Source organism: Cherax quadricarinatus, chromosome 83 (genome assembly GCF_038502225.1).
Source record: "Cherax quadricarinatus isolate ZL_2023a chromosome 83, ASM3850222v1, whole genome shotgun sequence".
NCBI lineage: Eukaryota > Metazoa > Arthropoda > Malacostraca > Decapoda > Parastacidae > Cherax > Cherax quadricarinatus.
In genome coordinates this window covers 73,251-134,598 of record NC_091374.1, presented here as the reverse complement: position 1 = coordinate 134,598, position 61,348 = coordinate 73,251, and the positions used below count along the sequence as shown (strand labels likewise).

The 61,348-nt window shown below is 43.0% G+C and overlaps 2 protein-coding genes and 1 long non-coding RNA gene across 10 annotated transcripts in view; 1 reads left to right on the top strand and 2 right to left on the bottom strand.

Annotated features, from left to right (window-relative positions):
* Window positions 1-855: 855 nt before the first annotated feature.
* LOC128702218 (uncharacterized) lies at window positions 856-20,782 on the top strand. The gene is made up of 4 exons (XR_008409061.2): window positions 856-1,116; window positions 1,630-1,813; window positions 14,945-16,118; window positions 20,660-20,782. It is a non-coding gene; the product is annotated as an uncharacterized lncRNA (long non-coding RNA).
* LOC128702217 (mucin-3A-like) lies at window positions 1,943-6,110 on the bottom strand. The gene is made up of 2 exons (XM_053796390.2): window positions 5,050-6,110; window positions 1,943-4,870 (listed from the first exon to the last, which is right to left on the bottom strand). The coding sequence occupies exon 2, from the start codon at window positions 4,745-4,747 to the stop codon at window positions 3,731-3,733; it is 1,017 nt and encodes a 338-aa protein (XP_053652365.2). The 5' UTR covers window positions 4,748-4,870; window positions 5,050-6,110; the 3' UTR covers window positions 1,943-3,730.
* Window positions 20,783-59,694: 38,912 nt separating the features above from the next.
* LOC128691458 (FH1/FH2 domain-containing protein 1-like) overlaps window positions 59,695-61,348 on the bottom strand; it is a 57,756-nt gene continuing 56,102 nt past the window's right edge. For 4 of the 8 annotated variants that reach the window (XR_011394310.1, XR_011394308.1, XM_070102654.1 and 1 more), the window contains one exon: window positions 59,695-60,688. Coding sequence is in view for 2 of the 8 variants with exons in the window: in XM_070102654.1 (XP_069958755.1) it covers window positions 60,401-60,688 (288 nt within the window). In the remaining 6 variants the exon portion in view is untranslated. The other 4 variants (XR_011394309.1, XR_011394306.1, XR_011394307.1 and 1 more) reach the window with 2 other exon arrangements.

The window sequence follows — 61,348 nt, the reverse complement described above, 5'->3', positions numbered from 1 at the left end:
GAGGGGCTTCACAGGGGGTGTATGACTTCTACCTGGGACATACCCGGGATCTTGGTAGAGGGTCTTTACAGTGGGTGTATGACCTCTACCTGGGACATACCCGGGATCTTGGTAGAGGGGCTTCATAGGGGGTGTATGACCCCTCTATCCTGGTAGGATAGAGGACTCTTAATGAACCCTACCACAGATTCCCGAGAGAAAGGTTTCACAGACTAGGTGTCTCCATAGGTTAACCTGGACTGATATAACATGGGTTTTCTTAGGAGGCTGGTAGGAATTATGCAGCTCTGTATGACCCTAGTAGGTTTAGCGCTTCGTTTTGTTATAATAATAATAATAATAATAATGGTAAGAATTACGTCTGCAAGCATTATCATGAAACTGTGTGATTAACCACCTTAATACCAGCAAGGATAGGTTTATTTAGGCCTGTTTCTACTTGCTCAAAACTTTCCGAGGTGACCCTTTGATTATTATTACAATCAAAAATCAGTGGTAAACTGCCTGGAAACCCAAGCTGCTTCTCTAAACCTATCGTATTAAGTCTCCCCTATGAGTGCAATACTGACCCATATGCTAGCAGGAACCTCCCTAAATAGGCCTATCCGTACTGGATTAAATTTTCCACATGAATTTAACACTGATCAATAGGCCAGAAAAATAACTAAATAGGCCTATTTCTACTGGATTAACTTCCCCATGAATATAATACTTGTATATGATGAAAAATGAGTAAGACCCATAGGCCAGTTTGTTATTATTATGACCCGTACGATTTTAGTACTTCCTTGAATATTAAATTAATCTGCCCTTTATATAGCGTACTAGTGGTACAATAATCTGGCCTACATGTAGAGTACTAGTGGTAAAATAGTACCACTAGTACTCTGGTGGCAAGAGTAGTGGTGGTGTAGTAGTGCTATCTAGTGGTGGTAGTCAGCGTTAGTCAGGTTATCAGTGATGGTGTTATAGTAAAGGTCAGGACAGTTACCAACCTCAGGGTGACTAAAAGTCAGTTAATTTTTAATGGTCGTACAGGAGAGACGTGTTGCGCCTCCTCCTGTTACCCCGCCGGCGTTACCGCTTCCTCAGCCTTAATTAATACACCTAAATAACGTAAGTATTGTCTATTGACTTGTTTGTAAGTACAACAGCAGAGTTGAGCCACAGCTCCTGGTCCCCACCACCAGTTTGGTCACTAAATTATAATTTAAATAGTCTTATCTTTGAGGTCTAATGTCTTGGAGGGGGCCGGGGGGGGGGGGGGGTGAGCGACCTTAGTGGAGGGGTTTTGATGCGAGGAACTATAGCTACTCCCTTTCCTCTGATCAAACAATAACTCACTAGGCGTTATATAACCCATAATGGTGTATGTAGTTCTGGGCTATTTTTTTCCATTATTGAAAAATAACTTAGTGAAAGTCTCTTGATTCAAGTAACTTGCGCCTTGTGATCCAGATATAGACTTCCATGTTAACAAATTGTTAGTTATCAAGTTTGTGAAAGAAATATTTACTAAAGAAAATAGAGTTTTACTGTTAGTTTATATCAGTAATGTTACTAATGGTAATTGTGTATATGTTGATGGTTATAATGTTTGTGTGTAATGTTGATGGTTATATTTTCCAGGTGCGGGAATTGCTGCACCTGGCTGGCTGCTGCAACACTGATCAGTCTGAGGAGTGGAGACAACCACACTAGTAAATTTTCAGACCCATAACCTTTAGTGTTATACTTGGAGAAGGTTACTCCTGGTATATGTAGATGCAGCAGCTGGAGACGTTGTCAGAGGTGGGCGGGGCCCACTTTTAAGGTATTTCCAGGTTACAAGTCCACTGAAGTTTGGTTATTGAAGCAGACAGTAGTTGTATTAGGTGGTAGGCTGGTGGAGAAGGTATAGGAAAGATTTATTTATTTATTTATTTTATTTATTAACAATTTGAGCACACATACAGAGGTACAAAAAAATACAGATAAGAGCAGCATGCCAAAGCCACTTATACTATGCATAGCATTACGGGCTGGCTTAAAATTAACTTAAGATTAACTAAGCAATGATGAAATCAGTGATAAAACATTAATGTAAACAGATAACTATAAAGCACAAGTGAGTATTACAAAGACAGGTCATATGGTTGCATGCATTGTTGTACATTCAGTCATATGGAGTATTCTGTTAGGTAGTGTATTTAAAAAATAATAAAGTTAGATTGGGTTTTAGGTTTAACATTGATATCAAAAGTAGCTTAGTGAGAAGTATTAGCTTATCTCCTGACCAGAGATGAAATCTCTGGCCAGGAAACAATGAGGAATGTATTCTATAGGTTACCTTGAATGGGGTGGAAATAAATATTGGAGTTGTGAAGCTTAGAACTGAATACTGATTAGATTTTATGAAGTTTTAGTCTAATATCTTTATTACGCAGCCTATGCCCATCCTGCACGAGTGTAGGAAGCAGAGATGAAATGTGTAAATGATATATCATGGCTCAGTTGGTAGTGGCGTCAACTGAAGAAAAGGAATTCGATCCCAGGCACAAATGGGCATGTTACTTTATATCTAATGGCACTATTCACATAAAGGAGGAACACTGCAGTAAGCTTGGGCATACTTGACTGGGTAATTCTGTGTTAATCTACCGGGTTAATAATTATACTACGATAATTTAGTGTGCGTGCACTCGTGTGGGTGTATGACCCACTTAATATTTGTATTTATAACTCATTACAGTTGTGACCGGGTGTGGACGTGTCAGTGGCTGATTACTTTGTAATTTGTTCATGGTTGTAACCATGTATAGGAGTGTAGATGGTTCATTACCTTTGTAACTTGTCATGATTGTGACCAGATCTACCTGGAGTTCATTACCCCTGTAACTAGTTCAGCTATCATAACTTTGGGGTCCAGTCTCTGACCCATACGTACCTCTGTAATCTTTTGACTACCGCCCACAGGATGCGTATGGGGTGCATAATGATATTAAACTAACTGATGAGGGTAATGGCAAAGGTCTTGATGCCGGGTGTAAGGAAAGCCTATTAAATCAGGCATATATATTAAGACAGAGCACTGAAGCAGGCCCATTGATCCATGCTAGGCAGGTCCAACTCTCGACTGGTGTGGGTCGCATCCTTGGGGACAAGATAGAAGACCCCCAATGGAAATAAGTTAGTCCTCGATGACGCACTGACTTTTTTGGGTTATCCTGGGTGGCTAACCCTCCGAGGTTAAAAATCCGAACGAAATCTTAACCACTCATTTGTCTAACCTGTTTTTAAAACAACACAACCAAAGGTTTAGCTTCATATGACGGGATAAATTTTCCTTAGGCAGAATTTATTATAGCCAGAAAATCAATAATTCCTCGAAAATGTTAAATTAACCACATCTTCCTATTTTCAATAGGGTTGTAGAGGACCTGGCCAAGTAATTTTATGCTTTGACGTCCCAAAAATATTTTCAGTAGCATAACCATGTGGGTTTAGCGCTTACGACTCCAGAGTCTGTATTAGAGCATCTTGGTAGGGAGAAACCATACCACAGAGGGGGTTTGAACCCACGGTCGGTGTCTCAAAACTAGACGGTCGGTTGAGACACTGACCGCGCGTGGGTTCAAACCCCACCCGTGGTATGGTTTGTTTGCAATCGTGTCATTACGATTTCGTGAGTCTTGGGAGGGAGAGTCTTGATCTTACCTAGACCCCCTTGATTTTACATAGACTTTTATTATTACATTTTAATTAATGCTTTTAAGTTTATCGAATCTTGTAGGTTGAAGATATTCTCCATGTGGGCAGCTGCTGTGTGGTGAAGACCGTGTTGTGGGCAGCTGCTGTGTGGTGAAGTCCGTGTTGTGGGCAGCTGCTGTGTGGTGAAGTCCGTGTTGTGGGCAGCTGCTGTGTGGTGAAGTCCGTGTTGTGGGCAGCTGCTGTGTGGTGAAGTCCGTGTTGTGGGCAGCTGCTGTGTGGTGAAGTCCGTGTTGTGGGCAGCTGCTGTGTGGTGAAGTCCGTGTTGTGGGCAGCTGCTGTGTGGTGAAGTCCGTGTTGTGGGCAGCTGCTGTGTGGTGAAGTCCGTGTTGTGGGCAGCTGCTGTGTGGTGAAGTCCGTGTTGTGGGCAGCTGCTGTGTGGTGAAGTCCGTGTTGTGGGCAGCTGCTGTGTGGTGAAGTCCGTGTTGTGGGCAGCTGCTGTGTGGTGAAGTCCGTGTTGTGGGCAGCTGCTGTGTGGTGAAGTCCGTGTTGTGGGCAGCTGCTGTGTGGTGAAGTCCGTGTTGTGGGCAGCTGCTGTGTGGTGAAGTCCGTGTTGTGGGCAGCTGCTGTGTGGTGAAGTCCGTGTTGTGGGCAGCTGCTGTGAGGTGAAGTCCGTGTTGTGGGCAGCTGCTGTGAGGTGAAGTCCGTGTTGTGGGCAGCTGCTGTGTGGTGAAGTCCGTGTTGTGGGCAGCTGCTGTGTGGTGAAGTCCGTGTTGTGGGCAGCTGCTGTGTGGTGAAGTCCGTGTTGTGGGCAGCTGCTGTGTGGTGAAGTCCGTGTTGTGGGCAGCTGCTGTGTGGTGAAGTCCGTGTTGTGGGCAGCTGCTGTGTGGTGAAGTCCGTGTTGTGGGCAGCTGCTGTGTGGTGAAGTCAGTGTTGTGGGCAGCTGCTGTGTGGTGAAGTCAGTGTTGTGGGCAGCTGCTGTGTGGTGAAGTCCATGTTGTGGGCAGCTGCTGTGTAGTGAAGTCCGTGTTGTGGGCAGCTGCTGTGTGGTGAAGTCCATGTTGTGGGCAGCTGCTGTGTAGTGAAGTCCATGTTGTGGGCAGCTGCTGTGTAGTGAAGTCCGTGTTGTGGGCAGTTGCAAGTCTTCAGGGATGTCATCAGCTGCAACACACCAAAACAATGTCTGCAAAGAAAGTATGGACATTACTAATTATTTATGAACCGTAAGCAATAGTTTGAAGTCTATGTATTTAGAATACTTCCTTCAACATTTCGTAGAAAAAAAAATTGCCGAAATATTTTCAAAGCTGATCTAGTAAAAATTGCCATGAAATTGAAGTAATCCAAGTTTTTTTACATTACCACAGGCTGATGGAACTGGAGGAGCTGGAGGTGTTGATGGTGTGGTGGATGGCAGAGGAGTGATTAGTGGCGCCACTATTCTTGACCTCCATGGCTAAATGGTGCCATTGACCTGGGGGGAGGGATGTGATGACGTCAATGGTTGTTTGTGGGGAGGAAGGAAGGTCGTTAGGGAAAGGGCCGGGGGTTGGCTGCTGGTGGAGGGGTATTTTGGGGTGAGTAATTAGTTGTTACTGGTGGGAGGGGGATGGTTGTCACTTGGTAATTACTAATGGACTAACACAGTCTTGTTACTGTGTGTTAACGTGGCTTGAGCCTTGATATTTGAAACGCCCTGGACACTTGCCCAAAGACACTCGTTTGCTACATACTATTCGTAATTCTGATGAACAATGTCCATGGACTCGTTAAAAACTGTCTCCTTGATGTTGGGCTTACGTATTTGACATCTCTTGTGGGTTTTATGAAAATTTTTATAGGGGGGTTACCTCTTCAAGGGGGGCTCCTTGGCTTGGTGAAGAGGCTCTTGGTCTGAGGAATTAGACCTGTCGGTCTCCTTCCTCAGACCGAACCTAATTACCCCCCAATCCCCCGTTCCCTATCCCATCCTCCCCTTTTTCCTTTCCTCCTCCTCCTCCTGATGTTGTAGTGGCCAGGCTTAGGCTTGGTTATAAGTACTTCTGGCAGTTTGGGAGACACACAGATGATGATCAAACTAAATGTAAATTATGTGATCAGGCATATGGTCATTCTCTTGAACACTATGTGCTTAATTGTCCACTTATTGATGAATACAGAGACAGACAGTATAATAACCTATGTGACATGTCAAGATATCTTATTAATGAAAATAAGATACCAGATATACTAAGCAAATTTCCTAAATTTGCTTGTAACAGATAAGTGAACTATAAATATGTAGATATAAATCCATATGTATTCCTGTTAACCCTTTGGGGCCTAGTTCCTAGGCCTTTTGTGTATCCATATGCTCTCGCGCTACCGTCCACAGGATGGATATGGGGTGCACAATAAACTAGCCACTTCGGTGGCAAAATCCAAAAAAATCTAATCCCCATCCCTCCCTTTTGCCCTTCCTTTTTTTTTTTTTTTTTTTTTTTTTCCCACAGGCACGCTAGTTCCTAGGTAGGGGAAAGGGTACCGGGGCCCATCCCATGACGTTGAGGTTCTTGGCGGTGGCGTAGTTTGCCGTGGAATCTGGATTGCCTGGGGATGTCCCGATCCCTCTCCGGTATCCCGGAGGGTGGCTTTGGGTCTCTCTCGGGCGACGGGTGTATCTCTGGAAGCCACCTTTCGGATTCCGGGGGTGGTGGTCGAAGGAGGTACGCTTTGTGGCGGATTTCTGGCCGCCCTCTCCTTTGTCCACCGAGGTAGCTCGGCAGATGTGAGGTTGCTATCCCGGATTACCGGTTTACTGGCATGATGGGTAGGGTATGGCACGGGTTCCATGCTGCATCTGCGTTACTTGCGGTGCTGAGGTCCTCTTGGGCGCGGAGGGAGATTTCTGACCCTTTCATTCCTCCTAGGAACTATCCCTCCCTGGTCCCCCCTTTTTTTATCCTTTTTTTTTATTTTTCTTTTTTATTTTTTTTTTCTTAAAAACAAAAAGAAAGAAGTAACCTAACCATGGCAGCCCTAGTCCATGAACCTGCTACCCCCGGGCCCCTTCTTGATACCGCACCCCGTTCTGACCCTGCCTCGTCTTTGGACCACTCTTCGGACACTCCTCATGCCTCTGTACCTCTTGCCGGTGCTGTTTCCTCACCCGCTTCAGGTACTGAGGCCTCGACTGACTCCTTCGATGTATCTGACCTTTGCTATCCTCTGACTATGCTTCCGGCCTCTCCCTCTACGGTGCGGCAATTTTCGAATCGCTGACCCGTTCCACGTCGGACCAACTCTGGTCCCACGCCTAAACGCCAATGACAATTACCTGCTGATGATACTTCTCCACCTTCTCGTTCTTCTCAGAAAAGATCGACACGTCCTTCACTACCTTTCCACACTCAGTTTCAGACTGCACAATGGACTAAATTCTTCACTTTACGACTGACTTCCTCTACTGCCTACCTTTCTGACCACAGTATTGGCAAGGCACTCCTATGCCATGTTGGTAAAGATATTTGTTTTCATGCTCTTAAGAGCGGTACGCGCATCATCGCCGTACAGAATGCTACCCAGGCTCATGAGCTTTCTTGTCTTTCCCATATCGATACTGTTCCTGTCACTATTGAAAAACATCATTCCCTCAATTCTTGTAGTGGTACCGTCATTCTGCCCCATACCATAGTTCAACAAAATTTCCAGACATGTGGCACTGACATTCTGGAACAGCTGGAACTCCAAGATCTCCCAATACTCAAGGTAGACACTTACGTTCTTCCTGCCCGCGGGCGGAGACGATGCCCTAGCAATGTGGCTCGTTTAACTTTTGACAGCTGTGAACTCCCATCCTTAGTTTATGTAGCAGGACATTGGTTACAAGTTCGAAAGGTGATCCCTACACCACAACAGTGTAGAAATTGCTGGTGATTTGGCCATCCAGCGAAATATTGCAGATCTATCGCCGAATGCCCGGTCTGTGGTGCCGATGACCATTCTAATATGTCTTGCAATTGACCTTGCTCTTGCCTTAATTGTCATGAGGCTCACCCTTCGTACTCTTGCCTTTGTCAAGTCTACTTAAACGAGCGGGAAATCCATTACCTCAAAGAGGCAGAAGGTTTCCCTTATGCCATGGCAGTTTCTCATCTCCGCCTTCAAGGGAGACTACCTCGTGTTTCTTATTCCCGTGTTTCAAAACGTCCCCCACTTCTGGTATCCCATCTGCACCCACCTCTGTGGTTACCTCTCCCATAGTCACTCCTGTATCTAATTCTTTTGCTGTCCTCGGCTCAGACGTCCCTACTTCAACGCCTCAGTCTGACCTCGCTTCTTCGTGTTCTCTCTCACAAGCCTCAGTAGCAACGAGATCTCGTATGACACCTCCTCCCAATCGTCCCTCTACTTCTCAAAAGTCAAAAAAAGGTCCGTTAACACCTACCCATCTTCCACCTCCTCATTTTACCTTCCCTGTCTCTGTACCTGGTTCTCCCCGTCTCACTGGCTCTGTTACAAGTGTAGAGGTTCACCCTCCTCCTCTTACTGTACCTTCCTCCCCTGTTCCCTCCCAAGTTTCTTCCTCTTCTGTCACCTCCCAGGTTTCTGCCTCTTCTGTCTCCTTCCACGCTTCTCCAGTTCCCTCTACCCTTTCGCCCCCCCCCCCTACCTTGGTAGAGTCCAATACAGTTCCAATCTTTACTCATCCTCCCCCTACCATCTCCAATATTGTCTCCCATACGACGTCTCTGAATTCCGAGACAATTGAAGCAATCTCTGAATATATTGCAGAGACCAAACCATCAATGGACACTGATCCACCCTCCGCTCCTTCTCTCTCCTCTGCTCCATCTGCGCAACTCCTTTCTTCACAGCGCACCGTTCCTTCACTGCTTGAACGTTTTCCACTGCCTCTGCATGTGGACTTTTCTAACCCCTCTAGTCCGTAGGAACCCTTACCTGCGGATTTCAGGTATCTTTATCATTGCCAATCATGGCCTATTTACAGTGGAATATACGCGGCCTCAGGGGTAATCGGGGTGAGCTTCAGATGTTACTCTCCCAGTTTTTCCCTGTTGGTGTTTGCTTACAGGAACCAAAATTACACTCTGCTGTTATCTCTCCCATCTCAGGCTATAATTTATTGTATTCTTCAGATCCTTTTCCTGATGGGACCTTTAATGAAAGTTCCCTTCTTCTACGCACTGATATTCCGTACCATCAGCTATTTGTTCGTACTTCGCTGCATTACACAGCAGCCCGTATCCACTTGCATAGGTGGTATACGCTCTGTTCTTTATATCTCTCTCCTTCTCGGGCATTATCTATTCCGGATATTGCCTTTCTTGTTTCGTCATTACTGCCACCGATTCTGTTACTTGGTGATTTTAATGCCCACCATTTCCTCTGGGGGGCGGTCTCACTGTGATTCCCGTGGCATTCAGTTAGAGACTTTTCTTGCCACCCACCCCCTCCATGTTTTAAATACAAGTACTCGCACCCATTTTGATCCTCGGACTCACACACTCTTGCATCGATCTCTCAGTCTGCTCTTCCTCCGCCGCATTAGACTTCACTTGGTCTGTTCTCCCGGACTTACATGACAGCGATCATTTCCCAATCATTCTTACTTCCCCTTCATATTCACCACCTCTTCGCATCCCACGCTGGCAATTTGATCAGGCAAATTGGAACCTTTACTCACACCTAACGGTTTTTAGAGAGGTTCCTTCTTCGTCCTCCATCGATGAGCTTTTACACCTCTTCTCGTCCTCCGTTTTAACCGCAGCTTCTCATTCTATACCCCAAACTTCGGGCAGGCATTCTCAGAAATGCGTGCCTTGGTGGTCTCTTGCTTGTGCTCGTGCAGTACGTTTGAAACGCGCTGCATGGGGCAGGTACCGGTACAATAGAACCACAGAGAGACTTCTTGATTTTAAGCAGAAGTGTGCGATCGCTCGCCGTGTCATCCGTGATGCTAAACGCACTTGCTGGCGAGATTATGTCACCGCCGTCACCTCTGCTTCCTCTGAGTGCAGTCTGGAAAAAAGTACAAACACTGAGTGGTAAATATTCTCCTGACCCGGTTCCTGTTCTGCGGGTTGCCGGTGTTGAAATAGCAAACCCACTAGATGTTGCCAATGAAATTGGCAATCATCTGGTCCATATTTCTCAGGGACTCCATCTGTGCCCCTCATTTCTTTCCTCAAAGTCTGCCAGAGAGTTAGCACCCTTGGACTTTTCTTCTCTCAGAGAAGAACAGTATAATGTGCCTTTTACACTTCAAGAACTGGAGGCAACACTCTCAGCTTGCCGATCATCGGCAGCTGGGCCCGACGACATTCACATTCGTATGCTACAACATTTACATCAGTCAGCCCTTGCAGTCCTATTACGCCTTTACAATCTTATTTGGTCACAAGGAGTTCTTCCACAGCTGTGGAAATCCGCCATTGTTCTCCCTTTCCGCAAACCAGGCACTACGGGACATGAAACCTCCCACTATCGTCCCATTGCTCTTACCAGTGCAGTTTGCAAAGTGATGGAATGCCTAGTAAATAGATGTTTAGTGTGGTATTTAGAGACACACAACAGTCTCTCCACTCGTCAATATGGCTTTTGTAAGGGACGTTCTACCATAGACCCCTTACTATGCTTGGATACGTATGTTTGTAATGCCTTTGCGAATAACCACTCAGTTATTGCCATATTTTTTGACCTTGAGAAGGCATATGACACAACTTGGAGGTATAATATTTTAGCCCAAGCCCACTCCTTAGGCCTTCGAGGCAATCTACCATCCTTCCTTGAGAACTTTTTAACTGGCAGGCATTTCCGTGTTCGGGTTAATAATGTGCTCTCCCCGGACTTTATCCAAGCTGAAGGTGTCCCCCAGGGATGTGTTCTGAGCACAACACTTTTTCTCCTTGCTATTAATGATTTGGCCTCTAGTCTTCCATCAAATATTTGGTCATCACTCTATGTTGATGACTTCACTATTGCCTGTGCAGGCGCTGACTGTCACCTCATTACAGTTTCTCTCCAGCATGCAGTCGACCATGTTTCCAATTGGGCCACCACACATGGGTTTAAATTTTCCAGCACTAAAACCCACCAAATTACTTTCACTAGACGCTCTGTCATCTCCGATCATCCTTTGTACTTCTATGATTCCCGTATCCCTGAACGTGATAGTCAAGTTTCTGGGCCTCTTTGATCGTAGGTTATCCTGGAAACCTCACATTACCTCTCTGAAGGCAACTTGTCACAGCCGGCTGAACCTTCTTAAAACCCTTGTTCATCTTTCATGGGGAGCTGATCGTCGAACCCTCCTTCGCCTACATTCCACCCTTATTTTATCGAAACTTGATTATGGTGACCAGATCTATTCAGCGGCATCTCCTGCTACTCTCTCTAGCCTTAACCCCATTCATCACCAAGGATTACGTTTATGCCTTGGTGCTTTTCGCTCTTCCCCTGTCGAGAGCCTCTATGCAGAAGCGAACGTTCCATCCTTATCCGATCGCCATGATGCCCATTGCCTTCGCTACTATGTACGCTCTCATGATCTCCGCAATCCTTCCATTTATAGAATGGTCACTGATATTAGTAGACATTCTTTATTTGTTCGCCGCCCCTGTTTACTCCGTCCCTTCTCTCTTCGCCTTCATTCGCTCTTGTCTTCTTTTCAATTACCACCTTTCTATGTTCATGTAGCATCTCACTTTTCCCTACCCCACTGAGAAGTTCCAGCTGTTCGAGTCTGTTCTTTCTCTCTCCCTTGCTCGAAAGCCCAACTGTCTACTGTCTCTTCCCGCTCTCTTTTTCTTGACCACTTTCACTCTCATTCTCATGCCATTGCTGTGTACACAGATGGCTCTAAGTCTTCTAACGGCGTAGGATTCGCAGCAGTGTTTCCGGACAGCGTCGTACGAGGGCATTTACTATCTTCGGCTAGTATTTTTACTGCTGAATTGTATGCCATCCTTGTAGCACTTATCCGTATTGCATCTATGCCTGTGTCATCATTTGTGGTTGTCTCAGACTCCCTTAGTGCTTTACAGGCTATACAAAAATTTGATACACCTCACCCCTTAGTCCTCCGTATCCAACTTTGGCTACGCTGCATCTTTACCAAGCATAAAGATATTGTTTTTTGTTGGGTCCCTGGTCATGTTGACGTACAGGGCAATGAACAGGCAGACACTGCTGCGCGGTCAGCAGTACATGACCTACCAGTTTCATATAGAGGTATTCCATTTACGGACTATTTTGCTGCAATATCTTCCCACCTTCACACCCGTTGGCAACTCCGTTGGTCTACTATGCTCGGCAACAAACTTCAATCTATTAAACCAAGTATAGGTTACTGGCCGTCTTCTTATCACCAGTGTCGAGGTTGGAAGACTACTCTCTCCCGTCTTCGCATTGGCCATACTCGTCTTGCTGATGGATATCTCATGGAGAGGCGTCCTGCTCCTCTCTGTGAGAATTGCCAACTCCATTATCAGTCAGCCACATTCTGTTGGACTGCCCACTTTATCAACGAGCATGCAGAATTTACCTCCGTCGTCGTCTTCACTCCGCTGCTCTCTCTTTACCTTCCCTTCTCGCTGATGGACCCACCTTTCATCCGGACTCTCTCATTGACTTTTTGACAACAACTGACTTACTTCACAAATTCTGATACCTTCAGCCCTTTCTACTTCAATCTCTTGCTACCCTCTACCCCTGTACTATCCCCTGCCCCGCTGTTTTCTGTAACCTACTGATCATCCCTCCTCCCTTCTGCCATCCAATACCCTCGCTTCCTTCCCTACCCTGCAGCGCTGTATAGCCCTTGTGGCTTAGCTTCTTTTTGATTATAATAATAATATAGGGGGTTACCTGTATGTACCTCAACATTACATGCATACAAGTAATCTCATTGGGAGACAACAACCATATTGTTTACCGTAGTCACCCCGTGTAGACATGTGAGAAAACTTAACCACCCCTGGTGGTCCCTTCTACCTCACAATCTTATCCATATCTATCTGAGACCAGTATAAATTGGATAGCACCCACAATACGGCGCTACTTATTAATTGTGGACTGTATAGATTATATTAGTTTAACTGAATGAAGGAAGGGGGGGGGGTAGGTTACACATGGCTATATCCATCAAGGAAGAACACTTGTACATAGTCCCACCACTTGCCAGATATTCTCTGGTGGTCACTTGATGTAGCTGGATCACCCATAACCTGTCCAATTACAACATACCTAACTGGCCAATATCTGTTTGCTATAACTAGAAGGGTTACTTAACTGTGGGTGATTGATACTCCTTATTTCCTCCATTCACCATCTCATTTCGATGTCCTGCTACACCGACATGGTTCTTATTTCAGTAGGACGAGGTATTCGTTGGTTTGTCCCGGTTTACAAGTCGTGACTCCATAAAACCTTCACTATCCTCGGGACAGGAACCACGAGATCTAACGTGTTCACTTGGAGCAAGGCGACTTATTTCACTTCACGCATTCTCTTAACTTAGTGTTATTATCACTGATTATACAATTCACAAGACGATTTAATGTCTCATAATTATTATACACATTAGAGGTCACTCCATTAAGATCTGAGACAGATGAGTGAGGATTAAATCACGGGTATTTTCCCTTGGACACACTCCATGGCGGCGCACCAGTCACCATTGGTCCCACCATTATTCACTAATTTTACCACTTTATTACGGTGGTCTCGTAAATCACATTCCCTCACTCTTCACCAGGAACAGTTACGACACTTCCTATTATGAAGTGAGGCCTATATTAATCCTTAGGCTGCCGTGAATGCCGATTTCCTGGTCCCATGTTTTCCCAGCCTCTTAATTCCATTCCAAACACTCCCACTCCCTGATGCCCCGTCTCGACCTCTCCCTGCCCATCAGGGCGGGCGCAGAGCTTCCCTGTTGGTTTTAGTCCATTTTCAAATACATTTTTGACCCATATCGACACATTAAACACCTATTAGGCACTATAGCTTCGGAAGATTAAAATATTTTCCACAGGTTTAGTTCTTAGTTTTGATAGTAGTGGTCGTAATATGGTTTGACCTGGTAGACGGCATGAGCAGCCTTAGTGCTTCATGCAGGATGATATAGTTTAATAATGGAAATACAAGGACCCCCTAGTGAAAATAAGTCACTTTGACTTTCTTGCGTTATCCTAGGTAATCAACACACATGCTGCTATGTACGATAATTTATGTATTTATGTGTACCTGAATGAACTTAATAATCACTAGTCTTAATCCTTAGTAAGAAAGTATCTTTAGGTACAGGTACGCATTATCATACATAAGTGTAACTTGCCTAGGATAACCCTTAGTTCAATTTTAATTATCCCGAAATGCATTGCATACCAGTGGCTCCCTTTTGTGGTTACCAGTGTCTTATTATATGTAAGCTATGTACATTGTTTTCCTGGAGTATAAAGAGAAATGTAAATATTTGGATGTGAATTTGACCTATTAGTGTAATATATTATGTACTCCATACCCATCCTGTGGGCAGTAGTCCCTCAAAGGAGGTTCCTTGATGTTGGTAAGGGGCTCTTGATCTAGGGAATTGAATTCATGCTCTAGTTACCTGAATTGTCTGAATGCCTTCCATTTACCCCCCCCCATGCACTGTATAATCCTACGGGTTAAGTGCTCCCCCATGATTATAATGTGGGCGGTAGTCAAAAAGATGAGGTACATAATGGGCCTAGGGACTGTACCTCAACATTAGAGGTACATAACACTGCCACATGCAACCTGCACCACCACCACACTGCTACATACAATTATCATAATCTAAATTACCCACCATAACCCAAAAAAGTCAGAGATTTATTTCCATTGTGGTCTTTGTTTTCTTGTAGGATCCTCGATTCATATTGTGGACTTCATTTTCCATCAGGATCCTTGATTTTTTTATTGCAGTTCTTTATTCCCATTGGGGCCCTTGATTTCCATTAGGGTGAATGTGAGAGGTAATTGTCATTGAGGCCTCTGTGAGATGTCATGGTTCTGGAGGCCTGTGTGAGAGGGGGGATCCACAAAATTTTAACTGTAATCCCTAAAATATTGTACCTAGTTTCCTACACAGTCTTGCTATATTGGTGTATCAGGGTATTTAGATCAAGTATAAACTTGAACATTGCATTCGTTACAATGTTGACCTAACAATACAGTACATATTTACCTTTGATGTACCTTTGAATTATGAGAGTTTTTATATTTCCAGAGTGTGGCCTTTGGCCAGTTTTGTCTGCTGTTTGCCCATTGGACCAGGCTGTGGCTTGCTGGAGTTTACCTGGAGAGAGTTCTGGGGGTCAACGCCCCCGCGGCCCGGTCTGTGACCAGGCCTCCTGGTGGATCAGGGCCTGATCAACCAGGCTGTTACTGCTGGCTGCACGCAAACCAACGTACGAGCCACAGCCCGGCTGGTCAGGAACCGACTTTAGGTGCTTGTCCAGTGCTAGCTTGAAGACTGCCAAGGGTCTGTTGGTAATCCCCCTTATGTATGCCGGGAGGCAGTTGAACAGTCTCGGGCCCCTGACACTTGTTGTATGGTCTCTTAACGTGCTAGTGACACCCCTGATTTTCATTGGGGGGATGTTGCACCGTCTGCCAAGTCTTTTGCTTTCATAGTGAGAGATTTTCGTGTGCAAGTTCGGTACTAGTCCCTCTAGGATTTTCCAGGTGTATATAATCATGTATCTCTCCCTCCTGCGTTCCAGGGAATACAGGTTTAAGAACCTCAAGCGCTGGTGGATATATAATTTTGTTTTGACTCAAAAGCCATCTTCAGTCATGACTTTGCCACCTGAAAATCCCCTTCACAACAGAAGACTATGTGGAGTAATGTACCCACTACATAAGTATTAACCCAGTAGAAGTTATGTTAGTAAGATAATTGCCATCAGCCCAGACTTGTGTAATGTTAGTAATAATTGTAGAATTACTTACAAAATGTTAGGTAAATGGACACAGTTGCAACTAATGTGACATTTTATTGTGGCAATGTTGACCTCTCCAGGAGCCAAGTGTTGCTGCAATGTTGACCTCTCCAGGAGCCAAGTGTTGCTGCAATGTTGACCTCTCCAGGAGCCAAGTGTTGCTGCAATAAAATGTCACATTAGTTGCAACTGTGTCCATTTACCTAACATTGTATAATGTCTAAAAAAAAATTTAGAACCCTTGTAATGGCAATTTTCTAAATACCATCAATAACACAGTAAATCACTCGGCAGAGTCAAGAACAACACTGTTCATAACCAGAAGCAGCTGCATTGACATCAGACATCAACCTACTAGTCACTATACATCACTACTGATGTAGTCATTGACAGGAGAAAAAACCTGATAACGTTGACAGTGTATATTGAAGGTGAAAAACAACAACAGACACAAAACAAGTAAGAATTTATTAAACTTTGTATAACAGAGTAATGAACACAATTGACTGTGGCATAATATGGCCACATGATAAATATAAAATGTTGATGTAGAAAAAGATAAGTTAAGTCACTGTAACTTGCATTGCTGATTACATAAAAAGAATTACGATATATAAATGCATACGGTGTTAATTAACCCAGTTAAGTCAGTGTGATGTACTTACGTTGTGTATTAGTATTATATAGCGATTTGTATAAAAGTTTTGGCAGAGAATGCTATAAACGTGTGTAAAAGTTATAATGGCTCGCACATGTTATGGTCATGCATGCTTATGTAATGATAGCATAAGATGGTAAAGTTGAAGAATGTGACAGTTTGGTTTTGGGTATATTTATTAGGATTCTTAACTAAAGTTATTATGTGTGGGTATAAAAGAATGTGTATCGACTGTGGCCTGGTCTGTAACCAGGCCTCGTGGTGGATCACAGCCTGATCAACCAGGCTGTTACTGCTGGCTGCATGTAAATTGATGTACTAACCATAGCCCGGCTGGTCAGGTACTGACTTTAGGTGCCTGTCTAGCACCTTCTTGACAGTCAGGGGTCTGTTCGTAATCCCCTTTATTAGATTTTTAGATTTTGCCACCGAAGTTGCTAGTTTGTGCACCCCATGTCCATCCTGTGGAAGGTAGCACAAGAGCATATGGATTCACAAAAGACCTAGGAACTAGGCCCCAAAAGGGTTAACAAGTGTACATTTGGATTCATATCTACATACCTACAGTTCACTTATCTGTTACAAGGAAATTTAGGAAATTTACTTATTACATGTATGTCTAGTATCTTGTTTTCATTAATAAGATATCTTGACATGTCACATAGGTTATTATACTGTCTATCTATGTAATCCTCAATAAGTGGACAGTTAAGCACATAGTGTTCAAGACAGTGACCATATGCCTGACCACATAATTTACATTTAGTTTGATCATCTGTATCTCTCCCAAACTGTCAGAAGTACTTGTAACCAAGCCTAAGCCTGGCCACTACAACATCAGTCAGTCTGTTCACATTGCAAGTTGCTCCATAGACATACTTATCTATGTTCATGTTATTATAGTGGGTTATCTATAGATCTACTTAGACTTCTAACTGCATTTCTATAACAGTCATATTCATTATTTACTTCTCCTAATATTATTCCTAATGCTAGATACAGATATCCCAAAGTTATATTCTACATTCTTATTCAGGGTACTCTTCTTGGCTAACATATCAGCTGTATCATGAAGGAGTAATGCAATGTGTGATGGCATCCATAGCAATTGTACATTAATTCCTTTTGAGAATCTATACCTGACAAGTGTTGCAGTCTATACCTGGCTTCTCCAATGAGCATGTTGTTGGAGTCATTATATGAATCAAGAGACATTACAATTGCCAGCAGTTCAGTTTGCAGTGTAGATGCCCAGTTAATTCTTATGCCTAGTTCAACAAATTTATTATTGTTCTTAACTAGGGAGTTGGCAACAAGAGCAGGTGCAGCCCTGCCAGAAGACTCCTGTTTAGATCTTTACATGCCTCAATTTTTTTATTTTAAATCCTAAGATCAAGTTAGTGAGTCTAAAAGCTTGATTTATGAATAAGAATTTATTGGTATTTGAAAGTTTTTTAATGATCCACCTTATAGTGTTCAGCATAAACCCCATATTTGCATTACAATGATATTTATCTTCTATCAAAAACCCAAAGAATGTAGCACTTGAAGGAGAGTCAGAGGCATCTGCAGTAGTATAGGAGGAGCTTCATGGTGGCAAGCTGGTTGAAAGAAAGGATTAAAGGGGTTAGTGGTTATTTTGATTTGATGTGTTGTTGGAGTGTGAGCAAGACCTCATTTACAAAGTGATTCAGGGAAAGCAGTTATCCAAACATGAGTCCTGGAAGTGTGAAGTACAGTGCCTGCACTCTGAAGGATGTATAGGGATAATATAGTTTAGAGGGTCATCTTAGGTGTACTATTAGCATGCTTCTTGCAAGACTGTAATAATGAGTGATGTTGAAAATGTTTAGCTTCATGGTCATCCTACCCCTATGGGAGATGGGCAGTGTATTTAAAAAAAAAAAAAGTGTTGTGAGGTTATTGGAAATTTTGGTTGGCTTGAGCTTGGCCTGTCAGACACCCCAGAGTTAAGCTCATGTTATGAGTTGTCAGATTAGAGCCCTACCCCAGTATTTGTTATACAGTATTGTAGAAGCATAGGGATTGAATTGGATATGGGAATCTATAAAATGACCTAATGTCATTAATAACTTATAAGTTGCTGTGCAAACAATTACCCATTCCAGTGGCAGACACCACACCCCCCAAAACTTGAACTTGTTTAATAAACAAAATATGCATTCATACTACTGTGTGTGCAGTATATAGGACATTTGTTTTCAATATAAGCCTTTTTCTGAAACTTTTCCTTTTAATAGGCACAACAAGACAAAAAAGCTGACATCCCCCCCCCCCCATGTATGAAAATTCAGTGCTCATAATATCTGGAACTCCATCTGAAGCATTGAAAGGTTCCCTATCTGCCAACCATGTCAAAGCTGCTGTTTAAAAAAACACCATCTCCTTAGCATAATTGAGAGAGCAATCTGTTATGTCTAGCAAAACCAGCTTTCATCCAGTTCTGCCCCTGTTCTTCCTTCAACACCCATTGGTGGTTTAGTTGGTCCTCACTTGCTCTACTCCCAAACATAATATAAAAAGTTTTCATCTATATTAAGAGTAAGTTTATTGGCGGTCAACCAGGTTGCTATTTTTCCAAGTTTTTCATTAACAGTAGTGTTGAGTGAGGCTAGATTTGGGTGGGAGATGACAAAAGCCGTGTCGTTGGCAAAGAGTATAGGCGTAAGTTGTTCTGATATGCTTGGAAGATCGTTGATGTCTAAAAGGAAAAGGAGGGGGGCCAAGAATGCTACCCTGTGGTACACCAGTGTCCAGGGCCTTGTTGAGGAGGTTGTGTCATTGACAGAGAGGTATTATTTTCTATTAAAGAAGTAGGACTTGATAAATGCAAGCGCATGGCCTCTTATACTGTAATGATCAAGCTTGAGGAGTAGGATGCTGTGATCTGCTGTATCAAAAGTTTTCTTAAGATCGATAGAGAGAGTAAGCAGGTATTCATTTTTTTTCCAGTGCTGTGTAAAGTAGGTCTAACATTTTTATTATTGCATCATTTGTGCTTTTGTTTCTCCTGAATCCAAACTGGCAGGGGTTATGGATGCTTTGTGATGTTATGAAGGAGTATAATCTTTTGTGTACGAGTTTCTCAAAGATTTTGGAAAATAAAGGCAAGTTTGATATTGGCCTACAATTGTTTACATCTATTGGGTCACCACCTTTGTGTATTGGTGTAATCCTTGCTAGCTTGAGTGATGCTGGGAAAGTGTTGGTATCCAGTGATTTGTTGAAGAGTAATGCAATGGTGGGTGAAAGGATTTGAGCTGCTCGTTTATATAGTAGTGACGGCATTTGGGTTACATGCCTTGATTTGTTTTCCAGGAAGTTATTGCTATGGATCCCATCACACACTAGATTACTCCTTGTGATAAAGTTAATATGTTAGCCAAGAAGAGTACCCTGAAGGAGAATGTAGAATATAACTTTGGTATATCTGTGTCTAGTATTAAGAATAATAATAGGAGAGAAGTAAATATTGAAAATGAATGTTATAGGAATGCAGTTAGAACTTTAAGTAGATCTATAATCCACAATGTTTATGGAGCAACTTGCAATGTGAACAGATTGACTTAATTTGTAGTGGCCCAGGCTTAGGCTTGGTTACAAGTACTTCTGGCAGTTTGGGAGAGACACAGATGATGATCAAACTAAATGCAAATTATGTGGTCAAGCATATGGTCACTGTCTTGAACACTGCTTAATTGTCCACTTGTTGAGGAATACAGAGATAGACAGTATAATAACCTAAGTGACATGTCAAGATATCTTATTAATGAAAATAAGATTATGGAAAATTTTATAGGGGGTTACCTGTATGTACCTCAACATTACATGTATACGAGTAATCTCATTGGGAGACAACAACCATATTGTTTACCATAGTCACCCCGTGTAGACATGTGAGAAAACTTAACCACCCCTGGTCACTGCAGGTGGTCCCTTCGACCTCACAATCTTATCCATATCTATCCGAGACCAGTATAAATTGGATAGCACCCACAAGTACGGCGCTACTAATTAATTGTGGACTGTATAGATTATATTAGTTTAACTGAATGAAGGGATGGGGGGTAGGTTACACATGGATATATCCATCAAGGAAAAACACTTGTATATAATCCCACCACTTACCAGATATTCTCTGGTGGTCACTTGATGTAGCTGGATCACCCACAACCTATCCAATTACAACATACCTAACTGGCCAGTATTAGTCTGCTATAACTAGAAGGGTTACTTAACTGTGGGTGATTGATGCTCCTTATTTCCTCCATTCACCATCTCATTTCGATATCCTGCTACACCAACACTGTTCTTATTCCAGCAGGACGAGGTACCCGTTGGTTTGTCCCGGTTTAGAAGTCGTGAGTCCATAAAAACTTCACCATCCTCGGGACAGGAACACGAGGTAAAGAGATGCTCACTCTGAGAACGGCGACTCATTTCACTTAACACATTTTCTTAACTTGGTGTTATTATCACTGATTACTTCTTAGCCCACCATATGATTTAATGTCTCATAATTATTATACACATTGGAGGCCACTCCATTAAGATCTGAGACCGATGAGTAATGATTAAATCACGGGTATTTTTCCCCAAGACACACTCCATGGCAATGCGCCAGTCACCCCCGGTCCTACCATTATTCACTAATTTTGCCACTTTATTACGGTGGTCCCGTAAATCATGTTCCCTCACTCTTCACCAGGAACAGTTATGACACTTCCTATTATGAAGTGAGGCCTATATTAATCCTTAGGCCGCCGTGAATGCCAATTTCCTGGTCCCATGTTTTCCCAGCCTCTTAACTCCATTCCAAACACTCCCGTTCCCTGCTGCCCCGTCTCGACCTCTCCCTGCCCATAAGCGCAGGTGCAGAGCTTCCCTGTTGGTTCTATTCCATTTTCAAATACATTTTTGACCCATATCGACACATTAAACACCTATTAGGCACTATAGCTTCGGAAGATTAAAATATTTTCCACACTGCGGCCGGGCGGAGGTCGTTGTTAGATGACTTAAATAACGTGGAGTACAATTTTCCCATCTTCACTGGCCACCTGGCTTGGGAACTCCAACATTGGTATTTACATAATCACCCATTAATTCTTTCCACCTGTTAACTCCTCAGGTAGGGCTCCATCCAAAGCACACTCAAGCTTCCATGCTTCTGGTATTAATAATTTCCCTCTTATTGTAAGGTGTGACACTAAGCCTATGCTCTCTGGGTTAATTTATTGAGCATACTGGAATTATGAGACTTTAATAATAACAAGTCTCTCTCAGTATTCCAAGTCAGCCCCAGCACATTACTGCATATAGGCACTTCAACTCCAGGGCTATCCATATATATTGATCCCTCAAAATGGACAAATTACTGTTCCATTCCCTCAGGGGCATCCTTGCACCTTGCATTATTTCATTAACCCCTTCATATATCCTCATTAGTTCCTCTTCAGTTGACGTCACACCCAGGAAATTGTCCACATACGATTATTTACCCAATTACTTTGCTCAGTGGACCACCTGTGTACTTAAGGTGTGCATTTATCGTCGCCTGACGTAGGAACAATTTATTATTTAACTGTTGATTAATTATATCATTATAATGAGAACCTTCAAAACTAGGGAGGCCAAGCCCATGATGACACTCTTCAGGTCACTTGTTCTATCTAGGCTGGAATATTGCTGCACACTAACAGCACCTTTCAAGGCAGGTGAAATTGCCGACCTAGAAAATGTACAGAGAACCTTCACGGCACGCATAACGGAGATAAAACACCTCAATTACTGGGAGCGCTTGAGGTTCCTAAACCTGTATTCCCTGGAACGCAGGAGGGAGAGATACATGATTATATACACCTGGAAAATCCTAGAGGGACTAGTACCGAACTTGCACACGAAAATCACTCACTACGAAAGCAAAAGACTTGGCAGACGATGCACCATCCCCCCAATGAAAAGCAGGGGTGTCACTAGCACGTTAAGAGACCATACAATAAGTGTCAGGGGCCCGAGACTGTTCAACTGCCTCCCAGCACACATAAGGGGGATTACCAACAGACCCCTGGCAGTCTTCAAGCTGGCACTGGACAAGCACCTAAAGTCAGTTCCTGATCAGCCGGGCTGTGGCTCGTACGTTGGTTTGTGTGCAGCCAGCAGCAACAGCCTGGTTGATCAGGCTCTGATCCACCAGGAGGCCTGGTCACAGACCGGGCCGCGGGGGTGTTGACCCCCGGAACTCTCTCCAGGTAAACTCCAGGTAAACATCTTGCTCCTGGAGGATTTCAACTTAAGGCACCTAAAATGGAGGAATATAGCAAATAATATTGTTGCAGTAATAACACCAGGAGGCAGCTCTGATGAAAACTCACACTCACACGAGCTTTTAAATCTCTGCACAAAATTCAATTTAAACCAGCAAATAATAGAGCCTACTAGAATGGAGAATACACTAGACCTCATCTTCACTAACAATGATGATCTGATAAGAAATGTCACCATATAAAAAACAATATACTCAGATCACAACATAACTGAGGTTCAGACATGTATGCGTGGAGCCCCAGCCGACATAATGAGACTAGTCACGAGGGAGCATGAAGTGGGACCAAGTAAACCAAGTCCTAACCGATATAAGCTGGGAAGATATACTAAGCAACACAGACCCCAACTTATGCCTAGAACAGATTAACTTGGTGGCACTCGATGTATGCACAAGGCTTATTCCTCTAAGAAAAAGGAGGAGTAGATGTAAAATAGAAAGAGACAGGCGCTCCCTTTACAGGCGACGGAAAAGAATAACAGAGCAGCTAAAAGAGGTCAATATATCTGAAATGCGTAGGGAGACACTGGTCAGAGAAATAGCAAGCATCGAACTTAAGCTAAAGGAATCTTATAGGAGTCAGGAATCGCAGGAAGAACTAAAAGCCATAAATGAAATCGAAAGAAACCCAAAGTATTTCTTCTCCTATGCCAAATCAAAGTCGAGAACAACGTCCAGTATTGGGCCCCTACTTAAACAAGATGGGCCCTACACAGATTACAGCAAGGAAATGAGTGAGCCACTCAAGTCCCAATATGACTCGGTTTTTAGCAAGCCGCTAACCAGACTGAGAGTCGAAGATCAAAATGAATTTTTTATGAGAGAGCCACAAAATTTGGTTAACACAAGCCTATCCGATGTTATCCTGACGCCAAATGACTTCGAACAGGCGATAAATGACATGCCCATGCACTCTGCCCCAGGGCCAGACTCATGGAACTCCGTGTTCATCAAGAACTGCAAGAAGCCCCTATCACGAGCCTTTTCCATCCTATGGAGAGGGAGCATGGACACGGGGGTCGTCCCACAGTTACTAAAAACAACAGACATAGCCCCACTCCACAAAGGGGGCAGTAAAGCAACAGCAAAGAACTACAGACCGATAGCACTAACATCCCATATCATAAAAATCTTTGAAAGGGTCCTAAGAAGCAAGATCACCACTCATCTAGAAACCCATCAGTTACACAACCCAGGGCAACATGGGTTTAGAACAGGTCGCTCCTGTCTGTCTCAACTATTGGATCACTACGACAAGGTCCTAAATGCACTAAAGACAAAAAGAATGCAGATGTAATATATACAGACTTTGCAAAAGCCTTCGACAAGTGTGACCATGGCGTAATAGCGCACAAAATGCGTGCTAAAGAAATAACAGGAAAAGTCGGTCGATGGATCTTTAATTTCCTCACTAACAGAACACAGAGAGTAGTCAGAAAGCTCTGTTCCACAAGGCACAGTACTCGCTCCCATCTTGTTCCTCATCCTCATATCCGACATAGACAAGAATGTCAGCCACAGCACCGTGTCTTCCTTTGCAGATGACACCCGAATCTGCATGACAGTGTCTTCCATTGCAGACACTGCAAGGCTCCAGGCGGACATCAACCAAATCTTTCAGTGGGCTGCAGAAAACAATATGAAGTTCAACGATGAGAAATTTCAATTACTCAGATATGGTAAACACTTCATCAGAGTACAAAACAAATTCTGGCCACAAAATAGAGCGAAACACCAACGTCAAAGACCTGGGAGTGATCATGTCGGAGGATCTCACCTTCAAGGACCATAACATTGTATCAATCGCATCTGCTAGAAAAATGACAGGATGGATAATGAGAACCTTCAAAACTAGGGAGGCCAAGCCCATGATGACACTCTTCAGGTCACTTGTTCTATCTAGGCTGGAATATTGCTGCACACTAACAGCACCTTTCAAGGCAGGTGAAATTGCTGACCTAGAAAATGTGCAGAGAACCTTCACGGCGCGCATAACGGAGATAAAACACCTCAATTACTGGGAGCGCTTGAGGTTCCTAAACCTGTATTCCCTGGAACGCAGGCAGGAGAGAGACATGATTATATACACCTGGAAAATCCTAGAGGGACTAGTACCGAACTTGCACACGAAAATCACTCACTACGAAACCAAAAGACTTGGCAGACGATGCAACATCCCCCCAATGAAAAGCAGGGGTGTCACTAGCACGTTAAGAGACCATACAATAAGTGTCAGTGGCCCGAAACTGTTCAACTGCCTCCCAGCAGGGGGATTACAACAGCCCCTGGTTGATCAAGCACCTAAAGTCTCTGATCTCACCAGGAGCAACAGCCTGGTCACAGATCCGGAGGCCTGGTCACAGGGGGCATTGACCCCCGGAACTCTCCCCAGGTATACCCAGGTAAGCAGTCAACAATTCTGGTGTCTTGCTCAGTTTGCAGAGCTGGGCCCTTTAACTGTCCATATGCCATCATATAATTATTAGGTAATTCTGGATGGTTCAGCTTCCACGGAAGTCGCACCCAGTAATGTCCAGACTCAAATTTAACATCCTTCAGGCATTGTTCCTGAGTAAAGGAATCGTCTGGACTTTCCTCATCTCCTTGCCAACCTCAACAGAACACATGACCATAATACAAGGCACAGATCACTCTTTGATGTTCCTCATGTCCATCTCACGCTATGCAAAAACTCAATGCACATAAAAGGCCCTAAAATCTGGAATTCATTACCTTTAAATATAAAAGAAACACTACCTGTTTATAAATTCAAGTCTCTTCTCAAAGTTCACTTATTCACTCAAAACCAAATAAATACTGAATAACTGAACCATATAAATTGTATATCCTAAATGTTACTCACAATTATATCACACAAATGTTAAACCTAACTTTGTTATTTTTTTTAAATACACTACCTAACAGAATACTCCATTCTACTGAATGAACAGCAATGCATGCAACCATAGGACCTGTCTTTGTAATACTCATTTGTATTTTATAGTTATCTGTTTACAATAATGTCTTATCACTGATTTCATCATTGCTTAGTTAAGATTAAGTTAATGTTAAGCCAGCCCGTAATGCTATGCATATAAGTGGCTTTGGCATGCTGCTCTTACCTGTATTTTTTGTACCTCTGTTTGTATGCTTAAATTACTAAATAAATAAATAAATAAATATTAATCCCTATGCTGTCCAGCTCCCACAAATTAGACTGGTTCAACATCATCCTCGATAGAAGAATACTTGTACTGGGTTGACCTTTTATGAGTAAGACACCGTGACTGTATTTACTACTTCCTGTAGTCATTATTACTATGCGATAGTCTGCCATATATTACATGGCCCGTACCAGTGTTGAGGAGAGTGACGCCACATAGTTTTGGATTTATGCCCTTTATCCTGAATTATTACATCCAACACCGGCAAGGCTACCTCAGCTAGACCATCATTATTGCCATTAGCTGTAACGTTTACATCAGTCACTGTAGTGTCAGGGTTAAGAGATAAGATAAGATTTCGTTCGGATTTTTAACCCCGGAGGGTTAGCCACCCAGGATAACCCAAGAAAGTCAGTGCGTCATCGAGGACTGTCTAACTTATTTCCATTGGGGTCCTTAATCTTGTCCCCCAGGATGCGACCCACACCAGTCGACTAACACCCAGGTACCTATTTGCTGCTAGGTGAACAGGACAACAGGTGTAAGGAAACGTGTCAAAATGTTTCCACCCGCCGGGAATCGAACCCGGGCCCTCCGTGTGTGAAGCGGGAGCTTTAGCCACCAGGCCACATTATCATTATTGTCACCATTATTATAAGAATTACATACAACCCTGCACATAACTGTATGGTGCCTTCCCTTGTTGCATTGATAGCAACTGTTCAATCTGGTATGACAATCCTTTACATTATGATTGTCTAGACATCTGATACATCTGTCAAGTTCTTTCATTCTTTCCACTTTAATATCCCATGAATTATAGGCATTACAGTTCTTAGTGAAATGAGTACCCTGGCAGAAGAGACAGTCTCTCTTTTCCTTGCCTGACCTCTTATTAACTGGGTTACCCTTACTGAGGTACTTATTCCTCTTACCTTGATGTGAGGAACCACTATTACTGATTCCTGTCACTTGATATGTGCCTATTTAACTCTTAATTATGATTATTACCACTGGGATTATTTTTCCCTTTTGAGACTTGACAGATACTTCAGAGTCATTATGTGTTATATCCTTAGAACTGTTTGGCTGACTGGTCTGCAATTGAACAATTAATTCTTGCCGACCTAGTCTGATTTCCTCCAGACTGTACTCTGGAGGTTTTGGCGAACACACCCTTTGCATTAATAGGTTGATCAACTGTCTGGCTTACACCCTTTAATTTATTCAAAGCCTTACTTTTACAAGACAGTTTTTCTTCCAATTTGTAATGTTGATTAATTAAAACATTCATTTCCATTCCATCTGCACAATTCTCCAGCAGATCTCTTTCACAGTCTTTAAACCACAATTTGTACCACTCAAATCTACTCTCTAAAGCATCTAAATATAACTTTAATTCATTAGGGTTCACAGTTTCTTGATTCATTAAATCCAAGCACTTATATGGCTTCGTCACATGGCCTTTAAAAAAGCACTTACATAAATACACTTGCATAATTGTTCGAGTTTTGACCTGTTTGTATCCCGAGGTACCACTGTATAATGTTTGTATCCCGAGGTACCACTGTAGTATAATGTTTGTATCCCAAGGTACCACTGTATAATGTTTGTATCCTGAGGTACCACTGTAGTATAATGTTTGTATCCTGAGGTACCACTGTATAATGTTTGTATCCCGAGGTACCACTGTAGTATAATGTTTGTATCCCGAGGTACCACTGTATAATGTTTGTATCCCGAGATACCACTGTAGTATAATGTTTGTATCCCGAGGTACCACTATAATGTTTGTATCCCGAGGTACCACTGTATAATGTTTGTATCCCGAGGTACCACTGTATAATGTTTGTATCCCGAGGTACCACTGTATAATGTTTGTATCCCAAGGTACCACTGTACAGTGGACCCCCGCATAGCGACCTTAATCCGTGCAAGAGGGCTGGTTGTTATGCGAAATGTTCGGTATGCGAATGAATTTTCCCCATAAGAAATAATGGAAATCAAATTAATCCGTGCAAGACACCCAAAAGTATGAAAAAAAAATTTTTTACCACATGAAATGTTAATTTTAATACACACAAACTGAAAAAGGCATGCACAATTACATGACACTTACTTTTATTGAAGATCTGGTGATGATTGATGGGATGGGAGGAGGGGAGAGAGAGTGTTAGTGTTTAGAAGGGGAATCCCCTTCCATTAAGACTTGAGGTGTCGAGTCCTTTTCTGGGGTTACTTCCCTTCTTCTTTTAATGCCACTAGGACCAGCTTCAGAGTCACTGGACTTCTTTCGCACAACATATCTGTCCATAGTGGCCTGTACCTCTCGTTCCTTTATGACTTCCCTAAAGTGTTTCACAACATTGTCAGTGTAATAGTCACCAGCACGGCTTGCAATAGCTGTGTGAGGGTGATTTTCATCCATGAAGGTTTGCACTTCAAGCCACTTTGCACAGATTTCCTTAATCTTTGTAGTAGGCAATTTCTTCAATTTCTCTCTCCCCTCCTTCGAACCAGTTTCCTCAGGTCTGGCCTCTTGCTGTTGAAGTTGATCTATCAGCTCATCAGTGGTTAGTTCTTCATTGTCCTCCTCCACCAACTCTTCCACATCATTCCCACTAACCTCCAACCCTAAGGACTTTCCCAATGCCACAATGGATTCCTCAACTGGCATAATCCTCTCAGGGTTAGCCTCAAATCCTTCAAAATCCCTTTTGTCTACACATTCTGGCCACAGTTTCTTCCAAGCAGAGTTCAAGGTCTTCTTAGTCACTCCCTCCCAAGCCTTACCTATAAGGTTTATACAATTGAGGATATTAAAGTGATCTCTCCAAAAGTCTCTTAGAGTCAGTTGAGTTTCTGAGGTCACTACAAAGCACCTTTCAAACAGAGCTTTTGTGTACAGTTTTTTGAAGTTTGCAATAACCTGCTGGTCCATGGGCTGCAGGAGAGGAGTGGTATTAGGAGGCAAAAACTTCACCTTAATGAATTTCATGTCCCCATAAAGTCGCTCTGCCACGTCTGTAGGATGACCAGGGGCATTGTCTAACACCAGGAGGCACTTAAGTTTTAATTTCTTTTCAGTTAGGTAATCTTTCACATTGGGGGCAAATGCATGGTGTAACCAGTCATAGAAAAAGTCCCTAGTGACCCATGCCGTACTGTTTGCCCTCCACAGCACACACAAATTCTCCTTGAGGACATTTTTTTGCCTGAACGGTCTGGGAGTTTCAGAGTGATACACTAATAAAGGCTTCACTTTGCAATCACCAGTAGCATTGGAACACATCAACAGAGTAAGCCCGTCTTTCATAGGCTTATGTCCTGGGAGTGCCTTTTCCTCCTGAGTAATGTAGGTCCTGCTTGGCATTTTCTTCCAAAACAGGCCTGTTTCATCACAATTAAACACTTGTTCAGGTTTCAGTCCTTCACTGTCTATGTACTCCTTGAATTCCTGCACATATTTTTCAGCTGCTTTGTGGTCCGAACTGGCAGCCTCACCATGCCTTATCACACTATGTATGCCACTACGCTTCTTAAATCTCTCAAACCAACCTTTGCTGGCCTTAAATTCACTCACATCATCACTAGTTGCAGGCATTTTTTTAATTAAATCCTCATGCAACTTCCTAGCCTTTTCGCTTATGATCGCTTGAGAAACGCTATCTCCTGCTAGCTGTTTTTCATTTATCCACACCAATAAGAGTCTCTCAACATCTTCCATCACTTGCGATCTCTGTTTCGAAAACACAGTTAAACCTTTGGCAAGAACAGCTTCCTTGATTGCCTTTCTGTTGCCCACAATAGTAGAGATGGTTGATTTGGGTTTCTTGTACAACCTGACCAGGTCGGCGACACGCACTCCACTTTCATACTTATCAATGATCTCTTTCTTCATCTCTATTGGAATTCTCACCCTTATTGCTGTAGGGTTGGAACTAGAAGCTTTCTTGGGGCCCATGGTCACTTATTTTCCAGATAAAGCACCGAAAACACTGTAATAATACGAAATATTCCGATTGTATGCTTGGATGTTACCGCGGAGGCTGGCTGGTAAACAATGCCACCGGCGGAACATATGAGGCTGGCTCAGGCCGCACATTGGACGCGTCTCGGACGAAGGGCGGTGAGCGGGTTTTTGGGCGGTATGCGAGGCAAAATTTTAGCGATCAAAGCGTCCGGTATGCGGATTGTACGGTATGCAATGCGTACGGTATGCAGGGGTCCACTGTACTTTGGTTAGTGTGGATCTAGTGGGCCCAGAGATTTTAATATCAGTATTATATAATATTAATTATGAGGTTTGTATATAACAGTGGTGTTGATATGTCCCTAAAATACTGAGCAGAATAAACATGATTAAAGATCTATTAGAATTTTACCCAACTTATAACGACGATAAAGAATACAGCCTCTCCTCACTTAGCGATGTATTTGTTTACCAACGACTTGGACTTATGACAGGCTCTCTGTCCAGTATGCATACCTAAATAATGTATATTAGAGCTGATTGCCTATTCTGTTTATTACAATATACAGTACACTACTGTATAAACATTTAAAAATGTACTAAAAATGTTATAAATGTTGCAGAGGTGACATTAAAACAATACCAAAGATGGTTGACACACACACTACCATTATAGTATGATCCTCACTTAGGCACAAATATGTCTACTGACGTGGTCTTAGGAACAGAACTCCATCGTTAAGCGAGGAGAGGCTGTATAACAGTACCAGGAAGTTAGAAAGACATTATATACTGACCTATGGTAATAGCAGTAAAAATGTTATGTTAGAATCTTTTTTTTATGTTTGCAATTATTTAAGTTCCCAAAATATTTTTAATGTAAATGTAATTAACCGTTTGATTAGGGCTAGAACCATGTAAAACCATTATAGATTACACGTAGTCTGGCTTTATGTCGTCCTAAATGCTGGACCTAATGAGCTGTCACTAGTCAAACTGGCAGAAAATCAATTTAGACTCGTTTTACTTTTTTATCTTAACTGAAATTAACTTTATTTCTTTATTTCAGCACAACACAATGTTTGTACAACTGTCCCACTTTATACTGACCCTCCATTGTGCTTCCCACTTTATACTGACCCTCCACTCCAATTCATTCTAATGAGGACACTAGAGCACTCCAGGATGATTTGAATAGGCTGATGCAATGGTCGGAGAAGTGGCAGATGCAGTTTAATATAGACAAATGCAAAGTTCTAAATGCTGGACAGGAAAATAACCATGTGACATATAAACTAAATAATGTAGATCTTAATACTGCTGATTGTGAAAAGGATTTAGGAGTTCTGGTTAGCAGTAATCTAAAACCAAAACAACAGTGCATTAGTGTTCACAATAAAGCTAACAGAATTCTTGGCTTCATATCTAGAAGTATAAGTAATAGAAGTCCTCAGGTTGTTCTTCAACTCTATATATCCTTGGTTAGGCCTCATTTAGACTATGCTGCTCAGTTCTGGTCACTGTATTACAGAATGGATATAAATGCTCTGGAAAACGTACAGAGGAGGATGACAAAGATGATCCCATGTATCAGAAATCTTCCCTACGAGGATAGACTGAGGATCCTGAATCTGCACTCTCTCGAAAAGCGTAGAATTGGGGGGGATATGGAGAAAAAGAGAGAGGTTAAGAGAGTGGTGAAGCAATGTAAAAAGAGAGCAAGTGAGAGAGTGGGTGAGATGTTATCAACAAATTTTGTTGAAAATAAGAAAAAGTTTTGGAGTGAGATTAACAAGTTAAGGAAGCCTAGAGAACAAATGAATTTGTCAGTTAAAAATAGGAGAGGAGAGTTATTAAATGGAGAGTTAGAGGTATTGGGAAGATGGAGGGAATATTTTGAGGAATTGTTAAATGTTGATGAAGATAGGGAAGCTGTGATTTCGTGTATAGGGCAAGGAGGAATAACATCTTGTAGGAGTGAGGAAGAGCCAGTTGTGAGTGTGGGGGAAGTTTGTGAGGCAGTAGGTAAAATGAAAGGGGGTAAGGCAGCTGGGATTGATGGGATAAAGATAGAAATGTTAAAAGCAGGTGGGGATATAGTTTTGGAGTGGTTGGTGCAATTATTTAATAAATGTATGGAAGAGAGTAAGGTACCTAAGGATTGGCAGAGAGCATGCATAGTTCCTTTGTATAAAGGCAAAGGGGACAAAAGAGAGTGCAAAAATTATAGGGGGATAAGTCTGTTGAGTATACCTGGTGAAGTGTATGGTAGAGTTATTATTGAAAGAATTAAGAGTAAGACGGAGAATAGGATAGCAGATGAAATTAAGACACATGTGCAACATCTGGGTATCTTTATTGTAGACGTTTTGCCATCCAGTGGCTTTATCAATACAAATTCTAGGACATAGCTTGAAGACAGTAGGACTATATACAGAAGATGAGGTAATCAGTCCCTCAACCTAGGAGTAGGTGCGAGGGGTTGAGGGACTGATTACCTCATCTTCTGTATATAGTCCTACTGTCTTCAAGCTATGTCGTAGAATTTGTATTGATAAAGCCACTGGATGGCGAAACGTCTACAATAAAGATACCCAGATGTTGCACATGTGTCTTAATTTCATCTTGTCGGTATTATATCAGGTTTCTAGGCCTTCTCTTTGACCGTCGATTATCCTGGAAACCTCACATAACCTCTCTGAAGGCAACTTGTCACAGCCGGCTAAACCTTCTTAAAACCCTTGCTCATCTTTCCTGGGGAGCTGATCGTCGAACTCTGCTTCGCCTACATTCAGCCCTCATTTTATCGAAACTCGATTATGGTGACCAGATTTATTCCACGGCCTCTCCTGCTACTCTCTCTAGCCTTAACTCTATCCATCACCAAGGATTACGTTTGTACCTTGGTGTTTTTCGCTCTTCCCCTGTTGAGAGCCTCTATGCAGAAGCGAATGTTCCATCCTTGTCTGATCGCTGTGATGCCCATTGCCTTCGCTACTATGTACGCTCTCACGATCTACACAATCCTTCCATTTATAGAATGGTCACCGATATTAGTAGACATTCTTTATTCGTTCGCCGCCCCTGTTTGCTCCGTCCCTTTTCTCTTCGCCTACATTCACTCTTGTCTTCCCTTCAGTTACCACCTTTATATGTTCATGTAGCATCTCACTTTTCCCTACCCCCCTGGGAAGTTCCAGCTGTTCGGGTCTGTTCTTTCTCACTCCCTTGCTCGAAAGCTCAACTGCCTACGGTGGCTTCCCGCTCTCTTTTTCTTGATCACTTCCACTCCCATTCTCATGCCACCGCTGTGTACACAGATGGCTCTAAGTCTTCAGACGGCGTCGGATTCGCAGCAGTGTTTCCAGACAGTGTTGTGCGGGGACATTTACTATCTTCAGCTAGCATTTTTACTGCTGAACTGTATGCCATTCTTGCAGCACTTATTCGTATCGCATCTATGCCTGTGTCATCATTTGTGGTAGTCTCAGACTCCCTTACTGCTCTACAGGCTATACGAAAATTTGATACATCTCACCCCCTAGTTCTCCGTATCCAACTTTGGCTACGCCGTATCTCTATGAATTATAAAGATATTATTTTTTGTTAGGTCCCTGGTCATGTCGACGTACAGGGCAATGAACAGGCAGACACTGCTGCGTGGTCAGCAGCACATGACCTACCAATTTCCTATAGAGGTGTTCCATTTCTGGACTATTTTGGTGCAATAGCTACCCACCTTCACGCCCGTTGGCAACAACGTTGGTCAACTCTGCTTGGTAACAAACTTCATTCTATTAAACCGAGCATAGGTTACTGGTCGTCTTCTTGTCATCAGTGCCGTGGTTGGGAGACCACTCTCTCCCGTCTTCGCATTGGCCACACTCGTCTTACGGGTATCTCATGGAGAGGCACCCTGTACCTCTCTTGTGAGCAGTGTCAAGTTCCTGTATCGATTAGCCACATTCTGTTAGACTGCCCTCTCTATCAACGAGCACGCAGAATTTACCTCCAACGCTGTCTTCGTTCTACTACTCTCTCTTTACCTTCCCTTCTTGCTGATGGACCCTCCTTTAATCCTGACTCTCTCATTGACTTCTTGACAACAACTGATTTACTCCAAAAACTCTGATGATGATACCTTACGCACTCCCCTCAGCCCTTTCTAGCTCAGTCTCTTGCTGCCCTTTACCCTTTCACCATCCACTGCTCCGCTGTTATCCGTAACCTATTACTCATCCACCTCCCTTTTGCCACCTGATGCCCTCGCTTCCTTCCTGCCCTGCAGCGCTGTATAGCCCTTGTGGCTTAGCGCTTCTTTTTGATTATAATAATAATAATAATTCATTCGCTCTTGTCTTCTCTTCAATTACCACCTTTCTATGTTCATGTAGCATCTCACTTTTCCCTGCCCCCGTGGGAAGTTCCAGCTGTTCGAGTCTGTTCTCTCTCCCTTGCTCGAAAGCCCAACTGTCTACGGTCGCTTCCCCCACTCTTTTTCTTGACCACTTCCACTCTCATTCTCATGCCATTGCTGTGTACACAGATGGCTCTAAGTCTTCTGACGGCGTAGGATTCGCAGCAGTGTTTCTGGACAGCGTCGTAAGAAGGCATTTATTATCTTTGGCTAGTATTTTTGCTGCTGAATTGTATGCCATCCTTGCAGCACTTATCCGTATTGCATCTATGCCTGTGTCATCATTTGTGGTCGTCTCAGACTCCCTTAGTGCTTTACGGGCTATACAGAAATTTGATACACCTCACCCCTTAGTCCTCCGTATCCAACTTTGGCTACGCCGCATCTTTACCAAGCATAAAGATATTGTTTTTTGTTGGGTCCCTGGTCATGTTGACGTACAGGGCAATGAACAGGTAGACACTGCTGTGCGGTCAGCAGTACATGACCTACCAGTTTCATCTAGAGGTATTCCATTTACAGACTATTTTGCTGCAATATCTTCCCACCTTCACACCCGTTGGCAACAACGTTGGTCTACTATGCTCGGTAACAAACTTCAATCTATTAAACCGAGTATAGGTTACTGGCCGTCGTCTTATCACCAGTGTCGAGGTTGAGAGACTACTCTCTCCCGTCTTCGCATTGGCCATACTCGTCTTACTCATGGATATCTCATGGAGAGGCACCCTGCTCCTCTCTCTGAGAATTGCCATGCTCCATTATCAGTCAGCCACATTCTGTTGGACTGCCCACTTTATCAACGAGCACACAGAATTTACCTCCGTCATCGTCTTCGCTCCGATGCTCTCTCTTTACCTTCCCTTCTCGCTGATGGACCCACCTTTCATCCGGACTCTCTCATTGACTTTTTGACAACTGACTGACTGACTTCACAAATTCTGATACCTTCAGCCCTTTCTACCTCAATCTCTTGCTACCCTCTACCCCCATACTATCCCCTGCCCCGCTGTTTTCTGTAACCTACTGATCATCCCTCCTCCCTTCTGCCGCCTAATACCCTCGCTTCCTTCCCTACCCTGCAGCGCTGTATAGCCCTTGTGGCTTAGCGCTTCTTTTTGATTATAATAATAATAACAACCCAACTGAAGTCTCCCTTATTATCAACAAACTAAAAAAGCAAGATAGGAGATTTAAATACCTTGCCACCCATTATATACAAAAAAGTGTCACAGGTGCTATCACCAATCATTGCAACACTCTTTAACAAATCCATTGAATCCTCTACCTTTCCTACAGTTCTCAAAATAGCAAAGGTCACCCCGATCCATAAAGGAGGAGACCACACAGACTTGAATAACTATAGGCCAATATCCAACTTACACCCTCTCTCTAAAATCTTTGAAAAATTGATCCATAAGCGTATCTATTCCTACCTCATCTCCCACAACATACTCAACCCCTGTCAATTTGGGTTCAGGCCTAATAAAAATACCAATGATGCTATTATCCACATGCTAGAACATATTTATACAGCAATAGAGAAAAGAGAAGTCCCACTGGGGATGTTCATTGACTTACGTAAAGCTTTCGATACAGTTGACTACGACTTGCTCCACATAAAATTGTCGCACTATGGTATAAGAGGGCACTCCCTCAACTACCTAAAGTCATACCTCAGCAACAGAAGCCAATATGTGTACACAAATAGGGCAAACTCTTCTGCACAGCCAATTACAGTTGGTGTCCCACAGGGAAGTGTCCTAGGCCCTCTTTCTTATATACATAAATGACCTACCAAATGCATCACAATTACTCAAACCCACACTATTTGCAGATGACACTACATACATCTTCTCTCACCCGAGCCCAGTCATGCTAGCCAATACTGTAAATACCAAATTACAGAAAATATCAACCTGGATGAGGACCAACAAACTTACTCTAAACATTGACAAAACCTACTACATTCAGTTTGGTAACAGAGCTGCAGATGTGTCTCTTAACATAATGATAAATGGATCACCTATCACAAAACTCAGAGGGAAAATTCCTAGGAATCCACCTTGATAATAGACTCAAATTTCAAACACGCATACAACAAATTTCCAAAAAAATTTCCAAGACCGTAGGCATACTATCGAAGATATGGTACTATGTTCCACAGTCAGCCCTCCTGGCCCTATATCACTCACTTATTTACCCCTATCTCACCTATGGAATTTGTGCATGGGGCTCAACAACAATAAACCATCTCAGACCACTAATCACCCAACAAAAGGCTGCAGTCAGAATGATAAATTCCCACTACAGACAGCACACTCCACCAATATTCAAAACTCTAAACCTACTCTCAATACAAAACATCCATTCTTATTACTGCACCTACTACATACATAGAACACTTAACTCTGACATAAACCCTCCCCTCAAACATCTTACCAACCTCAACAGAACACATGACCATAACACAAGGCACAGATCACTCTTTGATGTTCCTCGTGTCCATCTCACGCTATGCAAAAACTCAATGCACATAAAAGGCCCTAAAATCTGGAATTCATTACCTGTGAATATAAAAGAAACACTGTCTGTTTATAAATTCAAGTCTCTTCTCAAAAATCACTTACCCACAACTAAATAAATACTGAATAATTGTATCTCATATATGTCTCATTATTGTATCTCATAAATGTCAACCTGTGACCCAATCAAACTTTGTTACTATTTAACTTCATTACCTAACAGAATACTCCATTCTACTGATTACACAGCAAATGACCATATGACCTGTCTTTGTAATACTTATTTATACTGAATTGTTATCTGTTTTACAATAATTTTTGTACCACTGAATATATCATTGCTTAGTTAATCTTAAGTTAATTTTAAGCCTCCCCATAATGCTCTGCAAACAAGGGGCTTTGGCAAGCTTCACTTTAAAAATTGTATTCATTGTACTTCTCTGTATCATACCTGGAGTTTACCTGGAGAGAGTTCCGGGGGTCAACGCCCCCGCGGCCCGGTCTGTGACCAGGCCTCCTGGTGGATCAGAGCCTGATCAACCAGGCTGTTACTGCTGACTGCACGCAAACCAACGTACGAGCCACAGCCCGGCTGGTCAGGAACCGACTTTAGGTGCTTGTCCAGTGCCAGCTTGAAGACTGCCAGGGGTCTGTTGGTAATCCCCCTTATGTATGCTGGGAGGCAGTTGAACAGTCTCGGGCCCCTGACACTTATTGTATGGTCTCTTAACGTGCTAGTGACACCCCTGCTTTTCATTGGGGGGATGTTGCATCGTCTGCCAAGTCTTTTGCTTTCGTAGTGAGTGATTTTCGTGTGCAAGTTCGGTACTAGTCCCTCTAGGATTTTCCAGGTGTATATAATCATGTATCTCTCCCACCTGCATTCCAGGGAATACAGGTTTAGGAACCTCAAGTGCTCCCAGTAATTGAGGTGTTTTATCTCCGTTATGCGCGCCGTGAAGGTTCTCTGTACATTTTCTAGGTAAGCAATTTCACCTGCCTTGAAAGGTGCTGTTAGTGTGCAGCAATATTCCAGCCTAGATAGAACAAGTGACCTGAAGAGTGTCATCATGGGCTTGGCCTCCCTAGTTTTGAAGGTTCTCATTATCCAACCTGTCATTTTTCTAGCAGATGCGATTGATACAATGTTATGGTCCTTGAAGGTGAGATCCTCCAACATGATCACTCCCAGGTCTTTGACGTTGGTGTTTCGCTCTATTTTGTGGCCAGAATTTGTTTTGTACTCTGATGAAGATTTAATTTCCTCGTGTTTACCATATCTGAGTAATTGAAATTTCTCATCGTTGAACTTCATATTGTTTTCTGCAGCCCACTGAAAGATTTGGTTGATGTCCGCCTGGAGTCTTGCAGTGTCTGCAATGGAAGACACTGTCATGCAGATTCGGGTGTCATCTGCAAAGGAAGACACGGTGCTGTGGCTGACATCCTTGTCTATGTCGGATATGAGGATGAGGAACAAGATGGGAGCGAGTACTGTGCCTTGTGGAACAGAGCTTTTCACCATAGCTGCCTCGGACTTTACTCTGTTGACGACTACTCTCTGTGTTCTGTTAGTGAGGAAATTATAGATCCATCAACCGACTTTTCCTGTTATTCCTTTAGCACGCATTTTGTGCGCTATTACACCATGGTCACACTTGTCGAAGGCTTTTGCAAAGTCTGTATATATTACATCTGCATTCTTTTTGTCTTCTAGTGCATCTAGGACATTGTCGTAGTGATCCAATAGTTGAGACAGACAGGAGCGACCTGTTCTAAACCCATGTTGCCCTGGGTTGTGTAACTGATGGGTTTCTAGATGGGTGGTGATCTTGCTTCTTAGGACCCTTTCAAAGATTTTTATGATATGGGATGTTAGTGCTATCGGTCTGTAGTTCTTTGCTGTTGCTTTACTGCCCCCTTTGTGGAGTGGGGCTATGTCTGTTATTTTTAGTAACTGTGGGACGACCCCCGTGTCCATGCTCCCTCTCCATAGGATAGAAAAGGCTCATGATAGGGGCTTTTTGCAGTTCTTGATGAACACAGAGTTCCATGAGTGGCCCTGGGGCAGAGTGCTTGGGCATGTCATTTATCGCCTGTTCGAAGTCATTTGGCGTCAGGATAACATCGGATAGGCTTGTGTTAACCAAATTCTGTGGCTCTCTCATAAAAAATTCATTTTGATCTTCGACTCTCAGTCTGGTTAGCGGCTTGCTAAAAACTGAGTCATATTGGGACTTGAGTAGCTCACTCATTTCCTTGCTGTCATCTGTGTAGGACCCGTCTTGTTTAAGTAGAGGCCCAATACTGGATGTTGTTCTCGACTTTGATTTGGCACAGGAGAAGAAATACTTTGGGTTTCTTTTGATATCATTTATGGCTTTTAGTTCTTCCCGCAATTCCTGACTCCTATAAGATTCCTTTAGCTTAAGTTCGATGCTTGCTATTTCTCTGACCAGTGTCTCCCTACACATTTCAGATATATTGACCTCTTTTAGCCGCTCTGTTATTCTTTTCTGTCGCCTGTAAAGGGAGGGCCTGTCTCTTTCTATTTTACATCTTCTACTCCTTTTTCTTAGAGGAATAAGCCTTGTGCATACATCGAGTGCCACTAAGTTAATCTGTTCTAGGCATAAGTTGGGGTCTGTGTTGCTTAGTATATCTTCCCAGCTTATATCGGTTAGGACTTGGTTTACTTGGTCCCACTTTATGTTTTTGTTATTGAAGTTGAATTTGGTGAATGCTCCCTTGTGACTAATCTCATTATGTCGGTCTGGGGCTCCGCGCATACATGTCTGAACCTCAATAATGTTGTGATCTGAGTATATTGTTTTTGATATGGTGACATTTCTTATCAGATCATCATTGTTAGAGAAGATGAGGTCTAGTATATTCTCCAGTCTAGTAGGCTCTATTATTTGCTGGTTTAAACTGAATTTTGTGCAGAGATTTAAAAGCTCGTGTGAACATAAGAACATAAGAACATAAGAAAGGAGGAACACTGCAGGAGGCCTGCTGGCCCATACTAGGCAGGTCCTTTACAATTCTTCCCACTAACAAAACATTTGCCCAACCCAATTTTCAATGCCACCCAAGAAATAAGCTCTGATGTGAAAGTCCCACTCAAATCCAACCCCTCCCACTCATGTACTTATCCAACCTAGATTTGAAACTACCCAAAGTCCCAGCTTCAATAACCCAACTAGGTAGACTGTTCCACTCATCAACTACCCTATTCCCAAACCAATACTTTCCTATGTCCTTTCTAAATCTAAACTTATCTAATTTAAATCCATTACTGCGCGTTCTCTCTTGGAGAGACATCCTCAAGACCTTATTAATATCCCCTTTATTAATACCTATCTTCCACTTATACACTTCGATCAGGTCTCCCCTCATTCTTCGTCTAACAAGTGAATGTAACTTAAGAGTCTTCAATCTTTCTTCATAAGGAAGATTTCTGATGCTATGTATTAATTTAGTCATCCTACGCTGAATGTTTTCTAACGAATTTATGTCCACTTTGTAATACGGAGACCAGAACTGAGCTGCATAATCTAGGTGAGGCCTTATTAATGATGTATAAAGCTGCAGTATGACCTCTGGACTTCTGTTGCTTACACTTCTTGATATAAATCCCAGTAATCTATTTGCCTTATTACGTACGCTTAGGCATTGCTGTCTTGGTTTAAGGTTGCTGCTCACCATAACCCCCAAGTCCTTTTCGCAATCTGTATGGCTAAGTTCTACATCATTTAATTTATAAGTACTAGGGTTATGGGCACTCCCAAGCTTCAGAACCTTGCATTTATCTACATTGAACTGCATCTGCCACTTTTCTGACCAAGAATAAAGTTTGTTTAAATCCTCCTGAAGTTCCCTAACATCTACGTTTGAATCAATTATCCTACCTATCTTTGTGTCATCGGCGAATTTGCTCATATCACTAGTAATTCCCTCATCAAGATCATTGATATATATTATAAACAACAACGGGCCCAAGACTGATCCCTGTGGAACGCCACTTGTTACAGATCCCCACTCGGATTTAACCCCATTTATGGACACTCTCTGCTTCCTGTCTGTGAGCCATGACTCGATCCACGAGAGCACTTTTCCCCCAATGCCATGAGCTGCCACTTTCTTTAACAGTCTATGGTGCGGAACTCTATCAAAAGCCTTACTAAAATCTAAGTAAATAATATCAAATTCTTTATTGTGGTCAACAGCCTCAAAAGCTTTACTGAAGAAAGTTAATAAATTAGTTAGACAAGACCGGCCTCTTGTGAATCCATGCTGAGTATCATTAATCAAGCTATGCTTATCGAGATGGCTTCTTATAATCTCAGCTATAATTGACTCTAGTAATTTGCCTACAATTGAGGTCAGGCTTATTGGGCGGTAATTTGACGGTAACGACTTGTCCCCTGTTTTAAAAATAGGAGTTACATTAGCCATCTTCCACATATCAGACACTACACCTGTTTGAAGAGATAAATTAAAAATATTAGTTAATGGTTCACAGAGTTCCATTTTGCATTCCTTAAGAACCCTTGAAAAAACCTCATCAGGACCCGGCGACTTATTTTGCTTCAGTCTGTCTATCTGCCTCACAACCATCTCACTAGTGACTGTGATGTTACATAATTTATCTTCTTCTAGCCCACTGTAAAAATTAATTACTGGAATATTGTTAGTGTCTTCCTGTGTAAAAACTGAGAGAAAATAATTATTTAAAATCAAGCACATTTCATTCTCTTTGTCAGTAAGGTGCCCATAGTTATTTTTAAGGGGACCTATCTTATCTCTAACTTTTGTTCTATAGACCTGGAAAAAACTTTTTGGGTTAGTTTTAGAATCCCTAGCGAGAGTTTTCATCAGAGCTGCCTCCTGGTGTTATTTCTGCAACAATATTATTTGCTATATTCCTCCATTTTAGGTGCCTTAAGTTGAAATCCCCCAGGAGCAAGATGTTGGGTGCAGGAGCTGGAAGATTTTCCAGACAGTGGTCAATTTTTAACAGCTGTTCCTGGAATTGCTGGGATGTTGCATCCGGAGGCTTGTAGACTACCACAATGACTAGGTTTTGGTTCTCGACATTTACTGCTAAAACTTCCACTACATCATGTTCAAATTAAATTAAATAAATAAATAAATACTGATTGTACAGCAATGCAAGCAACCATACGACCTGTTTTTGCAATACTCATTTGTGCTTAATTGATATCTGTTTGCAATAATGTTTTACCACTGAATACTTCATTGCTTAGTTAATCTTCAGTTAATTTTAAGCCTGCCCGTAATGCTATGCATTCAAGTGGCTTTGGCATGCTGCATTTAACTGTATTCTTTTGTATTTCTCTGTATCATGTTCAAATAAATAAATAAATCATAGATTTGATGAGGGGAAAAGGGTGAGCGGTGCACTTAGGAGTCTGTGGAGACAAAGAACTTTGTCCTTGGAGGCAAAGAGGGGAATGTTTGAGAGTACAGTGGACCCCCGGTTAACGATTTTAATCCGTGCAAGAGGGGTAATTGTTATGCGAAATAATCGTTATGTGAATGAATTTTCCCCATAAGAAATAATGGAAATAAAATTAATCCGTGCAAGACACCCAAAAGTATGAAAAAAAATTTTTTTTACCACATGAAATGTTAATTTTAATACACACAAACTGAAAAAGGCATGCACACTTACATGACACTTACTTTTATTGAAGATCTGGTGATGATTGATGGGATGGGAGGAGGGGAGAGCATTATCTTCTTACTGTTTAGAAGGGGAATCCCCTTCCATTAGGACTTGAGGTAGCAAGTCCTTTTCTGGGGTTACTTCCCTTCTTCTTTTAATGCCACTAGGGCCAGCTTCAGAGTCACTGGACTTCTTTCGCACAACATATCTGTCCATAGTGGCCTGTACCTCTCGTTCCTTTATGACTTGCCTAAAGTGTTTCACAACATTGTCAGTGTAATAATCACCAGCACGGCTTGCAATAGCTGTGTGAGGGTGATTTTCATCCATGAAGGTTTGCACTTCAAGCCACTTTGCACAGATTTCCTTAATCTTTGTAGTAGGCAACTTCTTCAATTTCTCTCTCCCCTCCTCTGAACCAGTTTCTCCAGGTCTGGCCTCTTGCTCTTGAAGTTGATCTATCAGCTCATCAGTGGTTAGTTCTTCATTGTCCTCCTCCACCAACTCTTCCACATCCTCCCCACTAACCTCCAACCCCAAGGACTTTCCCAATGCCACAATGGATTCCTCAACTGGCATAATCATCTCAGGGTTAGCCTCAAACCCTTCAAAATCCCTTTTGTCTACACATTCTGGCCACAGTTTCTTCCAAGCAGAGTTCAAGGTCCTCTTAGTCACTTCCTCCCAAGCCTTACCTATAAGGTTTACACAATTGAGGATATTAAAGTGATCTCTCCAAAACTCTCTTAGAGTCAGTTGAGTTTCTGAGGTCACTACAAAGCACCTTCCCCTCAAGGAAGGTTCCTTGATGTTGGTGAGGGGCTCTTGATTTAGGGAATTGGATCTGTGCTCCAGTTCCCCGAATTAAGCCTGAATGCCTTCCACATCCCCCCCCCAGGCGCTGTATAATCCTCCGGGTTTAGCGCTTCCCCCTTGATTTTAATAATAATAATACAAAGCACCTTTCAAACAGAGCTTTTGTGTACAGTTTCTTGAAGTTGGAAATAACCTGCTGGTCCATGGGCTGCAGGAGAGGAGTGGTATTAGGAGGCAAAAACTTCACCTTAATGAAGCTCATGTCCCCATAAAGTCGCTCTGCCACGTCTGTAGGATGACCAGGGGCATTGTCTAACACCAGGAGGCACTTAAGTTCTAATTTCTTTTCAGTTAGGTAATCTTTCACATTGGGGGCAAATGCATGGTGTAACCAGTTATAGAAAAATTCCCTAGTGACCCATGCCTTACTGTTTGCCCTCCACAGCACACACAAATTATCCTTGAGGACATTCTTTTGCCTGAACGCTCTGGGAGTTTCAGAGTGATACACTAATAAAGGCTTCACTTTGCAATCACCAGTAGCATTGGCACACATGAGAAGAGTAAGCCTGTCTTTCATAGGCTTATGTCCTGGGAGTGCCTTTTCCTCCTGAGTAATGTAGGTCCTGCTTGGCATTTTCTTCCAGAACAGGCCTGTTTCATCACAATTAAACACTTGTTCAGGTTTCAGTCCTTCAGTTTCTATGTACTCCTTGAATTCCTGCACATATTTTTCAGCCGCTTTGTGGTCCGAACTGGCAGCCTCACCATGCCTTATCACACTATGGATGCCACTACGCTTCTTAAATCTCTCAAACCAACCTTTGCTGGCCTTAAATTCACTCACATCACTAGTTGCAGGCATTTTTTTAATTAAATCCTCATGCAACTTCCTAGCCTTTTCACATATGATCGCTTGAGAGACGCTATCTCCTGCTATCTGTTTTTCATTTATCCACACCAATAAGAGTCTCTCAACATCTTCCATCACTTGCGATCTTTGTTTCAAAAACACAGTTAAACCTTTGGCAAGAACAGCTTCCTTGATTGTCTTTCTGGTGCCCACAATAGTAGCGATGGTTGATTGGGGTTTCTTGTACAGCTTGACTAGGTCGGCTATACGCACTCCACTTTCATACTTATCAATGATCTCTTTCTTCATTTCTATAGTAATTCTCACCCTTATTGGTGTAGGGTTGGCACTAGAAGCTTTCTTGGGGCCCATGGTCACTTATTTTCCAGAAACAGCACCGAAAACACTGTAATAATACGAAATATTCCGAGTGTATGCTTGGATGTTACCGCGGAGGCTGGCTGGTAAACAATGGCACGGGCGGCACATGTGAGGCTGGCTGAGGGCGCACATTGGACGCGTCTCGGACGAAAATCGGTGAGCGGGTTTTTAATCGGTATGCGCGGCAAAAATTTTGCGATTAAAGTAAGCGGTATGCGAAATAATCGCTATGTGATGCCATCGTTATGCGGGGGTCCACTGTATAGTTTTACCAACGCTCTTATATGGGTGTGAAGCATGGGTGATGAATGTTGCAGCGAGGAGAAGGCTGGAGGCAGTGGAGATGTCATGTCTGAGGGCAATGTGTGGTGTGAATATAATGCAGAGAATTCATAGTTTGGAAGTTAGGAGGAGGTGCGGGATTACCAAAACTGTTGTCCAGAGGGCTGAGGAAGGGTTGTTGAGGTGGTTCCGGACATGTAGAGAGAATGGAGCGAAACAGAATGACTTCAAGAGTGTATCAGTCTGTAGTGGAAGGAAGGCGGGGTAGGGGTTGGCCTAGGAAAGGTTGGAGGGAGGGGGTAAAGGAGGTTTTGTGTGCGAGGGGCTTGGACTTTCAGCAGGCATACGTGAGTGTGTTTGATAGGAGTGAATGGAGACAAATGGTTTTTAATACTTGACGTGCTGTTGGAGTGTGAGCAAAGTAACCTTTATGAAGGGATTCAGGGAAACCGGCAGGCCGGACTTGAGTCCTGGAGATGGGAAGTACAGTGCCTGCACTCTAAAGGAGGGATGTTAATGTTGCAGTTTAAAAACTGTAGTGTAAAGCACCCTTCTGGCAAGACAGTGATGTAGTGAATGATGGTGAAAGTTTTTCTTTTTTCAGGCCACCCTGCCTTGGTGGGAATCGGCCAGTGTGTTAATAATAATAAAAATAATAATGATCGAGGTGTGTAAATGGAAAACGGGGAAAAAATAAAGGGGATGTAAATAGCATGCTGAAAATTTCCAGCCAAGACAGGACTCTCAGCAATGGTTTAAAGTTGGAAAAAATCAGATTCAGGAAGGATATAGAAAAAGCACTGGTTTGGTAATAGAGTTGTGGATGAGTGGAACAAAATCCAGAGTACAGTTATTGAGGCTAAAATGTTGTGTAGTTTTAAAAATAGGTTAGATAAATACATGAGTGGGTGTGGATGGGTGTGAGTTGGACCTGACTAGCTTGTGCTGCTGGGTCTGGTGCTGTGCTCCTTCCTTGAGTGGAGGTGACCAGACTGGGTGGGTCATTGGGCTAATTCGGGAGGGGGTACATGGACCTACTCTGCATAGGTCAGTAGGCCTGTTGCAGTGTTCCTTCTTTCTTATGTTGTTTTTATGTTCACGGTGCTTCCTACTTTATACTGACCCACCACTGTGCTTCCCACTTTACACTGACCCTACACTGTGCTTCCCAATTTATACTGACCCTCCACTGTGCTTCCCAATTTATACTGACCCTCCACTGTGCTTCCCACTTTATACTGACCCACCACTGTGCTTGCCACTTTATACTGACCCACCACTGTGCTTGCCACTTTATACTGACCCTCCACTGTGCTTCCCACTTTATACTGACCCTCCACTGTGCTTCCCACTTTACACTGACCCTCCACTGTGCTTCCCACTTTATACTGACCCTCCACTGTGCTTCCCACTTTATACTGACCCACCACTGTGCTTTCCACTTTATACTGACCCTCCACTGTGCTTCCCACTTTATACTGACCCTCCACTGTGCTTCTCACTTTATACTGACCCTCCACTGTGCTTCCCACTTTATACTGACCCACCACTGTGCTTCCCACTTTATACTGACCCTCCACTGTGCTTCCCACTTTATAGTGACCCTCCACTGTGCTTCCCACTGTATACTGACCCTCCACTGTGCTTCCTACTTTACACTCGCACTAACCCTCCACTGTGCTACCCACTTTACACTCGCACCAACCCTCCACTGTGCTACCCACTTTACACTCGCACCAACCCTCCACTGTGCTACCCACTTTACACTCGCACTAACCTTCCATTGTGCTACCCAAATTACACTCGCACTAATCCTCCACTGTGCTACCCACCTGACACTCGCACTACGACAAGGTCCTAAATGCACTAGAAGACAAAAAGAATGCAGATGTAATATATACAGACTTTGCAAAAGCCTTCGACAAGTGTGACCATGGCGTAATAGCGCACAAAATGAGTGCTAAAGGAATAACAGGAAAAGTCGGTCGATGTATCTATAATTTCCTCACTAACAGAACACAGAGAGTAGTCGTCAACAGAGTAAAGTCCGAGGCAGCTATGGTGAGAAAGCTCTGTTCCACAAGGCACAGTACTCGCTCCCATCTTGTTCCTCATCCTCATATCCGACATAGACAAGGATGTCAGCCACAGCACCGTGTCTTCCTTTGCAGATGACACCCGAATCTGCATGACAGTGTCTTCCATTGCAGACACTGCAAGGCTCCAGGCGGACATCAACCAAATCTTTCAGTGGGCTGCAGAAAACAATATGAAGTTCAACGATGAGAAATTTCAATTACTCAGATATGGTAAACACGAGGAAATTAAATCTTCATCAGAGTACAAAACAAATTCTGGCCACAAAATAGAGCGAAACACCAACGTCAAAGACCTGGGAGTGATCATGTCGGAGGATCTCACCTTCAAGGACCATAACATTGTATCAATCGCATCTGCTAGAAAAATGACAGGATGGATAATGAGAACCTTCAAAACTAGGGAGGCCAAGCCCATGATGACACTCTTCAGGTCACTTGTTCTATCTAGGCTGGAATATTGCTGCACACTAAGAGCACCTTTCAAGGCAGGTGAAATTGCTGACCTAGAAAATGTACAGAGAACCTTCACGGCGCGCATAACGGAGATAAAACATCTCAATTACTGGGAGCGCTTGAGGTTCCTAAACCTGTATTCCCTGGAACGCAGGCAGGAGAGATACATGATTATATACACCTGGAAAATCCTAGAGGGACTAGTACCGAACTTGCACACGAAAATCACTCGCTACGAAAGCAAAAGACTTGGCAGACGATGCAAAATCCCCCCAATGAAAAGCAGGGGTGTCACTAGCACGTTAAGAGACCATACAATAAGTGTCAGGGGCCCGAGACTGTTCAACTGCCTCCCAGCATACATAAGGGGGATTACCAACAGACCCCTGGCAGTCTTCAAGCTGGCACCGGACAAGCACCTAAAGTCGGTTCCTGACCAGCCGGGCTGTGGCTCGTACGTTGGTTTGCGTGCAGCCAGCAGGAACAGCCTGGTTGATCAGGTTCTGATCCACCAGGAGGCCTGGTCACAGACCGGGCCGCGGGGGCGTTGACCCCCGGAACTCTCTCCAGGTAAACCCTCCACTCCTTTATCTGCTACCACATATATCCACCTTGTCACTATATAACCCATGTGGTTTTAGCTTCTGTTGTAATGTATGTTATTGAAGGTGTGTCCGGTCCTCAGCTCAAACATGACATTATTGTTGAAGAATCAGACACATGTACAGCATATTATTATATTTATTTATAGATTTTGCACCATCCAGTGACTTTATTAATACAAGGACATATGTTCTTGTACTGATAGACACTGGATGGTGCAACATTTACAAATAAAGATACCTGGATGTTGTACATCTGAGTATCTAATTCTTTATCTTGTTGGTATTGTATACCATTCATGTACAACATGGTATTGTATACCATTCATGTACAACATGGTATTGTATACCATTCATGTACAACATGGTATTGTATACCATTCATGTACAACATGGTATTGTATACCATTCATGTACAATATGGTATTGTATACCATTCATGTACAATATGGTATTGTATACCATTCATGTACAACATGGTATTGTATACCATTCATGTACAACATGGTATTGTATACCATTCATGTACAACATGGTATTGTATACCATTCATGTACAACATGGCATTGTATACCATTCATGTACAACATGGTATTGTATACAATTCATGTACAATATGGTATTGTATACCATTCATGTACAACATGGTATTGTATACCATTCATGTACAACATGGTATTGTATACCATTCATGTACAACATGGCATTGTATACCATTCATGTACAACATGGTATTGTATACCACTCATGTACAACATCTTATTGTATGCCACTCATGTACAACATGGTATTGTATGCCACTCATGTACAACATGGTATTGTATACCATTCATGTACAATATGGTATTGTATACCATTCATTTACAACATGGCTGCCTCTCTTACAGATTTTGCATGTCTGTGACTAAAATATTGTGGTTTTTATGAGTGATGGGGTTGGTAGAAGGAAATAAATGGCCCAGGATGAGAATACAGCAGGTTCTCAAATAACATCGTTTTCTTATAACCATGTGATAATAAAATTGAATGAATATAATTATAAATTATTGTAACCCTAGAATTCATAAAGTATGTGATAATCATACGATAATTGTTTTGCTTAAAGTTAGTCTCCAGGAACCTATCGATGACGTTAAGTGAGGATTTACTGTATGTGTCACGGGGATGTTGACCCCTGAAGCCTCCTCCAGGTATAAGGAAAATGATAGTGCTTGGAGTTAGTCACTACACTGCATTCAGGGTTCCACCTAGTGCAGGGAGACAACGCTGTATGACCCGGGTGGGTTTAGCGCTTAGTTTTGATAATGGCACAAAGTTAATGAAAATGGCACTAGGTTGCTATCTATCGGAGGAAGAATAAACAATTAGAGCCATCTATTGTGCAAAAAATTAAGTATTACTAATGAAAATGGCACTTGGCTGCCATCTATTGTTGTAATTATTTACTAAATCTAGTTCAGTTTCTGCATAATAGATGGCACTGTAAGTTAATGAAAATGGGAAGATAAATGGTAGATTAAACTAAATTTTTTTTAGTTCAATTTTTGCTCAATAGATGGCGAAAAAAACAATTGAAAATGGGAAGATAAAGTAGGGTAGACTAAACTAAATTATTTTTAGTTCACTTTTTGCTCAATAGATGTCGAAAAAAAAAATAAAAAATGGGAAGATAAACTAGGGGAGACTAAAGAAAATATTTTTAGTTTATTTTTTGCACAATAGATGGCGCTGAAAATTACTAATGGAAATGGTACTTGACTGCCATCTATTGAGAGAATTATGAACTAAAAATATTTTATTCAGTCTCCCCTAATTAATCTTCCCATTTTCAATTTTTTTTTTCGCCATCTATTGAGCAAAAAGTGAACTAAAAAAATATTTAGTTTAGTCTACCCTTTATCTTCCCATTTTCATTAACTTAAAGTGCCATCTATTATGCAAAAACTGAACTAGATTTAGTAAATAATTACAACAATAGATGGCATCCAAGTGCCATTTTCAATTTTTAGTGCCATCTATTGTGCAAAAATTTAACTAATTTAGTTTATTCTCCCTACAGTATTATTATTATAATCAAAAAGAAGCGCTAAGCCACAAGGGCTATACAGCTCTCCCTACAGTAGATGACAGCCTGGTGCCATTTTCATTAACTTTTACTTTGATACCTATTGCAGCAAGTGATGCTAACTCATTCTGTTACCGAGGGTGAAGCACAAAACCTACAGAGGTCATAGTGTGCCTGGGAAATGGGAGGCAATTATAACCATAACTAAGAGCTAAACCCACAAGGGTCAATGATAGGCAGGCCAATTCAATCCGAGAGAGGATTATTACAATCAAGGTACCCTCTACCCTGCCCCGCTGTTTTCTGTAACCTACTGATTGCCCCTCCCCCCTTCTGCCGCCCAATACCCTCGCTTTCGCTTCCTTTCCTACCCTGCAGCGCTGTATAGCCCTTGTGGCTTAGCGCTTCTTTTTGATAATAATACAATCAAGGGGGAGCACTAAACCTGTAGAATTATACAGCACACATAGGGGGGAGGATTGAAAGTGTTCAGGCTCAATTCAGGGAACTGGAGCACAGATCCAATTCCCTAAATCAAGAGCCTCTCATCAGTATCAAGGAGCCTTCCTTGAGAGGATCCAAGAGAGGAAAAAGTCCAATTCCTTGAATCAAGTGCCCAAAACTATCATCAACTTCAGTAGATGCAGGAAAGTGGTTGAGAAATTATTATTATAATCAAGGGGCAAGCACTAAACCCATAGGATTATACAGCTCCTGGGGAGGATGTGGAAGGTATTCATGTTTAATTCAGGGAACTGGAGAACAGATCCAATTCCCTAGATCAAGAGCCCCTCACCAGCATCAAGGAACTTTCCTTGAGGGGAGACACGAGCAAATGTGAATATCTAAAAAATATTTGTGTTCTGGGACTATGATCCTCTCTGATAAACACAGGTTTGAGAACAAAACATACTGGCAAGAGTGTAAGGTGATGACCTGACCAGTGAGGTAGGAGACAGCATCAGGTAACCTTTGAAGTTAACTTACAATTACATCATGTAGTGGACAGGTCTTGGTTGAGTATCAGTTGTGCCAGTGTTTTCCATGTGTTATAATAACCAGCTTTTTTGTCCAGTTGCAGCGACTGCAATTAATCCAAGGTTCCAGGCATTTTCAGAATCTAAGGTTGTGTTTGATATAAAGACACAAGTGCAACTAATGCAACATTTTTATTGTAGCAACATTTCACTCTGCAGGAGCTTTGTTAAGACATTACAAACAAGGACACAGAGTATATATAGATATAGTGTGAGTTGCAAAGCATAATACAATCATTGTAGGTAATAGCAGTAGTATTTGTGGTATTATTATTATAATCAAGGGGGAAGCGCTAAACCCGGAGGATTATACAGCGCCTGGGGGGGGGGGATGTGGAAGGCATTCAGGCTTAATTCGGGGAACTGGAGCACAGATTCAATTCCCTAAATCAAGAGCCCCTCACCAACATCAAGGAACCTTCCTTGAGGGGAGTATTTGTGGTAGTAATAGTACTACAACTACTACCACCACCTACAATGATTATATTATGCTTTGCACCTTACACTCTACCTATATATACTCTCTGTGTCCATGTATTGTTTGTAATAGGTTTGACAAAGCTTGTGAAAATTTGTGTGGACTGCCTCCAAGTGAGTCACCTACCCTGGCAAACTCTGTTGGCACCGAGCTCTGAGGTGGGTACCTTAGCCTCACAAGTGGCTTATAGGACAGATTTTCACAAATGATTGATGTTGCAAGAAACTCGCCTGCATGCACGTATAAAGGACTAACTTACTTGGTGTTGCAGCATATATCCTGATCTTCAACTTCCCTAAGCTTAGCCTTAGCCCCTTTGGACTTCCCCTCAGAGACCACGTGCAACCGGGAGCCTTAATTCCTGCAATATTCAATTGTTATTAGTGACCTGCCTACACCTCAGAAATTCCTATATCCAAGAGGGTATGTATCCCCTAGTATAACTATGCAGACACAGACACTAGCTTCCAGACTGCCAAGAGACACTGGTACTTACTGGACATGCACTGCCAGCTGCAACACAGGCCCACAGATCAAACTCACAATTCTCCCCAGACACTGGCCAGAAATCTATGAGATAAAGTGGAGGTCTTGTCTTACTGTATGGGCCTGACAGAGGTCATCTACGGTGCCTCTACAAGATTTCCCTAGGTCTCAAATGTGAAGACACGTATCACGGCACGTCTTGTCCAGTTGGTGTCTGTCTTAAGAAGAACGAGCTGGTCTCTCTTCCAGACCCTCATCTCTTCGTTCAAACTAGGGCTGCCAGTTCTCCCTAGCTAACTTATCCTAGTGTTTGCCTACATTATCGGCCTGTTACTACCTATGTTAAGGTCTTAAGTTACACGTGGGGGGCGCCGTCTGTTGATCACGGCACGTCTTGTCCAGTTGGTGTCTGTCTTAAGAAGAACGAGCTGGTCTCTCTTCCAGACCCTCATCTCTTCGTTCAAACTAGGGCTGCCAGTTCTCCCTAGCTAACTTATCCTAGTGTTTGCCTACATTATCGGCCTGTTACTACCTATGTTAAGGTCTTAGGTCTACATTATTATTATCTACAGTTATTATTATTATAATCAAAAAGAAGCGCTAAGCCACAAGGGCTATACAGCGCTGCAGGGTAGGGAAGGAAGCGAGGGTATTGGATGGCAGAAGGGAGGGGGGATGATCAGCAGGTTACAGAAAACAGCGGGGCAGGGGATAGTACGGGGGTAGAGGGTAGCAAGAGATTGAAGTAGAAAGGGCTGAAGGTATCAGAATTTGTGAAGTAAGTCAGTTGTTGTCAAAAAGTCAATGAGAGAGTCCGGATGAAAGGTGGGTCCATCAGCGAGAAGGGAAGGTAAAGAGAGAGCAGCGGAGCGAAGACGACGACAGAGGTAAATTCTGCGTGCTCGTTGATAAAGTGGGCAGTCCAACAGAATGTGGCTGACTGATAATGGAGCTTGGCAATTCTCACAGAGAGGAGCAAGACGCCTCTCCATGAGATATCGATGAGTAAGACGAGTATGGCCAATGCGAAGACGGGAGAGAGTAGTCTCCCAACCTCGACACTGGTGATAAGAAGACGGCCAGTAACCTATACTCGGTTTAATAGATTGAAGTTTGTTGCCGAGCATAGTAGACCAACGTTGTTGCCAACGGGTGTGAAGGTGGGAAGATATTGCAGCAAAATAGTCCGTAAATGGAATACTTCTATAAGAAACTGGTAGGTCATGTACTGCTGACAGCGCAGCAGTGTCTGCCTGTTCATTGCCCTGTATTTCAACATGACCAGGGACCCAACAAAAAAAATATCTTTATGCTTGGTAAAAATGCGGCGTAGCCAAAGTTGGATACGGAGGACTAAGGGGTGAGGTGTATCAAATTTTTGTATAGCCTGTAAAGCACTAAGGGAGTCTGAGACAACCACAAATGATGACACAGGCATAGATGCAATACGGATAAGTGCTGTAAGGATGGCATATAATTCAGCAGTAAAAATACTAGCCGAAGATAGTAAATGCCCTTGTACGACGCTGTCCGCAAACACTGCTGCGAATCCTACGCCGTCAGAAGACTTAGAGCCATCTGTGTACACAGCAATGGCATGAGAATGAGAGTGAAAGTGGTCAAGAAAAAGAGAGCGGGAAGCGACCGTAGACAGTTGGGCTTTCGAGCAAGGGAGGGAGAAAGAACAGACTCGAACAGCTGGAACTTCCCAGGGGGGTAGGGAAAAGTGAGATGCTACATGTACATAGTTGAAGAGAAGACAAGAGCGAATGAAGGCGAAGAGAGAAGGGACGGAGTAAACAGGGGCGGCGAACAAATAAAGAATGTCTACTAATATCAGTGACCATTCTATAAATGGAAGGATTGCGGAGATCATGAGAGCGTACATAGTAGCGCAGGCAATGGGCATCACGGCGATCGGATAAGGATGGAACGTTCGCTTCTGCATAGAGGCTCTCAACAGGGGAAGAGCGAAAAGCACCAAGGCATAAACGTAATCCTTGGTGATGAATGGGGTTAAGGCCAGAGAGAGTAGCAGGAGATGCCGCTGGTCACCATAATCAAGTTTCGATAAAATGAGGGTGGAATGTAGGCGAAGGAGGGTTCGACGATCAGCTCCCCATGAAAGATGAGCAAGGGTTTTAAGAAGGTTTAGCTGGCTGTGACAAGTTGCCTTCAGAGAGGTAATGTGAGGTTTCCAGGATAACCTACGGTCAAAGAGGAGGCCCAGAAACTTGACTGTATCACGTTCAGGAATACGGGAGCCATAGAGGTACAAAGGATGATTGGAGATGACAGAGCGTCTAGTGAAAGTAATTTGGTGGGTTTTAGTGCTGGAAAATTTAAACCCATGTGTGGTGGCCCAATTGGAAACACGGTTGACTGCATGCTGGAGAGAAACTGTAATGAGGTGACAGTCAGCGCCTGCACAGGCAATAGCGAAGTCATCAACATAGAGTGATGACCAAATATTTGATGGAAGACTAGAGGCCAAATCATTAATAGCAAGGAGAAAAAGTGTTGTGCTCAGAACACATCCCTGGGGGACACCTTCAGCTTGGATAAAGTCCGGGGAGAGCACATTATTAACCCGAACACGGAAATGCCTGTCAGTTAAAAAGTTCTGAAGGAAGGATGGTAGATTGCCTCGAAGGCCTAAGGAATGGGCTTGGGCTAAAATATTATACCTCCAAGTTGTGTCATATGCCTTCCCAAGGTCAAAAAATATGGCAATAACTGAGTGGTTATTTGCAAAGGCATTACAAACATACGTATCCAAGCGTAGTAAGGGGTCTATGGTAGAACGTCCCTTACGAAAGCCATATTGACGAGTGGAGAGACTGTTGTGTGTCTCTAAATACCACACTAAACGTCTATATATTAGGCGTTCCATCACTTTGCAAACTGCACTGGTAAGAGCAATGGGACGATAGTGGGAGGCTTCATGTCCCGAAGTGCTTGGTTTGCGGAAAGGGAGAACAATGGCGGATTTCCACAGCTGTGGAAGAACTCCTTGTGACCAAATAAGATTGTAAAGGCATAATAGGACTGCAAGGGCTGACTGATGTAAATGTTGTAGCATACGAATATGAATGTTGTCGGGCCCAGCTGCCGATGATCGGCAAGCTGAGAGTGTTGCCTCCAGTTCTTGAAGTGTAAAAGGCACATTATACTGTTCTTCTCTGAGAGAAGAAAAGTCCAAGGGTGCTAACTCTCTGGCAGACTTTGAGGAAAGAAATGAGGGGCATAGATGGAGTCCCTGAGAAATACGGACCAGATGATTGCCAATTTCATTGGCAACATCTAGTGGGTTTGCTATATCAACACCGGCAACATGCAGAACAGGAGCCGGGTCAGGAGAATATTTACCACTCAGTTTTCGTACTTTTTTCCAGACTGCACTCATAGAGGAAGCAGAGGTGATGGTGGAGACATAATCTCACCAGCAAATGCATTTAGCGTCACGGATGACACGGCGAGTGATCACACGCTTCTGCTTAAAATCAAGAAGTCTCTCCATGGTTCTATTGTACCGGTACCTGCCCCATGCAGCGCGTTTCAAACGTACTGCACGAGCACAAACAGGAGACCACCAAGGCACGCATTTCTGAGAATGCCTGCCCAAAGTTTGGGGTATACAATTAGAAGCTGCGGTTAAAACGGAGGACGAGAAGAGGTGTAAAAGCTCATCGACTGAGGACGAAGAAGGAACCTCTCTAAAAAGAGCTAGGTGTGAGTAAAGGTTCCAATTTGCCTGATCAAATTGTCAGCGTGGGATACGAAGAGGTGGTGAATATGAAGGGGAAGTAAGAATGATTGGGAAATGATCGCTATCATGTAAGTCCGGGAGAACAGACCAAGTGAAGTCTAATGCGGCGGAGGAAGAGCAGACTGAGAGATCGATGCAAGAGAGAGTGTGAGTCCGAGGATCAAAATGGGTGTGAGTACCTGTATTTAAAACATGGAGGGGGTGGGTGGCAAGAAAAGCCTTTAACTGAATGCCACGGGAATCACAGTGAGACCCCCCCCCCCAGAGGAAATGGTGGGCATTAAAATCGCCAAGTAACAGAATTGGTGGCGGTAATGACGAACAAGAAAGGCAATATCCGGAATAGATAATGCCCGAGAAGGAGAGAGATATAAAGAACAGAGCGTATACCACCTATGCAAGTGGATACGGGCTGCTGTGTAATGCAGCGAAGTACTAACAAATAGCTGATTCAAATTCAAATTCAAATCCAAAGTTTATTCTCTATAAAGATTACAATTTTGAATTTACAGAATTTGGTTGTTGTGTGGTTTACATGTAGTTAAATAATGATTACAGAGTGTACCACTAGAACGCCTAGAATGGCTAGGCATTTCGGGCAAACTTAGTTTAATTCTTTATTTTAAAATATTACAAATTATGAGGTAAGTTGGTATTATGGCTAAGTGACTAAATACTAGTTTGTGAGTTTAGCAATGAGAATGCTTTTGTTTTGGCACAGTACATAGTTTCAGTATTGGAGTATCATAGGATTCATTATTTTAAGATTGAGATTAATATTTCTGTTTATGGTCAAATGGGTGAGTGATGGTACGGAATATCAGTGCGTAGAAGAAGGGCACTTTCATTAAAGGTCCCATCAGGAAAAGGATCTGAAGAATACAATAAATTATAGCCTGAGATGGGAGAGATAACAGCAGAGTGTAATTTTGGTTCCTGTAAGCAAACACCAACAGGGGAAAACTGGGAGAGTAACATCTGAAGCTCACCCCAATTACCCCTGAGGTCGTGTATATTCCACTGTAAATAGGCCATGATTGGCAATGACAAAGATACCTGAAATCCACAGGTAAGGGTTCCTATGGACAAGAGGGGTTAGAAAAGTCCACATGCGGAGGCAGTGGAAAACGTGCAAGCAGTGAAGGAATGGTGCGCTGTGAAGAAAGGAGTTGCGCAGATGGAGCAGAGGAGAGAGAAGGAACGGAGGGTGGATCAGTGTCCATTGATGGTTTGGTCTCTGCAATATATTCAGAGATTGCTTCAAGTGTTTCGGAATTCAGAGACGTCGTATGGGAGACAATATTGGAAATGGTAGGCGGAGGATGAGTAAAGATTGGAACTGTAATGGACTGTACCAAAGTAGGGGGATGCAAAAGGGTGGAGGGAACTGGAGAAGCGTGGAAGGGGACAGAAGAGGCAGAAACCTGGGAGGTGGCAGAAGAGGAAGAAACTTGGGAGGGAACAGGGGAGGAAGGTACAGTATGAGGAGGAGGGTGAACCTCTACACTTGTAACAGAGCCAGTGAGAGGGGAAGAACCAGGTACAGAGACAGGGAAGGTAAAATGAGGAGGTGGAAGATGGGTAGGAGGTGTTAACGGACCTTTTTTTGACTTTTGAGAAGTAGAGGGACGATTAGGAGGAGGTGTCATACGAGATCTCGTCGCTACTGAGGCTTGTGAGGGAGAACACGAAGACGAGAGATCAGACTGAGGCGTTGAAGTAGGGACGTCTGAGCCTAGGACAACAAAATAATTAGATACAGGAGTGACTATGGGAGAGGTAACCACAGAGGTGGTTGCAGAAGATGGGATCCCAGAAGTGAGGGGACGTTTTGAAACACGAGGTAGTCTCCCTTGGAGGCGGAGATGAGAAACTGCTATGGCATAAGGGAGACCTTCTGCCTCTTTGAGGTAACGGATTTCCCGCTCGTTTAAGTAGACTTGACAAAGGGGAGAGTACGAAAGGTGAGCCTCATGACAATTAAGGCAAGAGGGAGGTCGATTGCAAGACATATTAGAATGGTCATCGGCACCACAGACCGGGCATTCGGCAATAGATCTGCAATATTTCGCTGGATGGCCAAATCGCCAGCAATTTCTACACTGTTGCGGTGTAGAGATCACCTTTCGAACTTGTAACCGATGTCCTGCTACATAAACTGAGGATGGGAGTTCACGGCTGTCAAAAGTTAAACGAGCCACATTGCTAGGGTATCGTCTCCGCCCGCGGGCAGGAAGAACAAAAATGTCTACCTTGAGGATTGGGAGATCTTGGAGTTCCAGCTGTTCAAGAATGTCAGTGCCACATGTCTGGAAATTTTGTTGAACTATGGTATGGGGCAGAATGACAATACCACTACAAGAACTGAGGGAATGATGTTTTTCAATAGTGACAGGAACAGTATCGATATGGGAAAGATGAGAAAGCTCATGAGCCTGGGTAGCATTCTGTACAGTGATGATGCGCGTACCGCTCTTAAGAGCATGAAAAGAAATATCTTTACCAACATGGCGTAGGAGTGCCTTGCCAATACAATACTGTGGTCAGAAAGATAGGCAGTAGAGGAAGTCGGTCGTAAAGTGAAGAATTTAGTCCATAGTGCAGTCTGAAACTGAGCGTGGAAAGGTAGTGAAGGACGTGTCGATCTTTTCTGAGAAGAACGAGAAGGTGGAGAAGTATCATCAGCAGGTAACTGTCATTGGTGTTTAGGCATGGGACCAGAGTTTGTCCGACGTGGAACGGGCCGGCGATTCGAAAATTGCCGCACCGTAGAGGGAGAGGCCGGAAGCATAGTCAGAGGAAAGCGAAGGTCAGATACATCGAAGCAGTCAGTCGAGGCCTCAGTACCTGAAGCGGGTGAGGAAACAGCACCGGCAAGAGGTACAGAGGCATGAGGAGTGTCCGAAGAGTGGTCCAAAGACGAGGCGGGGTCAGAACGGGGTGCGGTATCAAGAAGGGGCCCGGGGGTAGCAGGTTCATGGACTAGGGCTGCCATGGTTAGGTTACTTCTTTCTTTTTGTTAAGAAAAAAAAGAAAGAAGAAAAGAAAATAAAAATAAAAAAAAGAATAAAAAAAGGGGGGACCAGGGAGGGATAGTTCCTAGGAGGAATGAAAGGGCCAGAAATCTCCCTCCGCACCCAAGAGGACCTCAGCACCGCAAGTAGCGCAGATGCAGCATGGAACCCGTGCCATACCCTACCCATCATGCCAGTAAATCGGCAATCCGGGATAGCAACCTCACATCTGCCGAGCTACCTCGGTGGACAAAAGAGAGGGTGGCCGGAAATCCACCACAAAGCATACCTCCTTCGGCCACCACCCCTGGAATCCGAAAGGTGGCTTCCAGAGATACACCCATCGCCCGAGAGATACCCAAAGCTACCCTCCGGGATACCGGAGAGGTATCGGGACATCTCCAGGCAATCCAGATTCCACGGCAAACTATGCCACCGCCAAAAACCTCAACGGAATGGGATGGACCCCGGTACCCTTTCCCCCACCTAGGAACTAGCGTGCCTGTGGGGGAATAAAAAAAAAAATAAAAAACCAAAGGCCAAAAAGGAAGGGCAAAAGGGAGGGGTGGGGAGGAGGAGGAAAGGAAAAAGGGGAGGATGGGATAGGGAACGGGGGATTGGGGGGTAATTAGGTTCGGTCTGAGGAAGGAGACTGACAGGTCTAATTCCTCAGACCAAGAGCCTCTTCACCACGCCAAGGAGCCCCCCTTGAAGAGGAGCACTTATTATTATAGTGTAAGCATGTTATCGGGCATTTTAGACACTTTCGATATTGAAAAAAAAAAAAAACTTTTCCACTCGCCAACAACTATCACTTATCAGCAGGGTTCAGGAACATAACAGCTATGAAAACAGGGACCTCCTGTAATAATAATGTTGTTAAACTAAGCACTAACCTGGGCCAAGGAAAGTAAAGATGTACGTGTGTTGTGCATAGTGAATAATTATTATTATTATAATTAAAAAGAAGCGCTAAGCCACAAGGGCTATACAGGAATAGTGAATAAAAGTCGAGGTTTGTAACATTTATGCTGAAAAGATGTCCACCCAGAGATGTCGAGCTTAAATTCAGTGGCGGCTTGTGCGGGGTTCCTGCTGAACTGCAGCACCCTCTATTTTCACTAGATATTATCGATAACATTCAATATAATGATTCTTTTTTTCTTTAAATCTTTCTTTATACTTGTACATTATATAATCAAAGAATTAAAGAAAATAGAGGGTGACACTACTGTCAGTTACAGTATACAATATTGTATACCAGGTGAGCAGCATTTACCGTTGTTGCCATATGTGGCTCATTTTCTGCCAACTTTATGCCTCTATATCTCGGCATGTACTGATCGCAAAAAAATTTTTTAGGCTTAAAACACTCGGCAAAATAATCCTATCATTATTATTATTATTATAATAAAAAAGAAGCACTAAGCCACAAGGGCTATGCAGCAAAATAATCCTAACATTTTGTTAAGAAAAAATGAATTGTTTATTTTTTGAATATTTTTTGACAGAATGACAGTTTCAGAAATGGGCTTGGGATGGTCAAAGAGTTAAATACACCTTTGCTATTACATAAGATTACTGTTTTGCACCCCTTTACATTCCACTAAAATATTCATCTCTCTGGATTTCTAATATAACTTTAAACCCTTTAACCGGTTACTGTGTACTCTACACTCATTCTTTTCCTGTTCGCATGTGTGAGTTTTATACCTTACACCTGAGAACTTTCCCCACACCATGTTCAGGTCACAGCAACTTGCCATACAGATTTTCACATGAATTGGCTCCAATGCCAACACCTTCTCCCCAGCTTCCAGAGTACTACGGTCCACATTACGGTGCCACATCATCATCCTGGTCTGGCTGATGGGCACGTTCACTGGTACCATCCACTTCATACGAGCCAGTGTCTGAAACTGAGAAAAAGCTCCTAGAAGAGAGCATCATCATCCCCCCCAAGCCAACAGCTCAGAGATTCTAGAGTGCTTCCCCACTCAGCAAATACAAAAAGAGGGATCCTCTCATTGTGGCATTGTCTTCAGGGTTTGATGGAATTTCTCTATTTTCCCCTAAGATTGAGGGTGATAGGCAGTTGAAAAGTTAAGCTCTACTTTTAATCCCTTTAAAACATTTCTAAACATTATTATTATAATCAAGGGGGAAGCACTAAACCCGTAGGAGACATTTTTAAACAACTCTGAGGTAAAATTAGGCCCTGGGTCTGTTTGCATCTCTTGAGGAAAACCAACATGAAAAAAAGAACTTCATCAAAGCTCTTAAGACTACATGAACTGTTATCTTATGTAGAGGGACTGCTTCCAGGTACTTGGTAGTGGAGCAAATATGTAATTGTGAGTAAATAATCATTTCCCAGTCTGGTCCTTGGAACTGGACCAACTACATCCACTGCCAGCTTGCTGAAGGGTTCACTTGGTGCTGAAATAAGCTGAAGTGGAACAGGTTTAACCCTTTGACTGTTTCAGTCGTATATATACGTCTTACGCACATTGTTTCTGACGTATTTATACGCGTAAGTTCTAGCGGCTTCAAATCAAGCAGGAGAAAGCTGGTAGGCC

Coding starts and splice junctions, on each gene's coding strand:
- LOC128702217 (XM_053796390.2), bottom strand. CDS start 4,747: ATGGACTTCACCACACAGCAGCTGCCCACAACACGGACTTCACTACAC.